Here is a 71,921-nt window from a genome sequence, read left to right on the forward strand (position 1 = left end):
TCTAACTTGTGTAGGCCTTAGAGAGTTAGTGGCTTTCACAATTACACGTGAGAAGCTGCTGATATTCTTGCTTATTTTTCTGCTGTAATGAGCCTCATCTTTGTAAAAACATATCCTTCCATCTTACAGTCTGTAGATTAAAGCCAGAATTGCTAATAATCCTGAGTTTTGCTGCCTCGTAGTAAATTGACTCTGGCTTCATTAGAAGCACTATGAGTTCTTTACACTCCTGACCTATGACTTAAAATGGATGTGTCATGCAAAACAAGCACAATAAGAACTCTCCTATTCTCACTTCATGTGTTTGATGAAGGAGGAAAACTCCTCCATTATAATACTTAATAATAAGTTATTCTAAAAAAATAAATGGTTAAAAATCAAAAGATTTTTTTTTCATGGCTCCAAACTGTCGTGGTCCTATTGGTCTGCTTCACCACTGAGGTCTCTACAACATAAATTGCATTGTGCAGCATTTGAGTTCTGGCCTTAGAAGAGAGTGGGGAGCCGACAACAACAACAATTAATCTAATCACCTATTTTATTAGGATTAAAACTATGTTCTCAATGGAGTCACTGCACTGAATGCAGGTACATCAACGCTAGACCTGAATTTCATAGCAGAAAGTGGCAGCCCCCTAGAGTTTGGCACGTCTTCAGCCCTACCCAGAAACCTGTGCTTACCTTGTCCTTGCCGATATCCTGATGCAAACTTAAATTCTTTGTCTTCACAGCATATCAGACCAAGGTATGTGCATTTGTCATTAGTTACCTATATCAATGTAAAGACAAGAAATAAGCTTAAAATCTGAGATATATATTTAATCACTATGCAGATTTTTTTATTTATTTACTTTCACAGATTTCACCTCCCCTCAGTGCTATTAATTTATTTAATGAATCTCATCATGCAGTTCTTCCAAACTGACTGCTTACTTCAGGACATGATACCTGCTTGTTACAAGCACAATTTACCCCTGCATGCCCAACAGATAATTTTAAAAACAGCCATTCTAAAAGGAGAAATATGATAAATAGAAAGTTAGAGAATGTTCAGGAATCAAAAATGGAGCAGAAATTACCGAAAGGCACAGAGTCCCAAGGGAGCTTTTTATGTACAGATCATAATTCTAGTGAATTGTAGTCACTGAGACACATGGAGGTCAAGACTCAGGAGGAGAGATTTGTGAAACCATTAAAAACATAGGCAAATTACACCCAAATATAAAACTGCAAATAGAGTCAGAGCTCTGCCCTTAAAAAGGTATCATACATTAGCAGCAAAACCTTGAAATTAATCTTTCCTCCTTTAGCATTCTCATATCTAACACATGTAAAGTTGGTATGATACCTGTTGACCTTTCTTTCATGCCAATGCCAAGGATGGCTTTGGCAGTCATACTGTGAAAATGCTAATGAACAAAGAGAGATCATTTTATATGGAGCTGGTGTATCAGATGAGCCTTGCTCTGATCATGTCCCAAGGAAAAGTGTTCAGCTTGATTTTATGGAAACTGCCAACAGACCTAGTTTAAAAAACACAGTATTCTGAGAGAGAGCCTCATCTTTCTCATGGTCTGCCTAATTAAAAAGCTAATTGAAAATCAGCTCAGAATGAGCTTTCTCCCTGTAGACACGATCTTTGCCCAGGCTTCAAGTGATGCTTTTGAAGCATCAAAATACATAGACAATGGCCATAGACAATGGACTGAGGCTGAGAGCAGGCAGCACCTGTTTTAAGCCTCCCCAGAACACATTTCATAATGAAAGCCTGGAGAGATTCAGCCTTTTTTTGTTCTACAGGCAACTCAGAAACTTAGAGCAGTTCATGAGCTTTCCATTGCTAAGACAGATCTGAGAGTCATTGGAATGGAAATGATATTTCAGGTTACAATAATGAGGAATATATCATAAGGACATGAAATACACGAGCTTTTTAGTGGGCTTCTGTAGGAAAGGTGCTGTCTTAGATAAGCTGTAATGTCCTTAAAGCTCTATACCAGTGAAGGTTCAGGTAGCACTCAGGTGTTTCAGAGCTGAAAAGGGGGTTGGGTGAATGGTGCAGTTGACCAAAACATCCTTCTCTGTTGAAACTTCTAATTTCCTGGGCATTAGGTCCACGGATTTTCTCTTCATTGCCTGTTCATCTCACAAATCACTTTATTTGTGCTCACTCCAGAATGTTGCTCCCATATTATTAATTCCTTATTCTGAGTAGATGAAGTGCTCGGGGTGGATTAGTATGGACAGGTAAGGTTGGACTCAATTATCTCAAAGGTCCTTTCCAATCAAATATTTCTATGATTCTATGATTCTACTAAAGCCAGTCAGTAGTTTTCAGAACAGTCTGAGTTCCCAGCTGAAGACATCAGTCTCACTCAACAGCTCTTCTCACATCTTCCCAACCTGTCCTGATGCATCTGTCATGGTGCAGCAGCACTGCAGCCTCTCCTTTCCTCTGGTTGAGGCTCTCAGCTCCCCAGAATTAACCCTGCTTTTAAGTGGGAGGCTATACCAGACATCTACAGGGTCCCCTCCAGCCTGAACTACCCTGTGGCTCTGTGTCAAATCCTGCAGGCACGCTGTTGGCTTGAAGCCAGACTGGCTTTGAAATTGGCACTTTTGCTCAGCATAGCTTAAATATGCCAACTTCTCAGATATCACTGGCTGGAATAACCAGCTCTGTCAGGCTCGGTACATAAGCTGGATGGATCCTGTCCTGAAGGAACTTTTGAGTCTGAAAAGTATCTGTGTTTCTTTTCACCACCACATAGAAAACCAGATATATTTTTTTTTTAAGGAATACCAGCTGCCCTGGACTGCTTGTGGCAGGATGAACTGTTTTCTGAAGCATGGAATATAAGATCTTGATTTGCAACTGAACTCGTTAATGACCGGGCTTATTACTTGTTAGTTACCATATTGAAAATTTTTAGTGGTACTGTCATAATGTCTACAGAGAGGGCAGACATATAAGAGTCAATCTGCCTTATGCAAATTAGAAGTGGGAAAAGGGGCTTAGATAATGGGGATGTCATAAATACCTTTGAATTATGAAGTGGTTCGCTACCAGAAAGGTCAGGAGCAAGGCGCAGTGATTGCTTATGACCTCATATTCATTGTGAGTCCCTCTCTAATTCCTTTGCCTTGATCCTTTTGTACCTTTGAGAAATATACTGATAAGCAGATAGCTGGAAATGGAGTCTAGAGAGTACCATGACTTAAATTAACTCCACCAGGGGTCATTAACTCCGGAGGTAATTCCTCCCTGTGTATTGGTGTTACAGTGTCAGATATGGAATGTATTCAGATGCATTTCTCCAAGGAAAAATGAAGCCAATGAATGATCGTTAGGTCATGTAATCAAATAATTGTTTTTCAGCCTGCTAGAGATTTCTACTGATGGCAAGAATTGCCAGGAGGCAATCACACATGGAAAGGATCAGTGTGTACACAAGAACTGCCACAGCAAAGTTTAGAACTTTGTCTAATGTTTATGCCACAAACATAGGGTGCAGGACTGAACAAACTATACAACAATTACACAGATTTAGAAACAGGAAAGATATAGGGTGATTAATGGGCAATTGCATCGTATTGTTTGCTGCAGTTAGCTAATGAGTAGAATTTTCGTAAGCCTCTGGAAATCCTTAGTTATAATAATATCTGGTCATTTCTTCTGAATTATCCTTCATTGGCTGTTCTTAATTATTTACATCAAAGAGCAGCAAATATATAAAAAAGTTAAAACAGTGTGTGGATGGACACACATACAAATATTTTTGTATCTGAGAAGTAATTTTTCAGACCATGTTACTGAACTAATTAACAGTGATTGCTGAATAATTTTGTTGCATTTATTTTTTACAATTTATCTTATGCAGTTAATTTTCATCATAATCAATAAGTTGTTTCTTAGGTCTCACTGGGGGGTATAACATGGGTAATTATTAATGGTGTCTCCATGGGAACAAAATCACTTCAGAAACCTTGAAGTTTATTTTAGGGTTAAAGAAGGTAACAGTATTCAGCTTTACAGGGATCATCTTGTTCCGTGCCAGTTATTAACAATGAGGGGAGTGTGGACTTTGTTTGAAAGGAGTTATACTGTAGGCTCTTAGACAAGAAGCTGATTATAAAGACATGATTATAAAGATTTAGCAGCTGATTCAATGTCAGTGTGATGGATTTTAGGCTATGGAGATGTTATTTATAAGTGTACAATAATAGGAACCGGTGGCATTCTGGGAACATTTCTATTTGTGATTTTGTCATTATTTTGTTGATGGTAGCTCGCTATTAAGCATGATTTGTCATACATAGATGTTGATGATAAGGAGGATATGAAATAGAGTATCCTTCTGGTTCTGGTTCAACAATCCTGTCACTTCACACTTCTCTGTTCTATTTTGTAATGAAACCGTGGTGCCACTTCCGTGCTCAGCCCAACTTGTCTGACTAATAAAATACTCTATTTGGTATAATACTTGTAGCACGTGCACAATCTTCATCTGAACCAGTGGAGAAACCATCCAGATGAGCGTAGCGTGTAGTGCTCAGCTGTTGCAGACATGGACAGAGTGCCTAAAAAGAAACAAACAAAAAACAAAATAAAAAAACCTCCTGCTATATTGGCATCTTTGTGTAAGGGTAGTGGTTGTATGAGGACTCAAATGGCTTCAACGGGATATTTGTTTGCAGTCTGGATGGCAACAGGACCCTCCATTTCAAGGGCCTTTGTAACAGCATTGTATCCATTATTAATTGATTATCTTAATCTACACACAAAGCACCTAATTGTTTAAGAGATGTGGACCATTTCTAGTCCTTAATCTGCAGGAACTATTTCTACTATTTCCAGGAGTCCCACCTATGCAGAACTTGGTCAATTCTGCAGTAGGAACTGCCTGGAGAGTCCCTAGGATGTGTATCAGCACACTTGAAGCATAGAGATTGCATTACCCATAGCAGGGACCTACCTGGAGGAATCTAGAATTTTCCAAAATTCCCTCCTGAATAGCTCCTGAGAAAGTTTTGCTTTCAGTATGTTTTGCTGTGCCAGTGACTAGGAGTTCAGTCAACACCATGCCTTACATCCATCTTTTCTCTCCTCAGTCTACTGATTCTTCTGTGCAGAGACTAACCAGGGATGTTCTAATATCCTGGAAATCAAGGAATCAAGGACATAAATGCACTGGTTGTACAAGCAGGCACAGACTTGATTACACCGCAATTATAAATATAGAACAAACTTGAATTTCTTCCTCATATCTCAAAAACAAATTAAATGCAATAGCTCTTGCCACACAATACACATAACAGTAATTTACAAAGTGTATTTCCATTGTTGCTGGTGCCCCAGGCAATGGTAGATGCTTGCCTCTGAGCTCACACATCAGGAACTCCTTCATTTCTCTTGCTCACTAGCTAAAATAAGTTATATATATCACCAAACTGAAGCTCAGTATATCTACATGCAAAATGTTGCCTGTTTAAAGCACTGCTTTCATACTCTCTGTAAATTGAAAAGACAGCTTCTGCTTAAGCTGTGGGATGAATTTCAATATGAATTACAAAAAAAAGCATAAACATTTTCCAGTATATTAGCTTATAAACTTAACACTAGCTACTTCACCTTTTGTTTATTGTTACTTGTGGCATACTTCTTTAACATTAGCATGTCTTTGCAACGGTTAGGTTGATGAACAAAACCAAAAGTACTACAGATTTTTCTGATGATAAAATATCAGAGGAAATTATTGGAAATGTCATGGCAGGCAAAACATCCAACTTAAGATACTTCATTAAATGTTCGTAATCATTCAGTATTTTTGATCTCCAACTTCGTGGAGCAGAGGAGTAAAAAGCCAAGCTAATGTTAAGCAGCCTGTGGCAAACACAAATGAATGTGTAGAAGCCACACAATTCAAATTGACATTTTCTACAAACAAAGGCAACTCTATACTGTTCAATAATTGAAAAATCCCTGTGGCATGAACATACATAATGATGGACAGCAAAAACACTTCATTTTCCTTGCAGTGCTTGTTGTGGGTTTCATGACTGGAACCTGCTGAATTATTCATTGCAAACAGTTCTTATTGTGGATCTGTCTCCTTTTTGCATTCAGGAGTCAAGAGATACTGTGGTTCACTTAGAAGAGGCTGTGATATGATATTTGCTAGGCCACCTCCAGCATCCAGCTACATAGTGTTGGGATGAGAAAAATCAAAATGTCCCTTTGTGCAATCACAACTGTAGCTTTTAAAAAGTTTATTTTCTCCCTAATTCTATTTAGTCAGTAGTTTATCATGCAGATAGGTAATGTACAATTTTCTTTTCATCTTATGTGCTGCTGCTCAGCTTGCCACTTGAACTTGTTGCTCCTTAGTATCAGGGCATTCATCTCTGTTCATGGATGTTCCTGCACATTTAGTGATGGGAGCGCATATAAAGGACTGAATGCAAGCTGTGAAGCTTGAATGCCACAGTGTTTTCCCCAAGTAGTCCATTAACGAGTTCAAGCCTTTCTTTGATAACCTGAAAGACAGACAAATATTTCAGGCAAGTGTACATGTAACTCAGTTTTAAGTAACCAGTCACTGCCATGCCTGTTCAAACTAATCATTGAGAGTCTTATTTTAGCAGGCCACAAACAGTTTTCCCCAGGTCACCATCTTTGGAGCACAAGTTCCTTATAGCAAAGAAAAAGTTGCAGAAACTTCGTTAAAAAGTATTGCCAGTGTTTTGCTGGGCATCAAGCAAGCTATCCCACTCAACTACTGCACAGTTAGTCTCCAAAGTGATGAATCAACCAAAACCATAGTTCTTTGTGACCATCATCATCTTTGATGAAGTAGAATTAGGCTGTGACCATCTCACATTCAGTCAGTCAGCCTTGTTGCAGGGAAGGGAACATAGTTCTGGTTATGATGCTAGTAAAGGCCTTAACTATGTTAATCTCTTTAATTTTAATTTGTAAATAAATTAGCAACAAAAGCCAGATTCTTGCTTTGGGTAGAATCTTGTAAATCATAAGCAAAGCATTGACTTGAGATAGAGAAACCTACCCACAGACTTTTAATAATTGTTGTGTGTAAATAGGTTTTTTTCCTAGAAAAACATTTCTAAAAGGATATAAACACTTCTACCATTAAATTTCACTGATCCTTCACTGCAGTATGTCTTTTTTAAATTAGAGATGTTCATTTACTTTGGCACATTATTGAAAGCAAGATTTTTATTTTTAGTATAGGCTCTAGTGTCTTGAGATCTGCATGTTAAATTACATCAATCTGCAATGTACCTGAATTTCCAGAGGAGTTTTTATGTTATTCTCTTGCAGAGTCAATTAATGTTGTGGGGTTTTTTTAATTCTTCGGAGGTGGGACAGAGAATTCTCTATTTCTCCCACCACTTCGCTAGAATTCAGTAAGCCTTTTGAGGATTGCTTTGTATAGTAAGCAACAAAGTTGGTAGTTAAGAAGGCGATGGAAAGGTAAGCACTAATAAATCTACATGCTATAAATGTGAATGACAACTATAAAAAGTGATTTGTATTCTCTAGGGTTGGAGAAGTACCAGAAAAAAAAAAATCCTAATACCGGCTATCTCTTTTTAAGCTCTAAACATTCAATTATGATCCTTCCAGGCTGTGTATTCCCTACTGTTTTTCTCATAATTTTCTGTGCTCAGTTTTACAGTGGGCTAAGTATGTTTTGTTGTATTGTTTTCCTTGAGCCAAAAATCATAGATAGCTGCTTATGTACACATTTGTCAATGAAACCGGAGTGTAAAAAATGTAAGGATTGGAAAGAGAAACTCAAATAAAGGATAGGAAAGGGAAAGAGACTTCAGAACTTGGAAAGTGTAAGAAGAAAACCCTTTTTTAAATGTCATTAAATGTTAGCAAAAGATTAGTGAGAAATTTCAAATGAATGTCTGACCACTCCAAGTAATTTGAAGATGACCAAAGTAATTGAGAAATCCACCTTTTAGTTTAATCTGACAAAGGAAAATATTTGTAAAAGAGAATGTTACTTTGCAATATATGAAAAAGGAAATTACCATATACCTTTTCAAGCTCCTGCGTCTTCTAATTTTTAAAACCATCCTAAACACTGATTTCTCTTTACATGAAGTACAAGTAGTTCATTTCCCCACCCCCACCCCCCATTTGTGGGTGAGATGAGTAAACAGGGGAACTATTATTTTCCAGACTTCATTATCTACCAAAAAACAGTGCTGGCCCAGCTTCAGTTCCAACACCTCATAGACCAAATCCAACCAGAGCGTGATTCCAGTCATGGTGGAGCAAAAGCAAACCTATAGCTCCTAACATGGTGGTTTTGACACCTTGCTACTGTGACATGTACCACCAGGCCACGACTATGCCCCTGAAAAACTGCGCCCTGACATATATTTGGTTTTCTCATCTTGCTGTCCCCACAGGTCCCTCAGTCATAAACGCTGTAACCAAGGCAGGGGCAGGGGTGCGCTTCTCGACAGAGCTGCTTTCAGAGCAGCTTAGCTTTGAGGTTTTCTTGTCTCAGGTCTTGCTGCTCTTGGCATCCAGCTCTCAGATGCCTGGGGGTTTTCCCTGAACTCAGAGCACTGCTGCTGTCATGGATGGGAAGCCCTGGGACCAGCTTCCTGAAGTCAAACACCACAAAAAATCCAAACCAAAACAACAGGAAACTCCATGGGAGGGACCCAGTATCTGAAGACAGTGGTGTGGTACCCTGCTGTATCAATCAATCCTCTGTTTACCTCCTAAATCTTTTATTCAATGGCAAGAAATCAAAGGCAAATAAGCAAGTCGCATAGTCCACGTACACTTGTGAGTGTAGCAGCTGAAGCTGCCTCATAGAGGACCATAAATCCAATAGCCAGCTACATTTAAAAGAGAAAAAATAGTAAGGTCCATTTGAAATAGCACTGTGTGCCAATACAAATGACTCTATATATTTCAGGAATGACTTCTGAGCACCATAAATCAATCCTCCTGACTGATAGAAGGAGAAGAGGTTTAGTCAGAAGATGTCAAGAGATACCAAGCTGCTATAACTCATAAAGACACCTGTCTTGCATTCTCTGGTAGAACATTTCCAGAGATAAATATCAGAATAGTGGAATCATTATCCAGGCTTTCTTGTTGAAGAGGAAATCTTAAAGCACTGATTTGATTTTTTTTTATCATTTGTTACTGAGAAGCAGTGAAAGAGAGATTCTGCCTCTAGCACTGCAAACCGTTTGCTGTAAAGGCACACATTTGCGTTCGATGCTTCAGTCTTTGCTTTTCAAAAGTGAGTTTAGTTGCTATGGAGAAGGAAGTCTCCTCTTGCCTCACCACTGCCTCTCCTTCCCTCAAGAAATGTGGATAAGCAGTGAACGACATGACTTTCTTCACCCTACCCTTACAGTATGTTTCAACACTGTTTCTAGGCACCAAAGGTATTATTTCCCTTTTTTGTCATTTATTGAGTAGTAGAATACATTAGAAGATGTGGTTGCACATACCAAGGTGAGGACACAATGTTTGCCAAGTCTAAATGCTGGCCTAAGAACATCTTCAAGAGGGCTCAGGATGAAGGCGCAGGACTAAATACAATAAACTGATTGGCTTTCCCACCATACAGTAAAAAATGCTGAACATTTCATGTATAAATTCAGGTTCTGGTGCAGTAAAACATCACACAATTTTAAAACAGGACTTGAGATATACTTAGTCCCATCCACAGGTAAACAGAAATGATCACTTTTCAGTGACTTATATTTGGCCAGTGTGAAAAAAGTTTTTCGAAGACAGGCACATGCCTTATAGAAAGGGACACATTATTGAATCTCATAGTATTCTCATGTTATTGATCCTCACAAACACTCCTAGAGGGATGTCATGTATTGGAGCAGGCCCTTGAGTCTGTATTTACTCTGATGAATCTGCAGAAGTGGTTCATTCTGAATTAGGATAAAGGCATGTTACTGCTTTTCTTCTGCTTTCTTGTAGGGTACGTGGAAAATTCTCTGCTTCAAAGCTGTCAGTCTGATGACCCTCACCAGAATTAATACAGCTGTTACGGAAAAAATTATTTTATTTAATTGCACCACAAGACAAAGGGAAAAATAAGGGGGAAAATGTGCTTGTAAAATGATGTCTTCACAGATATAAATATAACACAGAGCATTTCTAAAGAAGAAAGGAAATAAAAAAAAATGCACATGCAATTTTTCATGACAGTAGGATCAAGACACCTGATTAAACTTGAGTAAGAGCCAGTTATGAATGTTTTCAGTGAGGCTTCAGTGTTTTCTTTAAACAATGTTATTTTTTAAAAAATCTTTGCAGATGTTCCAGAAAATGACATTTTCATTGGTTTTACGCTGATTAGGGAAAATTGAACTTCATGAAAGTGGGTGGAGCCACAGAATTCCTGCAGCAGGAGAACGCAGGTTGTCTGAGACACTTTGCGTCAACTGTTAAATTTACTCATTACTCAGATATTTTTATATATGGATGAGTGCTACTCCAAGTCTTAACATTCTAACTTTTTTTGCCACAGCTTCTTGTTATAACTGATTGTGCTTTACAAAGAGACATGAGTCTAATTTAAGGCTTTGAAGCAGAAAGTCATAGTAATAAACAGGGTTTAGCTAGCTCTACAAATTTCAGCCACCTTTCTTTTACCAGCACTATTGCAAATAAACTGATTGTTTATCAATAAATACATAATGCACTTTACAACCACATTATAAACAACAGGAGCTGAATGAATTTCAATTATGCGGACCAACCATATTACACCATCCATTATATAAATCAAACCTAGGCATAGACCTGTAAGATTTTACTGCTTCACTGATTTTTATTGCCGTACAAAATGATAACTGGAAACCATATAGAACAAGGCAAATTAAGAATCTATTGGGAGGAAAATGCAATTGGAAATGAACATCCTCCCGAATGCTACATTCATGAGCCAAAGGCCTTGTGAGATTTTATCTTCCATGCACAATGTGATGATATTCCTGTGCATATATGGTTAAATTAATTTTCTCTTATCAGCATAAAAATGTAGCTGGCCAAAATAGATTAGAACTGCATAATACGCCAGATCACATTTTATTTAGGTGGAGAAGAGGAAAATATTTAATTTCAGCCTGGAATGGTATTGAGCAGAATAAATGATTGAGTTCGAACGAAGAGCTTGCGCTTCCTGGTTTTCTTTTCCTTTGTTGCATGAATGAAGTGATCTGTAAATTCATGGCAAGATGATGATTTTCTCAGTTGCAGAACAGTGAAAAGAAAATTAAACAATTTCTCTGTGGTCAAACACAAACTGCTGATTCCACTGGAGTCTACGCTCACTCTCTGAAGGATTATTCAGTTTCTTGGGGTTCAGTCAGTCTGTCTTTGTGCAGGTCAAAGCAAAGGTGGGATGAGGCAGTCTGTGTCTTGCAGGACTGTCATATAAACGAACTCATCTTCTAAACAAATGCAAAATGCTCATGTCTGTTAATAAAACCCAACTTGGTCCACAGAGGATATGCAGTTGATTTTAAATCTTTTTCAGTCAGATTGTACAATTATCCTACAATTTGCAATTATAATATTATTATATTTTGTTTTAGCAGTAGTTTTTTTTACTTGGTAACTGCTCTGGCATGCAGCAGCCGAGCCACTGGCCTAGGTGTGCCAGGCTGGTCCTTCTGCTAAACACACTTAATAGCCTCCAGGACCCTGAGGACACTGTCCCTTCTACACAGCCCCACTGAAATTCTCAACACGAAAGACCATTTCATGGTGAGTTAGGAAAAACTCACAAAGTAGGAGAAGAGTGGGGTTTTTTTGTGTTTGCTTATTTTCTAATTCTGTTATTTTTCTTCTCCTTGTCATTTAAGTGTCACTTGAGGTTGGTTGGTTTTTACTTCTTTATTTTTTTCCTTCAAACACAATGCTACGGAGAATTATTCAGCCTTCAGCTATTTTTTATGAAAACTTTTGAAGAATACATCTAGTGTGTACCTTAGTTTCATGTTTCAATGACAAAACCCCCTTCAAACAAGAGAGGCAAATATCTGCAGTAGAAGGAGATTTATTTTGATGGCTACTTCTAGTTTCAGCCATGTAGATATTTTTTAATCTAAAACTCAGGCATTATTGTATTTATCATTTAACCTTACGACCATTTAACCCTAAAATGAAATTTAAGTGCTTATTTTTTTATTTGATTTTTTTTAATTGTTAGGTATACCAGATTTATTTTATACCAGTTTCTATTCAGTCTTTAAGTAGATAAAATTCTATGTGCTGTGCTAAAACTTTTGTCCAATGTACCCTTCTAATTACCAGGACTCACTTTTCTCTAAATTATACGTAGTGGAAACCTCCCAATGGCAGACGGCATTGTATGAGTCCCTCAAAGGCTGATGGCACTGCTGTCATGTGCCTGAATTTCCCACAGACAAAAATGAAAATCTCAGCTCTTTGGGGGCTTGGGATCTAATTTCTGTTCACAGCACCTTATTAGAATGGCAAATAGCTACTTCAAACTAAATTTAAGAAGATAGGTTTATCCTGAAAATGCCTTGAATAACTCTACTGTTCATTATGCAGTGTCTCATGGAGTACTGTGGGTGAACAGAGCATCCTGAAGAGATACAGATAATGGAAAATACATGCATTTTCTCTAAATATTGCAATGCCGTCTCTATGCAAGACCATCAAAACAGTGGTAAGTCTTCGCTGTCATGAAAGAGCTGACCTTGTCGATATCTGGGGAGATGGATGTCAGAAGGATTAATGAAGGGAAATGCTTCCTTTAGAATGTGGGATTTTATTGAAACCATGGAAGGAGTAGGTACAACTTCTCTAGAAATTCTTAGAGTAGACTGAGTGTAGTAAAAAACCAGGAATTTGGGTTAATAAAATATATAAGCTAAGAATAACAAAACTGAGGTTTGTCCACTCTACTTTTATGATTAGAAATTTTGTTTATCACAATTAAAACTGTTCATAGCTTATCATACACTATATCAAAAATCTCATGTGTCCAACAACGTGCCTGGCTCTTGGGGTTTTTTACAGTATTATCAGCTGGTTTTGTGAAAGACGTTCTTTTTCCTTGCAGATTTCACTTACATCTATAGATCACCCTGTTTCTAAGAAACAGTCGCACCTTCTTAATTGAGGCACATTTTATTGAGCAACCAAATGAAATCAAAGACATTGAAACAAACAATAAATAACAAGAATTCACCAAGCATCTATCACCTGATTTTACCAGTGATAGCAATGTCTTTGGGTAAATTTAGTAACCTAAATGTGGTTCAAATAATTGTTGAAACAAATCATTCAGTCTAAGTTCTTTGTGATACAAATGAGATGTCTTAAAGAGTCAACTCCTATGTTAGCAGAATTTTAAATGTCAATTTCAATGCATAATCTCTATATTTTAGGGAGGAGAAATAAGGAAGAGAACTCTTCAAGGTATCAAATATCTAGTATATAAAATAGACTTAATTTTAAAAACATAATTCATGGAAACAAATGGAAAAAATCCTCACTCTTCCCTTCCATCCCCTAGCCTACCCCCAAGAGGAGAGTGGAAGTGACATCTATTGTGGTAAAACATTCCTTGGGCTGTCTATGTTGGAGGAAATGAAAAACCATTAAACAGATAATAGAATAAAAGTGCAATGAGATGTTCAGAGAATCCATCAATAAAAGGGTGGCAAGCAATTGCTAAAGACAGCCCTTTCTAAATGTAGCTTTATTGCCAGAGGATGGAAAATTGAAAGAGAATTTGCAAACAATTGAATTTATGGTAATGGCATATAAGTGTATTGTACCACCACAGCAAAGCACAGAACAAATATAAAAGACAAAAGACACCAATGTCCCATAGAAACCCTTGTGTTTTGCCTATTATCTCTTGGTACTGGAAATTGTAATATTCTGATATTAAAATCAAATACATTCTAAAATGCATTAGGGGGCAGTGACCGGATGATATTCTAGCTCCGTCTGCTTTAAGATGAATTGCTGGATGATAAGCAATTCAAGATCCGAGCAATGGGTAGCTTGCTCCTGTGTACTCAAGGTAGCTTTGTTTCTTAGCTTCAGTGATACCTACAGAGTCCGATGCTCTTACCTTGGCAGCTTATGGGTAAATTACCTCAGGGCGATTTGATTCCATTTGAATTGTAAACCTGTTTGGAAATGCACTGTCTCTAGGTCATTGCTCTCAGTGAGCAGACCTGACTACTAAATGACAGGCAGGAAGAAAATAATTAACTGATGTGCTCAGAGATGGAGCCTCCCAATAACCAGATAAACTGGAACTGGGAAAACCAATTTCTGCTGCAGGTCACAGCTACCCCTTCTGGACAAAGCCCCAGACAGAGCCTGACGGTGCTAAAACCCTGTGGTTGAAAAACCACAGGCACCAGGAAACCTAAGTTTCGAGACAGCCTGCGCTTGGCGGGCAGGCCAGCATTGAGGGAGCGATGCGTAAGGCTTTCTTGTAAGGCATGTTTTGATTTTTGTGTGCAAAGAAATTGCTGGCACATATTCCAAGCAGCAATTTAAGTGCGGGGTTGTTTTGTTTTTGTTTTTGTTTTTTTTTTTCACTCCACATCCCCACTCGTGGGGCCAGTAGCCTGCTTCAGCAGGCATGCCTCCTGGGGTGACCACAGGGGCTCCAGGTGTATCTGTTCCTGTCCTGTCCCTGCCGCTGCCCCCATGTAACCAATCCCATGGCAGTACTACTGGCCAAGAAAGCACCCGAGTTTTAAAAAAAGTCTGGGATTTTTTTTATTAGTTTGTTTTTTTAATGTGTAGTCTCCAATACTGCTAAGCAGAGTCAGCCAGAGGCTGCTGGTGGGATTTCGTAAGGCTGGGAGTGGGCACTCAGTTCAGCACTGTTTTTCCCCCCTTGACACACCTCACTGACTGTACACGCTGCAGCACAGGTGGTGAGGAGCAGGGCTCTGCTCCTGCCTCTTGTTTCGACACAGGTGCCTGACTTGTGGCACCACAAGTCTGCGGGTGTTCTGTGGTGCTGCCAGCCTGCACTCACTCTCACTCCTGCTGCCTTTGGCTTCCAGGTGGATGATCTTTGCCCCATGACCTGACAGCAGGTGCTGTTTGGGTGTCTCTGTGGATGGGGCAGTGGGCATTGATGAGTTTACCTGACTGTTTTGCTACCTTTTGATGAGTTGAGAGTCTGGAGATAATTCCCTGCAAAGAACTTAGGGCATGCAAGGCCTGCTAGTCTTATCTTTTGTATGTTTTGAGTTGAGAATAGTGCTTGGAAACAGAAAAAAGAAAAAAAAAGTAAAAATAAAATAACCCAGGTCATTATGTGCCATTTGGGAGCACCTGCTCTCCCCGAGATGCGTGTAGATAGAGCTGCGCCTAAATTTTAAGCTGATTTTTCTGCAAATCCTCTGCAAAGACCGAACCTACAAACAAGCTTCCCATTCTAAAAAGTCCTAGCTTGGAGAAACAGGAGAGGAAAACTGTCTTTGTGAAGAACCAGTGACAATAATTACAAATCTAACTTCTAGGCTTTGAAAATGGTAGAAGATTGCCATCAGATAACAAACACAGATATTGTCTGGATTTCAAAGTATTGTGGAACAAGGAGATCCCAAAGAAATTAATCGGAGAAATGGAAGTAAGCTGTGTCAGCCTGCCTCAGCCCATCCCTGCAGAGAGCAGAGCTCAGAGAATGCTTCTAAATGTGCACAAAAAAGTGAGAGCGGCCAGCTGACGGCCTGGCTGAGGTGGTGGGACAAGCTGCTACCTGGAAAGCCTCTGTTTAAAGATAAAGTCTTAAACATTAATGGCTTGGGCTATGGCACGGCCTTGTGTTTCTTTCCCTAAAAACATTTTCTAAAAATCTAATTAACATGCATTGTAGTGTTGTTGTCATTAATGAGTCTACCTTTCCTGAAGTAAAATATTTCCAATTTATGGGAGCTTTTTTGTTTTACACCGGTTCACCCAAAGCATAATGATTGCTGTATCTCTGGAAAGCCCATAAATGACAGAGGCACATCAACGTGAGTTCTGTTGAAAGATTTAAGCCTATCATTCCAAGAAGTGCTGTTGTCTGGGCAGCAAACGAGGATTTAAGTACCTTTGAGACATTTGCCTTTAACTGCAATGGGATGGTATCATGAGTTGCAAACAAGTTTAACTCTCAGAAATGCTTGTCTTATTATCATCTCTTTGAGGTAGTGATAATAAAGATGAGGGCTGGAAGTGTATGTGTAGCATGGCTGGTTTGGCTGAGGGGCAAGCAGAGCCAGGTGGGTTCAGCTGAGCCTGGCCTCAGGAGGTCCCTGGGACCTCCAGTTTATTTCTTTGAATACCTAGAGGTCTGCAGTGAGGTAACATGATGTTACAGGCACCTTTGCTGAGAGCAGAGAAGTTCATAGGTAGTTACAAACCTGATAGAGCTCGTGAGCAACTGTGGGGATGTTGAGAGCTGGGATGAAGGCTGACCATGTCCCTTTATAAGGCACAATGATTGGGGTCATGTTGTTTCCTCCATCTTCATCTTAGGCATCCAGAAGTTTGATGTATCTGATGATGGTGTCTCAGGAGCAGCTCTGTGAATAAAACAGATTGCATGGGAAGTGGGGAAGAGGTATTTTGGTTTCAGCCAGAGCAGCTTAAGATCTGTACTCTGTTTTTCTGTACCACAAGAGTACTTGTGAAAGAAGATTTATATCTGGAAAACAATTTTTTTTAAAGAAATATTTTTCCAGATTATTTTATATTAGGAAAAAATTGCGTTTCTTTGTCTACATTTTTTTAAAAGCTGCAATAGAAATTATTATGGATAAAATCTTCACAACTGTGCTGCCTCTCCATTTACGAATGCTTCAGGTTTTGTTTCTCAGAAAGCTGTGCTGGACTTTCCAAGCACTGATATGCAGCCACAGCTGCTGCTTTCTCCCCAGAAGCTGCGTCTCCCACCAGTCACTACCACGACGGTGGCAGTTTGATGAGCTCTGCCAAGGCTGGTAACTTAAAATCACCAGCTAGTTGATAAAAAGTTCTCAGCACGCTGCCCTTGCCCCTTCTGCCTCCTCCTCTTGCCCAGCCAGGAATCCTAATTTACTTGGCTGTCTTTAAGCACAGATCTGATTCCGTATTGGATTTGTCATCACCAACTTTCTTTATTCAAGTAGAACTGCTGAAAAGTAGCAAACACAACATTGCACCTGGTGGGGTCTAGCAGTGTAGAAATCTCTGTCTGAAGGCTGTAGTCAGACTCTCCTTTTAGATAAATAAGCTCTTTATAGAGGGAACCGTGCATTTCTTTGTCAATCACTGCCTTCTGCTAAGTGTTCAGCTTTCATTCTGGGTCTATTCACCGTCAGAGCTGTCTTCAATTTATTCCATATACACTGAGATCCTGTAATTGGCCTTCTCCAAGTCTGCACAGCCTTGTCTTAAAGTACCCCAGTGTCTTATCCAGGCTTCAATTCTTTCTCTGATGGACTACAGGCATGCTGTTTGTCTGTTTACTAGGCAGCTTCGTATCTTGGTTGTAGTCTTAAGAAACTCCATCATTGCAGTTGCTCAGCTCCAGTAATTAGGCTTCCTGCTTTTCTGGCCTGGCTGGCACTACCTTAGCCTATATAAAGAGAGCAGAAGAAAGAGGTGTATGAAAGAGAACGTCACCACTGGTAGCAGTCCAGAGTATAAGGTAAGAATTCTGGCCATACACGTGGGATACTGAATCCTGTGAGGTTGGGGTGTTGAGCAGACCAAAGAGGTGCTAACACAGGGCTGGAGGCAGAAAAGATGAATAAGATAAGATGGATTACCTTTTCACAAAAACTGCTTATTGTCTTTTTCCATTGTCAACCCGTGCTAATTACATATTCACTGGGAAGAGGAGCTTGACTTGAGGTTACAGATACACATCTGAATCTTCATCATATGGCAACATGTGCCCAACAGGCTGCTAACATACAAATATTTTGATTTTTCACCTGCAATAATACTTGCAGTTGGAAAAATATTCAGAATTTATAAATACCATTTATCTCCTGGAGAAGAGAGCCTGACCTGAATGCATTTGAAGGCGCTGCAAATTAGGAATGTTTTAATCATTATTCCCACTGCTGATCACATGTAACAGGAACAAATATTTATCCAGATGGATGAATGCAAGAATCTGTTCTGACTTTAAGCTGTCACTGCTGCTAGCCAGTCACATATTTCGCTGGTGGGTCTTTTTGATGTGCCGCCTTCCTTGCTGAGAGCATAGAGGTGTCTCCAGCTGTTTACCAGCTCAACCCTCTCTGCACTGGGTTGTTCCCAGTCACTTGTCAGGCTGTGCCAAGTGCATTGGCTACCAGGGCCAGTCCATCTGCTAGCCTTTCACAGGAGAATGATTTGGGGGTCTTTTTCTGGAGATCAGCAGTACTGCCAAGATTGTGTATGACATGATGCACTACAGGTGCCACAGGAGCCTGACAAAAGGTTAAATCAGTCACTTGCCTGGCATAATTTTAATTACTCAACAGGACAGTACAGGGTACTGCCTGCCGGTGCTTCTGCTCATTTAGCTGCCCTTAAATGTTGCTCGGGGAGGAAGAAGCTTTAATAAATTATTGCTGAGCAAGGAGCATGGATATAGTGCTGTGTCATAGAATAGAACAATTTTAAACTAATTTCAGACTTTCTGGGTGACAGTTCATCTCCTTTCCTCTGAACTCCTGTAGGGGAATTCAGTCTACATTCAGCATTAAGGGGTGAGGTTTTTTCCCTTAGGCAGAGCCTTGAATACCTTCATTTTTCAAACTGAGGGCTGATCCTATAATTCAGATGCTCATAGGCATGACACAGATCAGCAGGGGCTACTGGCCTTTATGTGCAGGGTCTGAGACCCAAAAGGTCTGACTTGCATACTTAGCTCCAATCCTCCTGACAAGTAACTGATTTTTGTAGTAAGATAAGCTATAGCTGATATCATTTTAAGGCTAAATCCCAAAAAACTCTGGAAGAAGGCAGAGGAAGTTCAGTTGTTAAAAATGCAGTGGGGTATTATGGAAGGTCTTTGGGCTTTCTAAAGATGATGAACATACTGGCAGCAAAACTGCACCAGGACTACTGTTGTCAGAGCAATTGCGGTGGAAGCTTATAGTGCCTGATTTCCAGCTGCAAAAAAAATGCAGCTGTACCAGGAAGCTTTTTCAGGCCCAGAAATTTGGGCACTTAAAATTGACTGAGAGTTACATAATTATGGATTAAAGCATACAGGCACAAAATGTTTCCTTCACCTAATTCTTCATGCCAAGAGTAGAGCCTGTGGGTGCATGGTGAGCTTTCTTGAGAGTCACAAGAGTTTGTTAGTGAAAGACAACGTTGGAGGTGCTTGACCCTGCCTTGTTACCTGCTCCAGAGTGAGAGCACTAGCTTGGGGTCCAAACAAGTAGCTACAAAAAAGCAAAACAAACTGACCAACACCAGCTGCATAATTCAGAGCCCTCTACGTTACTGATACCTTTATAATATATCTTAAGAAGGACTGGCCAGGCGTGGGGTCTGAAATACCTGAAAGCTAAGGGGGCTGGGAAAACCCTGGTGTTGTTGGCCAGAAGGGAGGGCAGGATCTGTGCCAAATGTGCTCCTGTGGCAGCAGTTCGCTCCCAGTGTCCTGGCAAGCAGGGCAGCAGCCCTGCTTCGTAGCCTATTTCCACGTTTACTGTTTTGTACATGAAATTAATAAGATTTGTCATAAAAAATGTGTACGTTGACCATCTGTGTTAATAATTGACTTAATGAGGATCTAACAGCCTCTGGCCCAATCCAGAGAAGTTAATTGAGGGGATTGTGTTTATAATCTGCCTTGAGAGTCCTAATCTTCTGTCCTGGTGCTGCCAAGCCAGGAATTGATGGATTGATTGATTTTGGTCTCTTGGAGCAAAATAACAACCTTCTGAGACAGACTTCGACAGTTTCTCAAAAAGAAAGTACACAGCACCAGGAATCAGGAAAAAAATACAGGCTTCTTCATGGTCTTTGGATGTGGGTTGCTAAACCCTGCTTCCTAGAAAATGTGAAATGGTATATGTCAAGCTCTTAGACCCTATGAAAAACTGCTGTTGTTAGCACGGAACTTGTGTCTTTTTGTATAGATGGTGGATGGCAAAGTTTTATCTGAGAATGAATGTGAGTGGTTTAAATAACAAAATAGGAGGTCATCCCTGCCTTTTGAGGGGTGGTGGGCAAGGTCTTACAGATGCAACTCTCTCCTAGGTCTGAGGACCTCCTCGCGAAAGGAACTGCCCAACTATTTGAGCTACTGTGTGAGGAGCAGGTCAGGGGGTATCAAAACACAATTCTGGTGAAAAAAGGAAAATTCACGCATAGAAAAAGACTGCTGGAAAATGACACTGCAGCTGAAAAATGGGAAAATGCAAGAAAGCATGCTGGAGAGCCTGCCAGGAGGTCTAATTCTTCATTTTGTGCTAAAGCCAGATTAATGGCACTTAAGTTATTTTTTGGTGAATACGTCTATGCTTAGAATTATTATCTATAAGATAGTTAATATACTATCTCTGCTCAATATTTCATTCATTTTGAAAGAGCAGATTACTTCCCTAAACAAAAACAAGTTATTTCCTGTGGTCAATTAGTGTCTGATGAAGTGCTCTTCCTGTAAATCTAGGCATGTTCATTTTGTTTTCAGGAAAGATAGGCAATCATCCCCGGGGTTCAAAGAAATACTTTTTTTGCACCCAATGTTTTCAGACACAAGCAGCACCCACACTGGTATAACAAAACATTTCTTCTGGGTGAATGGTGCACAACCATAGACTGCTTCTTTCCCTTTCTCTTTCATATATGGGTCACTAAGCATTTCTACTGTCCAAACCACTGAACTATACACGAATTTTCTTTGAAGTTACATATATTTCATTATCCACCTTGCCCTCTTCAGCTTCCTGGGAACTAGAGCTAAGGCAAAGCAGGAAGCCTGTCAGGGAAGCCCAATATCTGAGGGTGATATGAGATTACAGCCCAAATCCAATAAAAATAGATTAGTTTTACTTCCCATATAGACACAAGCGATGCTGGTAGAACAAGATATTAAATCAGACTTCTAAAATTTTACTTGTACTTTGAGCAGCTGGTCAGCTGTACTGATCCCCAGCCTTAGTACTTTCTTTTGCATCTTGAAAGACTGTGGCCAAGGCTTTCCAGGAGCACTGCAAGCCAAATGCTTCTCACATATTCAGGTAGATCACTGAAATAAGCCTGAAATGATTTTGATCCAGCATCTTACAAACAGATCTGTGTCACTTTTAAACTTGGTTTGTTTTTTTTTTTTTCCATGCGGCTCTGTGGTAGGTTTTTTCGTCCTCTTTGACAAGCTCTTTGCTGTGTGACAGCATCTGTTAGAGAAATACACCATATGAGTCACTGTAGTTTTAAACGGAGGAAGGATGACTGGCAATGGCTCTGGCTGCCTTAGTTTGCATGATGTTTGCTGCTTTGGCTGCTGTGCAGCTGAGCAGGGGGTAGGGGAGGGAATTGTCCTCTGGAGAGTCTGATTCACAACAAGCCACCTTGGTGCAGTTCTGTAATGAGCGCTTTTTCCTTATTTGCAATTAGAATGTCAAAAAACGCTAGAAGTATTTGATTTGTGCTCAGTCACAGTACAATCCTCCAGCTTACTGACGTTAAGGAAAGTCTTGCAAGATGCTTCTTTTTTTAATCCAATTACAGTAACAGACTGAGATTAATTTACCGAATCATTGATTTTTCAAGGGCAGAAGCTGGTTTCAGCCATTTAGGAAACTAGACTTGGGGAACGCAACCTTCTTCTGTTATCTACACAGTGGTGCTTTTTTTGGGACACACAGTCTAGAAGTTTCCAGGTGCCACCCATTGACTTGGGCAGTGCTTTGATGAGACCCTTAAACACACTGAGCTGCTGCATATTCATTTTGAAAATGGAGGCACTCATGCGAAATAGAAGTTAACTAACTGCTCTGGTAGATCTCTCAAATTATTTCTTTGTCATTAGCAGCATTGTTAAGCTTAATCAGCTGTGGAGAAGTTAAAGCATAACCTCACTTCAGGCACTAGGAAGAGTGGTGTTAAGTCAAGTGGTGCCAGTGGGTCAGTAGGTTAGGAGAATGCTCCTGGGAGCAGGTAGGTCACACATCAGTGACTGAAATGAAAATAGTATCTAGCACAAGAGGTCAAACTGGGAGGATGGCTTGGAGAGGGGACCACTCATGTGTGCTTGGTTTGCTACCAAAACTCCAGCCCAGGTGACACCTGGGGACAATTTTTCTGATGTGATTGTCCCTCCTTCACTTTAGGCAATAAAAGTGTGATCAGTGACTCTCTTAAATCTCCACCAGTTGGGATATGGTGTTTCACTGAAACAAGCAGAAGCAGTGCAAGCCCTTCCTTGTGTTGCTTCAGGAGGTGACAGACTCAGGTAGAAAGTGAACAACTGTTTTATGCAGGCAGTGACCCTTAAAAACGAACCAAAAGCTAGAAATCTTTCTTAATTTTAGTGGTGGTTGAAGTTGTAGGAACTTAAATGCTGAAAGAAGTGTTATCTGCTGAAAATTATGTTAATACACCATATTTTTGCTCAGCTACTTGGCTGAGAGTGCCCTGGAAGGAGAGTGGTGTGCGGCACATGTTGCTGCACTAGCAAGTCTTCTCCAGCTCCTTAGGGCAGGTTCACATTACGCCTTCGAGCACAGAGTGAACCAAAAGGATCTATATCTAAAGTAGCTAAATGTTACTGTGCTTATGGTCTGGAAAATCTCGTTATGCAGAAATATCCCAGAAGTTTCCTATGAACATTTTATCTTCTAGCCACTCTATGCTCTATTCATCCCATCTAGTTCTGTAAGTGACAGGGGACAGGACAAGGGGGAATGGCCTCAAGCTCCGCCAGAGGAGGTTCAGGCTGGACATCAGAAAGAAATTTTTCGTGGAAAGGGTCATTGGGCACTGCAACAGGCTGCCCAGGGAGGTGGTTGATTCACCTTCCCTGGAGATGTTTAAGGCACGGGTGGATGAGGTGCTGAGGGACATGATTTAGTGGTTGATAGGAATGGTTGGACTCGATGATCCTGGGGGTCTTTTCCAACCTTGTGAGTCTGTGAACTACAGGCTATTAACTCTATTGAGATACCCAGATTTAGGAATGCACTTGCCTTAAACTGACCTTAAATAAAGTGGACTCAGTTTTGAGTTGGCTTTTGGAAGTGACACCCCCACCCCTCTTTCCAGGACCTGGATGAAGTGTCCTGCTCTGCAAGGCTCCAGGCTAAAGTACCTTGGGAACCCAAATGTGAGCTCCACTGACATACCATTTCTCCTCTGTAGAATCAGTCTCAACATGAAAAACAACCTCTGTTTTGCTTTCCTCATTTGTACTTCACCACCTTTTCTAACGAGACTTCAAATTAGGATGTACTGAACAATTTAATTGATGATGGATGCCACGGGAGAAATATCTTACTTCCCTGTGGTTGCTTCTGACAGGCTGATAGCGTGACATGTATTTATAGGACTACTACAAACACACTGCCTGAAAACAAACCAATTAATGTCTGATGCTTCTAAAGTATTCTGTCAAAAAAAAAGAAAAAAATCCATGTTACGGTTCTCAATGTCACTGTAACTTGGCCTTTTATTGCTGTAAATTATTTGATTTTTGTAACGAAAAAGAAATTACTGCCCTCAAATTGTCAGTGCTACTGTATCTGAAGTTAACTTTCACACCTTTAATCTTTTCTATTTGATGTATTTCTTCAGCGGTGGATTCTAACCAGTCTGCTATGTTGAACTCTGGCCACTGGCTCGTCTCTGTGTCTACGAGGCGGTATTTGCATACAATAGTATAAAGGCATTTAAATTAATAGGGGAACAAAATCCATTAGAAACAGTCTGCACAGTAAATTAAGCTATATCCATCTAGGTTTAGAGCACTTCAGATGTGAACCTAAGCTTTTCATTTCTGATCGAGTGGTCTGTCGCTTGTCTCGATAACTCCCACTTTCATGCAGACCAGATAAAGCCCCACAAGCTGTGTTTATGAAAACCTCTTTCTCAAGCAGAATCCTGTTCTTTCATGGAGGTGTGATTCATGAAAGCTGCTCCAAGCTTCTGCCAACGTGACCAGGGGAGGACATGGCTCTTCTGGGAAGCTTCACTGAAAACCTCAGTCTTGTAATCTAACAAGAGCAGTGGCAATGGGCTACCCTTTCCTAACAATTTCATTTCTAAAGCTATGGGTGCCATTAAATTTTGTTACATAGTTATTAACCTAGTTAAAAACATTTTCTTACAAAACGTAGAGGATGAGAGTACAAGGGAAAAGCCTTTGCTGACACTGTGCAAAACAGGAGGAAAGCATGGTTTGTGCTATATCTGGAAAAGACAGCAACCAAAGAAAGCAGGGCTAGTCTCACGTGTGCCTTCCATTTCATTTTGAAAAGTCTTTATTTTTTTAGGATATCTGGCTGGCTTTCACACAGTGGTTTTTCCATTGGTGTATAGTTGTTGGGTCAATGCGCTTTATATCTGTTTTGTTAGTTGGTTATGCTTTTTATACTCTGCTTTTTCAGTAACTTGCACCTTGAACAATTCAATGTTCAACAGCTGACACACAGGGACCATTGTTGATCAGAAATAGCATTAAATGGGAGCACAGGACCACAGAGACTGGTGATTGGAATGGTAGACAAGGTGAGGGATCTAACTCTCTTCTATTTATCCCCAAACAAGTGCTTTCTGTCTCTGAAACATGACCTGTAAGTTAGGCCTTCTAATTAGAAAAACTACTGCCTGCTTTTGCAGTCCCTTTTTTGTATCCCAGAAATGGAGATTCAGAGCTGTGCACACAGAGGAACTCTAGGTCACTCCCTGTGATCCTCCTGCTTTCCCAAAAGGCATCTTGTTGCTTTATCTAAAAGGCTTTATAAATGTGAAGTGGTCAAAAAGAGATGTTTTACATAGATAGCAAGAAGAGAGGATTGAAGTGCTATAGTCCTTGCCTACCCATTCATTTTGACTTGTAGTCTTGGGTAAGGCTGCTGAAAAGCAAGTTCCCTGTTTACAAAGGAAAGAAAGAAATACTTACCAGTGGGATGAACAGAAGACATAATTACAGTGCTTTTGCCTGGTTGGATTTGGCCCAAAAATGTTGTCAGGATTTAATGGGAAATGAAACATTTGTAGAAAGGGACATCTTGAATTCATCTGGTGTTGGCACTGGGAGCGGTGGTGGAGCTGGGGAAGACCATGGGGCAGCCCCAGCACTAGGGCAGGGCAGGGCAGGGCAGGGCAGGGCAGGGCAGGGCAGAGCAGGGAGGTGGCCAGGGCTGAGCGTACTCCCAGCTGTCAGTGAGGGTGGAGGGATGAAAAGTCTTTTTGGATTTAAACATCCTTCAGCTGGAAAAATTGAGAGAGATGCATATACACCTTGTGATGCTGCTTAAACACCCCAGCTGAAAATGCAACTGTTATGTCAAATATAACATGTGGACATGCATGTATAGCCATAAGGGAGGAGAGGAGAAGGAAGCAGAGTGAGAAACACCCTTCTCCTTTCTTCCCCAGGCAGAAAAAACAGTGCTGCAAGCAGGCAAGAGGAACTAGAGCTAAAGATGGGGGAGCTGGAGGAAGCAAGGGGTCACAGAAAAAGCCTGGTATGTATCCCACCATAGCTTCACTGGCTTGTCCCCTGTCACATTACCCTGCTAAACCTGTGCCACGCACTCATCCGCCCTTCTGTAAGGTGCTGTGGCCAGGGCTTCCTGCCAGCTACAGAGTCATTAGTACAGTTTTCAAAGAAGTTCAAAACCAAACCACAATGACGAATTGACAGTTTCTATGCCAAGCACCAAGCAAACCTGAAAGGTTAGTTTACTGTCTAATGAAATTCCTGCTTCAAAGTCTCCCTCTTTTTTTCACTGGGGAGTAGTGCTTTCTTTAAGCAATGTTTAGAGGACACCAGTCTGCAAAGGTAATCATCCTCGCCTCTGGCAGGAAGAGCTCACACACTCGCATTTCTGAAAAGGCTCTCTTTGTGAATAATTGAATTTGTCTCTGGAGTTCAAGATTTCTTTTTCTGTGGGGCTGACTGTAGCTCTGCTTCTTTCTTAGGTGCAGCTTACTGTAATAGAGGTAGAACTTTCGTATTGCAGCTGAGGGGTTTTTTGAGCATGATGCATAATAGGGGTGACTGCCATGGAAAGAATCATTTGTAGTGCTCAAAATGCCTCTTCCAGCGGTGAATAGATCTGCAGAAAATAATTCAAGGACGCCCCCTGCCACCCCTATTCCCACCGGAGGGGAAAAAATTAATGTCACATGAGGCAGCAGAGGAGTCCTTGAGCAGTGGGCAGAAGCCTGCCCTGCAGTGCAAGGCCAGTGACCCCTCCCAGGGGATACTCAGGGTCCATGTGTTCCCACCAGCACTGCTGGGACACAGGGACCCATGAAGATCAGTCAGGCCAACTGCTTGTACAGCCCAAAAGAGAACGTTGTGGTTCACCCATCTCCTGACAATCCTTTAAACCACCTCCCACACACACACTCTTGCAATTGTTTCTGGGTCTCTCCAGAAAGGCTCATGTAGCGTGATGGAAAAACCTGTGCATTCCGACTCCGAGACAAACATCCTTGCAGCTGCCCACCAGGGAAAGAGTGTTACAGATATGTCTTCCCCCCAGCTCTGGAGGTCCACCGCCCCAGGGCATGTGTCAGTGTCTCCTCTCATCCCCACTGCACTTAACCTTGTGTTTAACATCCCACCATGGCACGTACCAAGCTGCCTGTGAGAAACTCGTCAGGAAAGGGATCAAGAGGGAGGAACCTCTCATAATAATGTGCATTGAGTGAGCAGGACCTTACGTTCTGCTCCAGGGAACAGATTGCTCCCTGCCGACAGGCTGAGATAACTGGCATGTCTCAGAAGTGGTTTTTGATGTCGTATGCAGAGGCAGGTCTGAGCTGTTCACACACATCAATGTCAGCGGCAGGGTGAATGACAGTTTCAGACTTTGGGCTTAAGGTAGGAATTGGGGCAAAACACAGCTCTAAAGTGAACAAAAATCTCTCAAGCTGGGAGTTTTCTTTCTTGTGTGTCTTTCATCACTAAGCTCAGCAACAATGCCGGGTGGCTGCATTTAGCCAACACAATGCTGCATGGCAGCAGTATATTTTGGGGATGTTATTTTAGAGGAGAAAAAAATTCTAAGGGCAAGATATAGTGATCTAGTAACTCAAACTGCTCAGGGATTTCTGTGCCTATTGAATATATCGCACAACGCTCGGGCTGCCTTGTCAAATTCTGATGTATGTTTCAAAACAATAAAGGAGCTTATTTGAGAATGTTTTTCTCCCCGTATTACACAAAATGTGTTATTTTATGGTACAAAGCTTACATGAACTGATCAGCAGGAGAAGCTAAGGTAACTGCACTCACGAATGAAAACCCAAGTTCTAGAATGAGGTTCAATTTTCTTAGACTCTAGTATAATCTCTGCATTCTTTGTGGTCTCTGCTCTGAACTGGAAACCAGAACACGAATCCTTAATATTTTTACTTCCTTCTGTGACTGTCAGTTAAAATGTCTTGAACATTATGTTCATCCTCAACTTCAGGACTTCTTGATCCTCTGAGACAGATCTTTCTCTGTCAGGCTTCTGAGTGACAAGCACAGATTTCATCTCCAGAGACAATTCCCTTAGCAGTAACCCAGGCATCCAGTGCATTTACTGTGACTGGGTTTAATGCATTTCCTCAGGTAGAGGAGCAGTGCAAAAAAAAATGGAATTGTGCAGTAGCATTTATCCTCCAAGACATGTCTGGAGGCTGTGGCCTAGCCAGCACTGTCAGTTGTTCCAGCTGGAGACCCTAGCCTGCTTGAATGCATTACCAACAGGTTGCATATGCGTAAATTAGGGAAGTGGTATAGATGTTGTTTGCATCTGCTAGTGCACAAAATAGGGAAATGACATTACGTGTTTTTTCACCTTTAAAACTCTGCGTTGCATGCTGAAGTCATGAGAAGCTCCATGGTCAGCAAAAGTCAGTAGCTGGGGAGGAAATGGAAAACAATTGGAAAGAAAATTGCAGGCAGTGGCTGGCTGTTTCTATAGGACTTGCCTGAGCAGCAGAGAGGTGTGCCATAAGACAAAGAGGCCAGCAAAGGTGCCCAGACCTAGAAATCCTTTCAGGAAAAAAATGCCAGGACCTGGATCACCCAAGTCTGGATCAGCCACTCAAGGGAGGGCATTGCTGTTGGACAGAGGTATCTAATTTAAGGGACTGTGTCATCCAGGTCACTTGATTTTTCTGCCCTGGTAGGCGGGCCATAATCAGTTCACCCCCAAAGTCCAAAGGCTGGCTTGTCCTTGGGCACCTGGGGAGGCAGCTAACAGGGATGACCACTCTTCTGCCCACCTGTGCTTCTGAACACCCATCCCACATCAGGAAGAACCAGCAGATGATGTATGTCCATGTTGTACACATGAAGGGTCCTGCCTTCCTTCTTTGGTTTTGGAAAAAGTGTGATAAGCAAGAATTCAAATCTGTTTCTTTCTGAAATGCTGCCAATAGCAGGTCCAATTTGCATAAGACCTGTCTGCAATAAGATGCTTTCCTTAAAGTTGTATGCCCTGTTCCTGGAAATGCAATATGCTTGGAGGACAATTCAGAAGGATTTACAGGTGACCTACAATAAAGACAGGTCACAGGACTGGCAGGAGCCATGTGCCAACACCAAAATTACCAGCTGAACAGAGTAGGGTACAGGGGTTAACCACACCAAGTGATGATGTTGTGTGTGATGATGTAGTTATTCATCCCACAGAAAATAATTAATGGTCCCCGGAGGAAAAAAAAAAAATTAAAAGTGAATCTAGAAAACTCTCAGTTCCCTGTATTTTAATTTAGGGATATTGGTTCTGTTATCTTACTGTTTTCTTAAAAGACAGTGAGTGTCGACAGTCTTAAAATAGTATAGTTGGGCTATTTTGTAATAATAAAAGAAGGAAATAAAGCGGGGGGGGGGTGGGGCGGGGAAAGTCAGCTTTTTTGTACTTTATGTACCAGATATTCAACTTTAGACACCTGACATGTTTTCAAGATAGTTTAACTTAATAAACTGTTTATTCTGAGATTATCTGAGAAGACAAAGGAGGAAAAAAAAAGAATAATCTTGAACATGGGCTTACAGTATAGGTAGTGTTTTCAATATAAATGTTTCACTAGATGTGCTAATTTTATCACTCCAGCAGGAAACTGAGGCTTTTGCACTAAATAAAGCCGTTCTCTGAAGTCATGCTAAAATGCTGAGCGTGACTATGTTGCATATCTGTCTGTCTGCACAGGACAGACCATTTCGACTTCCTTTTCTAAGACACTGCCAGGAGCAGGCCAAGAGAGCTACATATTTACCAAAACTTCATCAAGCAAAGATGGAAAAAAGGTGGCTCTTCTCCCTCTTCTGTCTGCTGTCAGTGCCCAGCATCACAGGTAAGTGTGTCAGCGCGGCACCTTGACTCAGCTTAGGATGGAGGTGGTGAGGGACAGGGTGGCATGTGCAGGCAGAGACTGATGTGTCTCACTAATGCAAGCTGTAGCTACCAGTAATGATTTTCTGTTTCCTGCCAACTTTCTAATAACCCTGGTTATAATGTGTAAACAGTAAGAAGTAAATGGCTTGTGCTGACTAGCGGATTTGTTTATTCAAAATGCCTACCTGCTTTCACCAGAATAATCACTTAGGTGAGCTTACTTGTAGTGAGAGCAACATCTGATCATCTCCAATGATCATCTCCAATGATCTCCAATTAACTGCTTTCCAAAAGCAACGAAAAAATCTCTCTCTCTCACAGACATACCTGTGTATACAGAGAGAGGAAGAACTGAAACACTTAAAAGGCAAGACTAAATTGAACAGCTGCAACCCCTTAAATAGATTCTTCCCTTCCTCTTCCCCACCCAGTCTTACATGCTGCATTAAAGGGTTATGAAACAAGATTGTCACTAGGAGTAAAACTTTCAGAAAAGTTGAGTAAGGATAACTGCATCCCCATCAGAGGGAATTTAAACCAAAACAATCTGAGGAAAACCAAGGAAGAGACTGATGCTCACAACAGGCTGACCAAGCTGAAAGGGAAGTATTTCATATTTGTATCTATAGAGAATAAAAGTTCTCAAATGCAAAGAAAGAACTAAAAGTCTCAAGACATGCACGTGCAGGAAAGCAATACTATTTATGGGAAAATAGGACTGTTGAGGTTTTTTTCCATGAGGATGAAATCCTTGCTGAAGTCACTCAAAGGAGAAAGTGGACACCACCACGCCCTTTGTGGAGATCAGACATCTAAACATCTGGGAGTTACTCTATTAAATTTCAAATGGAGTGAGTTATGGGCTAATGGACAGCATTTTATTTGGAGAAATAAAGTTGTCATAAAACAAGACTAATTGCATTGAGGCACTAACAAAAAGTTAAGAACACTTTTGAATGGAAAGGTTTCCATTAAAATAACCTAAAGTGCTAGGCTACTAACAAGCAATACAAATTAAAATGCTGTTTATATATATGCAACATTTTCATCTTAATATAAAATATTCAAGTAATTCTTGGTAGGCATTCTTTACATGATCCTTTGACCTAATACAGCATCAGTATGAATATGAAAGATAACTTGCTCCATGTCCCTTGCCTGCTTGACTGATCACAAGACTGCTGATAGCTTTTTATTTAACTTTTACTGATGCAAAACTTGCAGTGAAATCAGTGAACATTTGCTATAATAAGCTGCTTGGACTGACAAAAATAGTTTCCAGTAATTTTTCTCACAGGACTCATGACTGAGGCTTATTTTTATTTATCTTTTTATGACATTCCAGCTCTTGGAAGTCAATTAAAAAATGAACAGAACATGCACAGCAATTAAAAATGGAGATTAATGTTTGCCATGGCCATTCAGTATCTTTGATCTCCCCGCACCTAGTCTCTATGTGTTCAAGTCACAATTCAGGGACTAGGTGCCAAACCTCAGCCAGCTCTGTGGGGATGTGGCACTCTCCTTGTTCTTGCTGATTGATGAGAAGTTCAACATCAGCCAGCAGTGTGCACTTATAGCCCAGAAGGCCAACTGTATCCTGGGCTGCATCAAAGGAAGCACGGCCAGCAGGTCGAGGGAGGTGATTCTGCCCCTCTATTCCTCTCTTGTGCGACCTCATCTGAGTATTGTGTCCAGTTCTGGAATCCTCAACATAAGAAGGACAGGGAAATGTTGGAATGGGTCCAGAGAAGGGCTACAAGGATGATCCTCCCCATGGGAGGACAGGCTGAAAGAGTTGGGCTTGTTCAGCTTGGAGAAGAGAAGGCTCCAAGAAGACCTTATAGTGACCTTCCAGTACCTGAAAGGGGCTAGAAGAAAGCTGGGCTGGGAGTGTTGACAAAGCCTTGTAGTGATAGGACTAGGGGCAATGGGTATAAACTGGAGAAGAGCAGATTTAGACTAGACATAAGGAGGAATTTCTTCACCCTGAGAGCAGTGAGGCACTGGCACAGGTTGCCCGGGTAAGCTGTAGATGCTCCATCCCTCGAGGTGTTCAAGGCCAGGGTGGATGGGGCCTTGGGCAGCCTGATCTAGTGGGAGGTGTCCCTGCCCACGGGAGGGGGGCTGGAACTGGATGATCTTTAAGGTCTCTTCCAACCCAAACTATTCTATGATTCTTCCCTGACAAACCAGAGCTGCAGTTGCACCAGATCCCTGTTTCACTCCCAGCTGAGCTGGTAGAGCACCGGGCATGCCATTCCCTCTGTGGGCACTGTCCAGGCTGCCTGGCCTCTGCCAGGGCATCCCCTGGCTTGGGCACCCCAGACCCCTGTACCACAGTAGACATCAAAGCAAAAAAGTTGGTACCTGCTTCATTCAAGTAAAGAAGGGGAGCAGTATGCACTTGCTGCCATGGGGAGTCAGCAGTATGACTGATAGGGCAGTGGGGCAAGTTCCCAAAGAAAATTTACAGTGATGTTTAGATACACCGGGAGGATTAAATCCCCTGGAGATGGAGGACAACAAGTCCATACCTAAGAAATTATGCACAAACTCATTTTTTTCTGGAGACTCCCATGCCCTTTTGAAATAAAAGGGCCTTTTTGTGTATGGCTGTGTGGGTGCGATTGATTGCTTGTCTCACTATGACTCACCAATCCATAAATTCTTCATCTCCTTGAGTTTGTTGGTGCCCTGTGTATAGGGGTTTAGGGACCGCGAGCCACTTGTTCATAGGAGGGAGGAACAGAGGAAAATTAATTTTACTACAGCAGCATAAAATCCAAGTAGTACAGGCTTCTGTGGAAAGCCTCGTCCTTTCACTGATCCGTTACTTCTCTATATGGCACACTAAGGACTGCCAACATGCTTTATGAAGTTAATCAAGGAAGAAACCACACACACCAGGGCAACCCACTCTGACACTGAAATGGACACTTGTTTAAGCCATGCAGAAGCTGTTTAATAACATGGAGGTAAAAGAACAACTTTCTCTGTTGAACCAGCAGAGGCAATGTCAGTGGGCAACAGGAATAGTGCAGGGCAGAATTAGCCAGCTAATTAGCCAGACAGCTAAAGAGCTGGGGCATAACTCAGCCCAGCTTATGCTTTACTTGTATCATTTGAAAGGTTTCCATTTTCACAGAGGCTCTCAGAGCTCCCATTTCTCTCCTCCAAGTGTGACAGGAAGTTTTCACACAGGAACTTCCCACTTTCTCCCAGACAAGTGCACATTTGCTCTCCCAGCTCTCTCTCCACAGTCTGTACTGATGGAGACCTTCTGTAAATCTCCTCGGTGGAAAGGCCATTGTCACATTTGCAGGATCTTTGTGGTTGTCTGTGGCTAAGGCACCAAAGCATGTCAAAGACGGCTTAGGAGAAAGCTTTTTTCAAACATGACTTGCAGTGAAAATGGCTCCGTTTGTTTTTAAGGCCAGACTGAAGACATCATTACACAAACAGAAGTGGTCCACGCTTTGCCAGGTACTGACGTGACCCTGGTGTGCAGCTTCCCAAAACCACACACCACCTACATAATACAGACACAGTGGTCCAAGACTGATGACAACCAGCTTAACACAATGGCTGTTTATCACCCCGGTTACGGCATCCACTACTTCACATTTCCTGAGGCTTCTTACAACTTTTCCGTGTCCTTCAGCATGAGGAAGTGCTGTGACTGGGCTGCAACAGAGGCTTTGTGTTCCCCTGATCAAAACATCACATCTGAGTGCAATCGGTGGGCTCTGCATCTGAAAAATATTACCGTCTCCCTTAGTGGGCAGTACGAATGCAGTTTCGTTACCTACCCGTATGGAACAAAGGCTGCAAAAATCCAACTTATCATCAAAGCAGAAGGTAAGTGATCATGAATGAGACATTGCTTTTTTATAATAAAGGCAGGGCAGGGTGGGGGGAGTAAGAGGACAGATGACCATTTCAGTGTTTGCAATGATGCCATTGAAGGCCATTGTCTCCACAGTTTCCTACTTACCAGGCTCTCTTTAGATGTTGTTATCCAGCTTCTGAATAGAAAACTTTATTTGTTTGGAATAATATCAAGGAAAGATTATGCAAGGTAGGTAGCAAATAAAACAGTGGTGAGATGGGCAGTTTTTACATTTTTGTATTGGAGAAACACGATACAGAGAAGACTGGATGAGTCACTCAGGATATTGTGGGATTGAGGACACTGAATCTCCAAACTACACAGCGTTGCTTCTATGGGCATGCAGCACTGGACACACAAAACAGAAAACACCCTTGTCAGGTCGGGGCTGGCATCTGCAGGACGTGCTGAGTGTTAGTTAAGTGGAGAGATGTGTGTCCCTACTGTCAAAAATGAACTGGAGCAAAGCAGAGAATTGCTTAGGACTGTTACAGGAATGGATGAGTGGTTGCTCCTGTCAGCAAAAAGGAAGCTGGAAAGCAGCATGACTGCTCAAGCCTCAGGGGAGAATGTAAACTCTAGGAAGGGTATTTAAATTATTCTGGCAAAGGAACAAATGGGTGTAAACAGGATGTGGATGGATTTGACTACAAATGAAACAATAGTGGCAACCATTAGCACAGCAACTTTGGGAACACCTGTTTAATGCCAGCAACGAGGGCAAAAGTCCAAACCACCAGGAAGATGGAACTGGATGGGGATGCAGTGCAAGTTGGGCAAGCTTCTTGTTGTGCACATTGGGGATTGAATTTGATGACCCTAGGAACCTCTTTATGTCCCAAGTTTCAGTTAACGAGCCAAGGAGAATTAAAGTAAATGCAACAAACCTGTTATGGTTTCTGTTCAGAGCTGCAAGGCCAGTGGGCTCATCCTGCTTGTTCCCAGAGCTGTAGATGCAGCACATGTTTGAGGGTTAGAAGCAGGATGGGTAGAGGTGACATAAGGGGTAGCAGAGGGCAGCAGCATCCATGGGCACAGTGCTCTCACCACCTCTTTGGCCTCAATCATGAGGCCAGGCTGGTATCAGGAGGGACATTGGTCCTCATGTTGGATCACATCAGTCCTGCAGCAGAAGGAGCCTTGACTTCATGCGGCCAGGGCACAGCTCCTCAGCAGCCACAGCCATGGCCTCCCTCTGAAGCAGGCTGGTGACTCTGGACGAACAAACTCTGGCTCCTCTGCAAGCCTCGTATGAAGGGACATTTCAACAAATATAACGCCTCACTCCATGATGGCCCCTGCATGGCAATGGCTCCAAGCCATTTCAGTGCTGTTATTCCAGAGTCATACCTCAGGGGCTACCCAGCAGTATCTTCCTGCCCTGATGAACTTGTAAAGGCAAAATTAGGGCCAGCATCTCTGCGTGTCCCATAGAGGATGTGTGTGTTTAAACACTACATGCTGGATAATTATGTCAAGGAGGAAGCTGCAGCTTTACCTGCCATACAGGAGCATGTTGTGGTAGGCTCCCCTTTGGGAATTTTCCTGCACTTCACAGGGCAGAGGGGCTGGATCAAAGACCAATGAAGTACAAGCAGTGCTGGTAGCTGCATGAAGCCTTCTGTTCTTTCGTGTGATTTTTTTTCTCTATCTCTTCCTTAATATAGTAGCAATGCTAATCCAGCATTGCTCCTTTTCTCTTGCTGGTGCTTTTCATTGATAATAGCATGTTCGACACTGTTATTCCTGTCTACATATTAAACATGGGTAGCTCTTGTTCATATTAACACCCCTGTGGCTTTTTTCAGGAATTGTATGATGTAGCGAGCTGTGCTACTGACAACTGCTTGCTAGAGAGAACTAAAAAATTCAGTTTGCGAAATACCTCTTGCAGATTTGTATTTTAAGGTAACCAGATCTTTTGCAATGAATCACTTCCACTCAAAAGCAGGCAAAAGACCTTAATCCAGCCTATGAGTGGGATGGAGAAGGGTGCTAGTCATTAATGAAGTATAGCTCCCAGCTACATCAAAGTGAAGTGAATCCAGATGGATTCAGCTAATAGATACCGCAAAAAGCCTGCAGAGCAGCAGGCCTACATAGGAAAGACAAACACAGAGAACCTTAGCCAACAGGCTGTTCAAGGAGACGGAAATCAAAGGCAACGGAGAAAACAAGCAGCTGGGACATGTGACCATGAGAACAGGCAGAGGCTGTTTGCAGACTGAGCTCCTGGAGTGACTTTGTACTTCTCCTATATCGCACGGCACTTCTGCATGATAGATTGTCCTAGTAAAGTCTTCTGTGCAGTTTTCTTCCTGAGGAATATTTGCTTCCTTTACTCTTTCTTTATCCCTTACACATTATCCAGCCCCGTTAGGGCTTGTCTCTGTGTTCCACCATGACAGCTGCCTCATCAGCTGCCTCACTCTGGTGGAGAGCAGACGAGCTGCTTCTGCCGCTCTCTTCTAGGCACCACTCTGAGTGCTGCCATTCTTCACATCCCTGTGACACAGGCTGCGTACTGGCACCATCACCCCATGCTGGGGTAACAAACATAACGGAAATTACAGTCACCAGAAAGTCCCCACTTGCAAATCATATAACCATCTGAGACTGTAGATATCCTTTAACTCCTCAAGATAAATATATAAATCTCTGTCTGTCTATATTATCTCATATCTCAGCGTGCAAGCTGGAGCTGCTAGGGAAGAAAAGTTCAAGAGTTTCCCTGTGGTGTGCTCTAGTGCCTGCCTACAGGGAAGAGGGAAGGCAAGTTAGCAGCAGCAGCAGGGAGGCGGGCGGGCACAGCAGGCTGCACAGCACTGCCACTCACCACCTAGCTTAGGGCTGGAGAGATCAGCACTCACCAAGGCACTTGTAGCATCTCATGGCCATCACCAGAGCTCTCCCTCTTTAAATGCTTACGCACACGCAGACCTAATGTTTGGGCCACAGCTGTGCTCTCTTCAGTGCCTTACTCTGCTTTGCCATAGATGGGCTGAAGCTCTGGACCGGGAATAGATAAAGCAGGAGATGCTGAGATGCTTTTTTTAAATAGATGACAAAGGAAAGAGTGACAAGCTTTCTGGTTCTGGTAGTGGGCAGGTTGGAGAACAACAAAAGAAGCACTTATACTGAAAAACAGGGTTAATCTTAACCTGCCTGACATGCTGAACACTTTTCTTATTGAAAAGAAGGTCTGAGTACATCTTCAGAGAAAAAGAAATACAGGCGTACAAAATTGATGTGAAGGCTTATTGCTGCAGTAAAAAATTGTAAGAGAATAAGAGGAAAACTGATGTTTCAAACTATTCCCGGCTCCAAAAGGAGACATCTTGATCCTGAAGTTAAGCAAAGGTTTTTATGAATTTCCAAAAAAAAAAAAAATCAGGTAAATCTGTGAATTAGAATCATGAAACTGTATCTTGAATCAGATGTGGGGTTTTCGCTTAACAAATGTGTCTGTCATAATGCAGCTCCCTTCTAACCAAAAAAAGTGCTTGTTCCTTGAACAGAAAACTAGTCTGCATTCACTTTTAAAGCACAATGAACATCATGTGTCTGATTTTCCTTCTTGGGCTTTCTGCTGTTGTTGCAATGATAAAAGACGAGCAGTACTACGTGAAGGAAGTGCAGCTAAACCAGACGTTAGAAATCCCATGCTTTGAGGACACGGCCTCAGAAAATGTGTCCAATTATCCTTTGAAATGGCTGGTGGTAAGTATTTTTCATCTCAGGTATGTATTTCAGAAGGGTCTACAGGGTATTTTTGCAGATTGAAATGGAAATGTTAGACTTGACTGTGTCCTGCAGAATCTGCTAAACAAAAGGTAACGGTCATGTTGGATTGAGATAATAAAGGGAAAAAGTACAAACGTGGTTTTGCAGCATAGATACCGCAAACAATAGCTTTTAAGGAAACAAAGAGGGAAAATTCCATCTTAATTGCTTTTAATTTTTTAGGAGTACATGTAGAGCAGGCCCAAGGAAAGTGGCAAAGAACTCAACAAATGGAACTGAACTATAATATTGCTTGCACTAGATTTCTCAGGGTTTTTTACTGTAGTGAAGCTTTACTGTCTCTGAAAAATACATGGTTACTACGTAGGGTAGTGAGATATCAGGCCACTTCTAAATAGAAGATAAAAGGAGCTGACTGTAATGTGTTTGGTCTTGTTAACCTCTGTGTCACAGATGCACACCAAGGACGTTCAAACCCAGTTACATAGTTAAACACAAAAACTATTTTTAAGCAATTTGCTGAGATCTAATGCTTGTTATAGTTTTGCACTTCATCTGACTTTCTGGATAAACATATGTATGCATATTTTAATGTAACATTTTAGCATTAATTTCAGTATGTAGAGATAAGTATCTACAACTAGCAGTGTCCTTGTGCTTTGCCTGTTAATTTTTATCGTCACTAAGAAAATTGTAATCGCTGAGGGTTTTCTTAATGTGGTTTTCATATATTTTAGGCTTTTTAGTCTTTTGTCCCAGGTTATAATCTATTTAGGTCTCCCCTTTGCAGTGCACTCTTACTATTAAAATTCTTAATTTTTTTGTTGGGAACATCCTTGTCCTTACTGCTTTTTGTTGTTGCTGTACAAAGTAGCAGAGAAAGGGGAAAAAAAAAGACCCAAAGCTCAGCACAATGACATATGTGGGTTGCCATGTGTCATTCAGAGCATAGATTGCAAATAGGTACCTAGGCACAGATGTCTAGGACGTGCTGGTTGCACCTATATTTAAGGGCGGCCGCCAGGCAGGCATTGAGAAGAGATGACTTTTAGCTATTATTATCAGGTTCTCACTATTTAAAATCTAAAACAGCAAGTATTTTCCTGGAAATTCAGTCACATTTAATACTTATGGGATGTTCATCATAACTTAAAGACTGCTGCAGAGAGAAAGCAGCTCTATTGCTGTCTCTGCAGGCTACAGAGATCAGGACTGACAAGACACAGCTATTTATTATATAGTTTGTTGGTAAGACGATGATCACTATTGGTTTTGAAGTTCTGGGAGAGAATGTTTGTGGAAAAAAAAATAGGTATTGCAAATGTCTGCTTACCCCTCCACAGTGCTAGGGGTGTGAGGGAAGATTTTCATTGTGGGAATAATGATGGTTTACGAAAGTACTTGGGGAGGGTGTCTGGTCTTCACACATCTTTGGGGTTTCTCTTTTCGCAGAGTGGAAATGGCAGGAAAGAGGAACTTGTGACCAAGGAACCCTCCTGTCCTGCAGTGTACAGAAACAGCAGCATGCTGTATGGGCAAAAAGTCCACCTGGTTTTGAATCATACTCTACAGATTTTCCCCACCAAAATCATGGATGATGGTAGAGTGTTTTCCTGCCATGTGGTGTACCACCCAGAGAGAGTCCAGAAGAGCAGCACCACTGTGAGAGTATTCGGTAAGGGGCTTATGCCAACTGCCTGCTTACTTGCACTCAGAAAGGTAACACTCAGGTCTGGTACTGAAGGCAGTAGTTTTTGAAATAAACTGGGGTTTTTTTCATATATATATATATATATATATATATATATATGCACACACACACATATTTACATTGTATTATTTTCAGCTGCAGTAAGTTAGAATATTAGCCAAAAACTCCATAATTCTTGGAAAGGATTTGAGGCCATTCTTTCGATTTCTGGCATAAAAAGTAGCAGATCCATTGCACATTGACATCACTGGTAGGCACACTGCCACTATTTCACCCCAATGTATAAGCTTATGTTGGCACTTTGAGGGTTACATGTAAGCACTTTGCTGATCAAGAAGTCTGTGCCCCAGTCACAAAATGACTGTGCTGCCTGTGGCTAGGAAACCACAGCCAAAAGTTAGTAAGCAGCTAAAGCAGTTTGGAGGTGCTGTTGTTGCAGCAGCTTATCCTCAAAGACATGTGAAATTTAACTGCTGACAAAGGCTCTGTTTCTGAAAATGAGGTCCTGCCTAGTGGTCTCAAACTGGTTGGGGGCAGCAGGGCCACTGTACCACAAACATTGACTGGCATTTCATGCTGGAAGCCTTCCCCATCTTTAATTACTTGCTCTATTCCCTTTCTAGTGGCTTAGGAACTACTCTATGATCACTGAGGTACAACTAAATGACAGCAGTGCTACCTACTGAAGGCCATTTTTTCCTGCTTATAGAACAGTGGATCTGGAAACCATATTTCCAATGCTTCTAAAATTAATAGGTGTTAAACAGCGGGTCTGTCAACAGCCCTTTTACTGTAGCTGCTTGCCTGAGGAAGCTGGCAGATTGGGCAAGACACAGCCATGTGAGGCTGATGCTCTGAATGCAAAGAAAGATTCTGTGGAGAGCAGCACAAAAAAAAATGCGTATGAGGGCTGTTGGTCACTGACGCAAGAGAAATAAAAATAGAAGTTAGTTATTTGAAATTTCCTCTTGCGTTTGTGTGATTCAGACATGGGACTTCCTTTTAAAAATCAACATTTGTCAAATAGTTACGATGTAACCTAGGTAATTGTTCAGGTATACTAACATACTTGAACTATGCCTCCCCCCATCCTTGCTGACGCTTTTGCCTGGGTTTCTGTACCTGTTATCCTAAGAGGTTGCTTTATTTGGCTTATTCTCTCTATTACTGTGTCACATGTTGTTGTCGGTGCAGGCACCCACATCAGCATATTAGCACAACAGGGGAGAGAATTAAAATACAACAGAGGTGGTCTCTGATGGTGTGATGCTCCCAATATCTCCCGCCTAGCTTTGGACCAGGATGCTGGGTGGTCAGCGTCTCTTGCAGGTGCCCGGAGGGCAGGGTGGCCTGGAGGGTCTCCCTAAGAGCTGGTTTGTGGTGGGTCCTAAGGAAAAACTCTCAGACATCAGCAAATAGAGTCTTGGAGTAAATGCTTTATTGTACTTTTAGCCCTTTCACATCAAATATTTTGGAGATAAAGTAACTATTTTGCATACTGTGTCACTTTCCTGTTACCATTCACTGAAATCACACTGTTTATGATTACATCATACCAGCCTTTCTCTGTTTACCTCTTTCGTGCTGCAGCAGGAGGGGAGACAAAAAGTAGAGGGTCCGTGCACTGGCAGGGCAGGAGCTGGCAGAGAACATGCAGAGACAGTGGCCAGAATAACCAGCAATCCCCAGTTGACTTCTGGGGACAGACAAACAGCAAATTCAGATGACAGCACATCTCTTTTTCCTTGTGCCAAGGCTGACCAAGGAATGAAGACATGAACATTTATCTCCTAGCAGGTAGATCCAGCCTCAAAAGGCCAAGGCAGGAGCTAAAATGTGATAGTAAGTGTGGATAATGTCAACGGGATTATCTTGGTTTTATTAGTCATCCTGGCCATTAGAAAAAATGTGACTGCAGAACCAAGACCAACTGAAATGTGGGGAGATTTTCCCATCTCAGCAAGCCAGTATCCACCCTGTCATCTAGACACTTGTGCAGCTGAACCCCATGGCTCAGTGGCATGAAAGCAAGGCAGGGAGGGGACGTAGCGTGTGCACCGTGGTGCTGTGATAGGCAGGAGGAGAACAGGAAGACCCCGGCGCCTGGGGAAATCTCCTTGGGCAGGATCCCTCTGACAAACTCTTCAGAATTAAATACAGCAGAGATACTCAAGTCTGAGGGGTGGCAGTGGCACATCCCTACAGATGTGTGAGGTGGCCTGTGTATGGCTGAGAGCTGGTGAGTAGAGGATGGGAAAGGTACAAATGAGACTCTTGATGAATTTGAGAGTCTTGATAGGTTGAGTAAAAGCAGACATTCCATCGAGAGAGCTTTTTTTTAAGAGGGTACTTTCAGACCGAAATGCTTTAAAATATTTCTTTTCCAGAACAGGTTTCTTTAAGATAAAGGTTTCTGAGAAAATATATGGCCTTTTCACATCTAACTTTGCCAAATATTGATTTCTCCTTTTTGTAAGAGTAAAAGCTCAGCAGCAGAAACTACTATGCTAAATATTGAATTTCTGCTAGACTCAAAACATTGGTATATATCCTAGCAATACAAATGAATGTCAAACTGTTAACAGGGGCTGAGACATTAAATGGAAAATATCTATTAGATCATTCAGAGGTCTGTTTGAGAGTTGCTTGCCAGAATAGTCCCCCAGCAAACTTGTCTTCTGAGAAAGCAGAAGACAGCATCTGATACAAATGGAGAAAAACATACCTGTTCTCATCAGAAATCAAAAGGAAAAGCAGGCACTAGATTAGGTATTATTTAGTCTCCCAGCCAACTTTTAGCTGAGAATACAAGATTCAGTTTATTAGACTTTTTTTTTTTATTTCTGAAAAAGCATCGTTGTCTTTTGCCAGTTTTGTCAAGGCAGAAACAAGGATGAAAGCTTAAGACATTAATTTTCTCATAAAAAGAATCCAACAAAGGAAAAATAAACAATCGAAATGGAAAAAATTGAAACAAAGGAAATCCCAACCCTAAGGCCACCTTGATCAAATATAAGTCACTCCCAGGCATAATCTATCAGTGAATTAGGCAGGAAAACATAAATTACAAATAGAAGGTGGGATAGTCCTTGGTGGATTCAGTATATAAAACAACAGGAAATCTTAAGCAGTTCACCTCAGAGGCAAACATAATGAACTGAGATGACCCTATATCAATTAACAGGGTTAGGGGAAAAAAAAAAAGAAAATCGTCTTCATTTTAAAGATTACAGTGAGGTTTAGATAGGAAAAAGAAAGAACTGTGCATCTCTCGATTAATCCAGGGGCTGAACTTGTTTTCAGTCCAGTTTTAAGGCTTAGAAATAGCCAGAAGTATAATTTATCCAAGGCTTTTGAGATTTGCTGTATGTTAGCAGAATTTCAACAGTCCTTAACAAGTCAGTTAATATTACTGCAAACCAATGATGCCAACAGCTGATCTAAAAATGCCACCTTAGAGAGGTTTACAGTACCTGACCACTCTTATCTGTTCAGATGAAAGTGAGCTCAGGGCTTCCCAGCAAGGCAGGAAGCATCTGTGGTCTGACACTGACACGTATCTGCCCAGGCAACAGCATGTGGATGGCTGGTACCCTACATCAATGAATGTTTTTGGGACTGGTGAAAGCCTTTGCAGATGACTTTGGCTGGTAAACACCTGGACAAACCCATAACTGGAGGGTGTTTTATTTCAGCAGGCCCAGGAAAGGAGGCTCTGCTGCTGGAGGCATGACTGTAGCATGGCTCGATCTTGATTCTCCAGCAAAGCTGCCCAAGAGTAGTTTAGATAGGCAGTGAAATACATCACAGATCTTGTGGTAGCAGCTGCTTGTAAACCACTTCCTTGACCTCAAATCGAAGCTGTACAAGCTTTTATCTTGCTAGGTGTGGGGGTGGATGTAGGATTTAATTTCCACTCTTTTTCAATACAAGGCTGTTAAGTCTCATTAGAAGCTGTTATTGTGACCTTCAGTAGCCATTTCACTAATACATTTCTGTTTGCTTTCCAGCCTACCCTGAGATCTCTGTTAGCCTGCAGGAAGGCTCAGCTGGCACCTCGGGGAAGGTGAGCAATTTTGGATCGAAAAGTAATATCCATGACTGTCACCATGTCACCCCATTAAGGCCAGGCAGGCTAAGCTGAATCAGACAGAGAAAGGGCCTCCAGACCCACTAAGCTCACAAGGCAACAAGTGAGCCAATGAGTTAATGTCAGCCATTCATGCTCATTCTTCTCAGGGATTCCCAACCCTGCTTCAGTGAGCACAAACTGGAGCTAGCTAAGGGCTTCTCCATGGTGTGGGCAAAACCTGATTTTGCATTAGCCCTTGGGAAAGCTCCAGAACAGGTTCAAGGGCATGTCAGGAGTTGTTGGTGTTGCAGGGAGCTGCCATGCACCCTTTCCCTCCCCATCTCCCAGCAGCCTCCAGCTTCCCTCTCTACATTGCATAAAATCCCTCTCCAAAGGGAGGGGATCCTGCTGGAACCATCTAGGTTGAAGCTGTTGATCTGTGAGCATCCCAAACTAAGATAAAGTTTTCCTTGTAAACAGCACTTGTGGGCAGGAAGAACCTTACATTAACCTTATTCACCTGTTGACAGACAAGCCATTAGTCGGTTCTGCAAAACCACTACAGTTTTCCTGGTGACCTATTTCTAGGTGTGATATGGGACATTACAGACTTTTGCCTGCACTGTCCTGCTGAGCAGAGCAAGGGGTGCTGCTATCCTGAAAGCAGGCAAGAGAAACCAAACACTGACTTCTTTGCTTCTCTTTTCCACCCTTTCTTACAGGACTTAAATCTACTTTGAATGTCAGATTTTATTTCTTCCTAGCAAGCATTTCTAAAAATATTATGAACAAGAAATCACTGAAAAATAAGGGAATGATGAAGTAAACAAGCAGGGAAAGCAACTGCACTATGAGTTGAGTTCAGAGGTTATTTACCATGGCAAGGGAAGTGTTTCAGCCAGGTAGTTTCAGTCTTCATATTGAATGATTGACTTCTGGCTGGCTGCAATGCCTCAAGCTTGTTTTTAACTGTATGTGTGAACCACCTTCTTTCAAAGTGGGAGCAAGAGGGCTTTGTGCTACATGAGTAGTCAGTTTTTTGGTTTTTGTTTTTCTCTTTGTTTAAATGGACAAGGTAATATCTCTTAGTGCTATAAGCTGTTGAGTAAATGTAACATCCAGGCAGCATAAGGATGAGACCTCCCACCCTGCTATTACGCAGCCCTTCATCGAGCGCTGATTTTGAGGTCCTTCCCATCTATTGCTTGATGGGAAATTAAACTGAGCACAAATAAAGATTTTTGGAGCAACTGGCATACAGCCTGAACTACTGCATTGTAGCGATTAAGACATGGACCCCGACAATGAGGCAACAAGTGAGATCAACTTTATTGAGAGGGTGCAAACCTTATACAGTGTTTCTGTATCCAGTTAACAGCTATCCCAGTGAATTTCCACCCGTGAGAATCCCGCAGTACAGCGACAGAGTGCAACCTCCTGTTTTACACAGATGTGTCCCTTATCTTCATGTTTTCTGCCTAGTGCATTCCTTTCCTGTTAACCCATGGGTCTTAATAAAGATTCCAAGGTCTCAACGAGCTAGCAAGCATGAGAACATCAGCTGTTTGTTCTGTGCTTGTCGCTAATATTGCAGGTACACCAAGGCATCAGCCACTTACCCCAGCATATACTCAGTACTGGAATCTTTATGCTCGCACTGCATCTAAAGTATGCAATTCCATGTGACTTCTGGAAACCTCTTACATATCATCATCATATCATTACATACCTCTACAAAGGTATCTGATTTTGTATATTCAACATATCACTGTGTTAAGCAGTCTTTTTCATGAGATTTGTCTCTTCGTCTGCCTAACGAATGAAGGATTTACGTGGCAATCGGGGTGTCTCATTCTCCCCATACACGCTGCGCCCATTACTGATTCCAGTGTTTCTCCATGTTAGTGTTTGTCACTGAGGCACTGGGCTGAAAGCAGGAGGCTACATCCCTCCAGCCACAGCTCTGGAGTGGAGCGTGTTGGAGCCCAGTCACTCTCCACCTGGCACAGGGCGATGGGGGTGTCCCGGGGCTCCCATTCAACGGTATCTGCAACTAGAAAAATGGAAGGGAAAGCAACACAAGAAAAACAAAGTGAGGGCTTCCTTTCTAAGGGGGACAGTGAGTAAATAAGCTCTGTCTATAAGGGACTTTGGAAGCCAGCAGCCAGGTGAGATATGACGGAGGCTAACAACTGGCTTTTACTGCCCCATAGCCGAACGTGAGCTGCATCGTGAAGAAGGCATTTCCCAAGCCAAGCCTTGTGTGGTATGTGGACAGAGTGAGCCTGATGGAGCAGCCTAGAGGTAATGCAACCTGTCAACAGGACAATGGCACATCTGTAGGAGTGGTTCCTGAGAAAGCGATGGTTGTTCAACCACTCCAGCCACGGGGAGCCTGTAGGTGTCCTTCTGGGTGAAGGGGAGAGTATCAGGCCTCCTCAAAGGGAAAAGCTGGTGAACAGCCATGACCACAGCCCTCTGCAATTGCCTGTGATGGGAATGACAGCTTGGCATAACTGTGCTGGTTTTGCCAAATCTTTTATAGTGTCTCAGCAAAGAAACCTGCAGCCACATGAGCTTGCTTTTCAGTACCTGTATTTTGCACAGCTATGATTTATAGCTTCAATTTTAATGCAAGTGTCTTGCAGCTTTTCTTTTTTTCTTTCCCCAAGAAATTTCTGTTCACCAAGAAGACGTGCAAGACAGTGAAGGTTTCTATCACCTGAGATCAACACTGATGTTGCAAGGGACCCACCAGACACATAAGACATTCTTGTGTGCATGTCTGTTTTCCTTCCCTGGGAATGAAACAAGGAATATTTCATCAGAAGAAATATTTGTTTTCTTCGGTAGGTTTTTCATAGATAGAACGCATCTGAAATGTAAAACATTAAGAATACTGAAGAAATTTACTCTCTGACATTTGAAATACTGAAGAAATGGCTAGAGTATGGAAGCTTTATTGTAAGAGTTTATCACACAGCTTGAACTTCCTGGGAGTTTTTTAACTTGAGTTTTTGTTCAAGCCTGTAAATGAGCTAAGAAACTCCTGCACAAACATAAGATGCTTGCTGTTTGTTTAGGCAGTATCATACTGTACTTCCCAAACCCCCAAACACACTAGCTTAGCCACATGGAACCAGTACGTTATTACAATCATCTGATTCTCACTGAGCACTCCTGGCAGAAAGTCTGCATGCGTACAATGCAGCTCTTAGGAAAATCAAACCCTCAGAGTCAGAGCTATATTGTACCTCTTCAGTGAAACCTATACAAGGTGCCTAAGCCAGCTGAACCACTTTGGACAATACAGAAACTCCCCTATAACCTGTACTATAAAAAATTGCTACACAATTAGAGATGCAGGGAGAATTATTGTCTCAGGTAGCTGGTGAAAGCACAAGACGTGGAGATGCAGAGATTTCTGGATATAATTTCCAAAGATGGAAAGTGACAGCAAGAAGGGCAGACTGATTTCCTTTAGCACTCTCGTGTATGCCTCCTCTTCAGGTGCAAATGCATAGCTACACCTTTTCTTATTTTACTATATGTGCTCCTTGCTGCACAGATAAAAACAACTGAACTGCTGGCCCTCAAGCAGCATGCACAGATATGTCATGTACCACGGTGACTACTTGTAGCTCAGTTGTGTTAACTTGTGGCTGTGGATGTACTTATTGGTGTGTTTCTCCACAAGGAAAGACTGCATCAAAAGCTAGCGCTTACTCCTCTAGAAACATAGCTTTGGAGGGAAGGGAGATAAATCATATTTTTTCTCCAAAATGGTCCATTTCTCCCAATATGCAATTTTGTAGAAATACAAATACATTCATACACATTCAAAAAAATACATTTAAATGAGAGAGACATCAATTAAAGTAGTCTACGTTCTTACCTGAAGGTTATGCTAATGCCAAGGTAGATCCATTCTACATAAAAAAAGTTATTGTATTTACATGTGACAGAAAGGAAATAATTAAATTAATTCTCAACTATGGTCTGTGTAGGTGCCCTACTAATGCACAGTATGACACAAACCCCAAACTGAATTTTCAGCCTTTATAACAAAGCCTAACTACTTTTAAGAACTGCTTTCATCTTCATCTTTCTTTTTTGTTTGTATTTTTTTTACTTCACAGACATGAACCCTCATCTAAATGAAGCTTCATCTGAAGCTTTTACCACCATGCCTTCTGAAGGTAGGATAAATGAGAGAATGAAATAACTTGGAGTATGTTAGAGGTGTGCCTATTAATTCCTATAGCTGTTGGAGACATGGTTTTGCACACTTGTTTCTAGATGGGTACTAAGGTATCCCTTTCTGCAGTTATGACTTCAGTGAAAATACAGTGAACAGATAGTTTGATCATGTAATCTATCATAATTAAGCCCAACCATAATTAAACCCCAGCCTTGAGGGGAACTTCATGTTATTTCTGATGCTTCACCTGGCATTGAATATAGCTCTTCAGCACTGAACTGATAATTAAAAATAACAGCCCCACTAATGGCTCTACCTTCTGCTTAAGTACACAGCCAAGATCTCGATACTTTTTCTTAATTAAAGAACCAATGGGATGTTTCTTAATTTGTGTACATTTGTTAAATGCCCCTCAAAGTTTGTCTTATTATCGGCTTATTGCAGACAGATAAATTGTTTCCTTGACACCTCAGCTGATGCCCTTTGGAGATGTCTCTCCTGGGCTTGCTTGTTCTGCTCCACACAGGAGGCAGCTGCATTTCAGTGGTGAGTTACATGGGTGCGTCAGAGAAACATCGTAGACAAATAGCATGAAAAGTGTGGGTTTTTTGTGTAGAATGCTCCTTGGAGTGACAGGCCCTGGAGGTTCAGCCAATATCTTGCTAGGCATTAGAAAGCCATCCCAGGTACCAGGTTCCCTGAGACAGAGACTTGGTCCTTCACTGGCCTCTGCAAGGAGATCTCCCAAAGCAGCCCCCGCAGCTTGTGTCAGGTCAGCACCCTGCTTCACCTTTCACACTGTGCCGTAATGTACTGGGAGCTGGACACACCTCGAGGTGCCCCACTACCCACTGCATCTTTGGTGAGGGATCCTCTTATGTCAGCCAGCTACTATGAAACCCCTGCTAACACAGGCAAGGCTAAAATTAAGTGTGGATGGAAGAGCAACTCTGAGAACCGTCGAAGGAGGTACAAATGCTTGCAAAAGAAAGCAGGTAGAGATTTGATGATTATCTACTTATGCTAAAGATCCCTCCCAGCATGCCTGACCACACAGAGGTACTTGGGCTGCCTTCTCAGATATGTTTTTCTAATGGGATGTGCAAGCTTTCATGGTTCACCTCCTTCATGGAGCCCTTTAAGGAGCCATACTCTTCCTACTCAGGGGGTACTTTGCCTCACCTCCTGGGCAAAAAAAAAAAAATTGAGATAACTGTTACTCAGGATGTAAATAATACTTGGGCAGGATGGTGTCTCTGCTGATCTTGGCACACTGGTTAGGAGTCCTTTAATTACAAGGAATAAATCCCTCTCTCTCTCCTTCTTTGAGGACTCAATGAGCACTCTTCAATGCAAAGTGTCCCTGAAATTTATTGTCAGGGCTGCAGTCTCTGAAATGCCTCATGGATGGATCTATGCAGGTGCCACAACCAGGTCATATATATTATTTCAACCTGCATGGCCGTAAGGTGCCACTGTATGGGATAAAACCTCGTAAACCATTTCTGCTTTCTGAGTTGAGGTGCAGACTGGAGGTTCCCAGGACTCCAAACCTTTTTTCCCCAAAAAACATTGTTTACCTACAGTTTTCACAGCACCTTGGGTGTTTCTTGTTTCTTACTGGACCAATTGATTGGGTTGTGCACTGGAAGATTATTAAGAGTGATGTACTCTCACTCTTAAACCCTTGAATGACTCTCTTTCCTAAAGCAGAACAAAAACCTCCTTCACCTTCAGTAAAAGTGTTTGCTTTGATTTGTTATAGACCTTGGAAATTCAGCCCTTCCATCAGCTGTCATGACTACCTCAGGTAAGAGGAAAATAAAAAAGCCTTCTTTATTACTCAGTTAATAGATGTATGATCTCTGCTTGACCTGTGTTTAAATGTCATGTACACAGAGCTAGAGGTGTGCCAGGGAAAGGTCAGCTCACTCTGGTATCACTGGTGTGCTGCTGGATGGGAATTTGTGAGCTATGAAGTTACTCAAGAAGAGATCTGACACAGATCCCACTAAAATTGTCGTGTTAGGACAGCATGTAAAATGGCATTCTAAATATTTCATATTATTCTTATGCCTTTTTATAAAATAGAATAAAACCCTCTATACAACAACGGATAAATTTGTCCTATTACGACAGAAATGAGCATGTGATAGAAAAGCTAAAATTACCACTTTTCCTTGACCCAATAGTAGCACATCATCCCCATTCAATAATGATACAAGATAAATACCACTTCTTTACCAGAACATGCATATGGATAACTGTCTTTAGCAACTGAAAGGAAAAGAGTAGGCTGACTCCTGGGCTTATACTACCATACATTGTCAGAATAATTTCTGGTAAGGCCCTGGCTAGGTGGGGAAGCACCACCATCAAGTACACAATCCACCTCATAGCAGTTAAATTGAACCTTATGTGTAAAAATATAAGTAAATAATGCAAACACCTAGCCCACATGAAAGGATCTGCATTAATAAAGTCAGCTGTCTCTGTTTGCCCCCTGAATTTGCGGGATGTGTTTTGAGCTTTTAACCTTAACTCTGACAGTAGGATTCTTGCCACAGAGTCTGCATTTACAAAGCAGCTACTGCAAGGTCTTTGGTCTGGGTTGTTTTATGAATATTATTTTTAAAAGACTCTATTGATAAATGTGATACTATGTAATTTATTTGTCATTAGTGCATCGGTTGACATCTTTAGCGTCTCTGGATTTCACAAGTCAAGCAAGCTTGGCCTCTGCTTCCACCACACAAGGTAATAAATTAAACCACAATGTTTTCTCTTTTTCTTCAAGGGTATAGGAGAAAGCTAGGTAAACACAATAACCATCTTGCATTTTTTGAAGCAAGAATCTAATGTCCACTAAAGCCCTTTTCTGAGTGCATTATATACTAGAATGTCCACAGTTCAAAAATAAATATATAAGAAAATGCTGTCTTGATTTAGTCTTTTTTAATGCTCTGTTCAGAATACACACATTAATTTCAGTGAATGAATAGACATCAAGTATACCTTTTTTAAAACACTCCTTGTATCTCTTTAATAAATATGCAAAATTAGAATGACATTAGACCTAGAAAAAATGCAACCCAAACATCAGAGGACAGGAGTACAAATGTAAAGCAGTAATAAACAAAATATTTACAACAGATGACTCAACTCAGTGATTTCTTCTCTGTGCTGGTGACTCACTTGAAGGGTTTAACCTCATTTACCCATGGAGAGCTACATGTACTCTGCATCTGGCAGCAGCCTGAATCAAGAGCAGATGAAGGCCTGAAGCTCCTGCCTACTGGGCAGCTGGGATCCCAAATTAAACGGCTGATGCCCACCAGAGTGCATTTTCTCTCAACACAGTCTGTCTGTGAATACTTTTTTCTTTAAAGTCTTTTTCCATTTTGAAGCCCAGCTCGCACTGTTTGTTTTTAAGCAGTGGTTAGAAGGGCATTGGGGCTGCCCCTATCGACAGCAAGGTATGCTCACTGCCACGTGGGCTGAGGAAATGCAGGCATGGCACATGCTCCCATTTTAAAGACAAAACAGCCCATGTAAACAGCAGCACAGACAGCACAAGGAAGAGGCAACATGGCAAGGCGGTGTTAAATACCATATTCTCCTTCATGGCCACACCAAATCTTTGGCTCGGAAATGATCCACCGCTGAGGTGAAAGTCAGCATGAATGAATTCGACCCATGGTATTTCTGGCAGCCTTGTTCTTCCAAACAAAAAAAAATTGATTGCAACAGACTTTCACGAGCTTGTGGGTCATTGAATGACCTCCTTAAAATGTGTAATTCAATCCTGTAACCTCTGCTTAAAGTAATCTACATTACGCTGTAGCATATCTAGTATTTACCCAGAGATGTTTGACTAACACAATAGGCAGTGTGTAGGGTAATACTAAAGGAAGATGCTGAACACAAGGCTTCATCCTAACCCAGCAGAGTGCTACTTGGTTGCTGAATCACTTAATGCCCTGAGGCGTGAAGAAACTAGATTGGGATAGTTAGGGCAGGAACACAGATTGTAGCAGCACTGAAATTAAAGTTTGCTGCTTCTCAAGCTGCCTCCCCCATCCCCAAAGCAGAGATGCTTGCCCAGCCTGGCTGACAGTGGGGCAGCAAAGTGCATGTTCATGTGGCCTGAACGCCCTTCTCTCTCAACAAACTATTTCACAGTTTCTGTAAATATGCAATGTGAACAGAGAGGATTCTTCTCCCTGGATTATATATCTTCACTGGTTGAGAAGGCATAAGGACAAAGTCATAGTGCAAGCTGGAGCTGAGCCACCTTCTGCAAGTAGCCCAGGAAACATCTGTCTTTTAACCAGTGTCCCTAATGTGTGGCAGTCGTGGTGTGCTGACCATGGGTTAATGCTTTTCCTCTCTGGATCATTGCTGATTCCTAAATCAGTGCCACCATCAGCTTCTTGAGCAGACCCTTTGAGCCACAGCTGAGTCAGGACACTGAGTCCCAGTCCCCTTTTACAAAAGGATTTGTTTCAGTTCCTGTTATTTTGCAAATCTTTAATGAAAATCCATGAGACAGCTGGGAACTGATACAAGGGAAGAGTGCACAGATATAGACAGGTGAAGGAGGAGGAAAAACAAACAAGACTGTTAAAACTGCAGCCTGATCTTTGCTTAGCTTCCACGATAGATCAATCTTTGAGCCCCTAGCTCAAGCTTTGAGTGCTGGGTTACAGCTGCATTTCACCTTCTCAAATTTGTTCAGATGGCTTAACAATACTTTTCCAAAAATGAGACAGGTGTTAGGAAAGACAGACTCTTTTTAGTAAATGTAAAACAGTCCTCTTGGGAAAATAGAGGTCTACTTGCTAACTACCACCTGTCTGTGTTTGAATATCAGATAAACAGCTAATTCAGCTTCGGAACACTTAATACTTAAAAAACAGGCAAATGTTAAATAAGTTGGTATTTGGCAACAGGAATCACAGGCGTGACTCCTATACACTAACTTCTTCAAAACTTCTCTTTGCTAGTTGGGAAAACAGTTTTGTCTCATTGCATCTGGTGAAATCCTGTCAAAATTCAGATTTATGTGTTTGTTCATCATTCTCTGTTTCCTTCAGATTGAAACAAGCCAGTGAAGTCAGTACTATTGACTTGCAGATGAAACTCAGCTGGAGTCCAAAAACACATTTTTAATGCCTTATATGTTTTCTCAGACTTTATTCATCCATGTCACAAAACTACTCTTGAGTTTCTAGCTTGTGACAGACTTTAAAACCAGACACAAAATTTTGTGGTGTTTGTCCAGCATCTCAGGTAGGTTACAACTCTTTGGTCTCTTTAGTCAGGAAACAGGGAAGAAACAAGGAAAAACAAAGAACAAGTGATGGGATCCTCTACAGCAATTTTTACAAGCTTATATATTTTTCACAGAAGCACTGATTTCTGCTGCAGAAACAAAAAGCTATACCAGCACCACAGCATTCAATGGGAGTTTGACAACAGCAGGTGAGTAGGTGATGCATCTCCTTTTTTTCACAGGACTGTTAACAGGTGAGCGATGTAGCTAAATACAGGTGCTGCAAAGTGCAGATGTGGTACCAACTTAGCAAGTGTTGGGTTGCAAATTTACAGTGGTCTGGAGTATCTTGCAAAAATACACAGCGGTGGGTAGTCAGCTCTATGTGGCCCCCAATTTGTGATGCCTTTGCCACGAACTTTAGTCTGCAGTGCTTGTTTTCGGCCATTAGTTCATAGTTATCATATTGCCATGCAAAAATTGTTACTAAATATGGATAAGGTGCACCTGAACAGAGGCCAGAAGTCAAGTGGTGTAATCTGTAACACCTTTTCAATATTTCACAGAAGCAATTCTTCTGCTAAATTGCACCAAGTTAGCAGATAAAAGCTTGAGTCTTCCAAGCCATCAAGGATCTGCAGCACCAATAGAGTAACAAAATTTGTTTGAGTATCCTGGTTTTATTAGATGTATTTAATATAATAATATTAAAATTGAGAGAGTCACTAGGCAAATGTAGTGAGTACTGAGGGTAGTTTATAGATGAAATAAATTACTGGAGAAGCTAAATAAAATCACAGAGCAGCAGTGAAATCATGAGATAATGTGGGACAATAAAGGCTGGCTAATAGAACATCAAATGGCGGCCTCATTAAAGATCAGTAAAAAACCCCTAGGGTTGGACATTTTTTCACAAGTCTTTCCCTTTAGAAAACCTGGGCTCAGCAGCAGAAAACCAGGAGTAACTTTCTATTTTAACACATTGGTTTGTCTTTGTGTTTTTACAGACAGAACCTGTCAATGCACTTTTGCATTTGTACAGCAGTTCTCTCTTGGCTGAAGTGTGAAGGTTGCAGCCACTTTCCATTTTCTAGATATATTTTTGGCAGCATTCTGGTACTTATTTGCCCGCATATAGCCCACAACCCTGCGTTTAGACTGAGACCTCGTGACAAGGTCTAACACTTCACGATCCTGCTCTTGCACAGCTTGCTGGTTGCAATCTTTGTTAAAAGCATGCGGAATTACACTACTGCTTGCAGGAGGTCCTGTGCATTGCACCGGTCACCAGCTTCCCTACAGCCATGCCCATCTGACTACCAGCTGAGGCATGGCCTTCAAGGGCCCTCAAATCCAGTAGCTGTAATTGAGGGCAATTTTAGAGCACGTGGGCACTGGTGTGCCCGCTGAGACATACCAGGGTATTTCCCTGTGCCCTCCCAGGGCCAAGAGGCTTGTACAAAGGGATTACCATTATCAGTTCAGTCCTCAGAGGCTGTAACACAAGCCATTCTGTAGATAATAATAATAAGTAGTGCCTATCAACGTGCTGTATAGAGCACAGTGCTATGGGATTTCTAAGTGTATATTCTCTTTCATTATATAAAACTTTTTAAAATGCCAGATTTACCGTGCTTATCCCCATAAAATTAAACACCTAATAAACTAGGAGAAAAGAAGGACTGAATTGAATTAATGTCCAAAACTCTCAGTGAATCTTGAGAGTTCGCTAAAACTGGACTGCTTTTGGTAGGGCTTTTTATTACATACATACATACACACACACACACACACTTGAGTTCTCAATTTATTTCAATCAGAAGCAGCATCTCATAAGAAAGAAATTTTCCTGGCTCTATCTGGTTACTCATTTAGATTATTTAAACAGTGGATATTTTTCTTGTACTTATAAACCAGCAATTATACTAGATATTTCCATATATCTCTGGTATTTCATTTGTTGTTTGCATCAGAGAAAAATGATGAGTACAAAATAGCCACAGCTGAGCCTAATGAAGCAGCTACATACAGGCTTGTAAGATAATTGAAGAATATTATTTCTTTTTTGTACAGATTTGAATGATTCTACCACCAAATCCACACAAAGCCTCAGGAATGCCACACAAGCCTCTGTGAATATGACTGCGGGGCATCGTAAGTGCTGTGGCAACTTGGAAATACTGTGCCATTGTCTTCTCACATATTTTAGCTGTTATTTTGGAAGACACAAATACAAAGATGGCTAGGAAAAAAAAAAGAATGTAGCCTTGGATATAGGTGGCTTAGCTATATTTGGAAAGGCAAAATATCTCTCTACAAACAGATGAAAGACTATTTTTGTGGTTCAGACTACTTGACAGAGGAGACTGTGGTTTTACTCAGTCATGGCAGAGGCAGACTCTTTGTGCTGCAGCTAAGCTACTTAATTTCTTTAGCTTTTTCATTACCATCAAAGAGCTAAAAAGCTTATCATTCTCTCAGACCATCATGCAGCTCAGTGTTGGTAACATCTTAACAGGTGTTTTCTAACAATCTATCTTTCTTTCTATTAAAATTATTTAGATTTATAAAGGCACTATTTTTGTCTAATTGGTTGTAGGCCAAAAATGTAGGCATCTTGCCAAGTGAATTTTGACACTCTGATTCTGGAATTTAATTTCCACTCTTCAGCAGGGTGAATAACAGTGGCTTCAAAACACAACCTTCATAAAAGCAAACAAATAAACAAAACCAAATAAGTTACTAAGAATGTTCTGTGTCCATACCTTTTCAGGTAACCTGTCCTTCAGCATCACAGATCAGACAATTTCAGTTACCAGAGGGAAAGATTTCTTTACTACCAGCACTTTACTACTGATCAATAGCACTGGTAAGACACATCCTACAAATGTTCTTCTTTCACCATGCTATTGCAGTAAGCAAGAAAAGCAGAGAAGCATGACACAGAGCATCATATACATTTGACCAGGGGAGCTGAAAAAAGTTCCTGGCTTCTCCCTGCAACTACAAGCAATGCTCCAGTGCATGCTTCCTTCCAGCAGCAAAATTTGGCTGACCACACGCCTGTGCCCCAGGTGCCACTCACAGCTCACACAGTGTGATGGACGTAGCTCCCAGCCATTGCACTGGCTGCTGCTGTGGCTAAGACCCAGGCTAGGTGACATACCACTATGCTGCACCGCCAACAAGAGCCCACTCCAAGAGCTGGTTGCACCCTTGACCAGGTGTTTCAGCAGGGTTTGCTGTCAGTGGCATGAAAAATAAGCCAGTGGGAAGGAGGGCTGGGGCAGGCAGTGGTGTCCAGCTGCACCACAACACCCTTACTCTTCTCAGAGATGTTCACGGGGGAACAGAGAAAACCAAAAGTTTTCAGATAAAACAACTGCTGGGCTGTGCCTGGATAATCTCGTCATGGGAACCGATGGGTGGCTGAAATCAGCCTGCAAACCCAGTCAGAACAAAAGTGAGTTAAGTCCATAAATTAGAGCTGCAATTTTCAGAGTCTGAAACCCTCAGCCTGTGAACCTGGTAATTTGGTGCTGATCTGGGGCTGCATTGTCACCAGTACAGTGCCTGGGGAGGAGCAGCGAGCCAGAGGCAACAAGCTCCTATTTTTCCTCCTCTCTCAGGACATTCAACTGAGCTCTTTCTCATGTGTCCATTCCAGGCAGCACAAGGAACATGAAAGCCAGTCACTTCCCCTGGCCAGCAGCAGTGGCCATCCTGCTCCTCTTCTGCAGTCTTCTACTAGCTTTAGGCATCAGGAAATGGTGTCAGTACCAGAGGGAGATGTAAGTACCAGGGAGGGGAACCACAGGGGCAGGAGGAGTGGCACAGAGGACAGCACAAACTCTAATCCAGTTGTCTGGAATCATATATTTTCATTTGGCACTATCCATAGTCACAAGGCCTTTAAGTACATGGATCACTAATGCCATTTTTTTTCATACAGCAGTATGAAATGTGGAGCTTTCTCAGTCCTTTCATCTGCTCCGTGGGCTATCTCTAAAATAAACTTATAAAAAAAGATCTGCGGTGTAGCTTCAGGGTGTGAGGGAAGAATATAAGCCAATCCTTTTCCTCAGAAGACCTCACTTCTGTTAGACTCCCCGCCAACTGCTTTTGCTCTCTCATTTTGCATGGTTACTTGAGGACAAGTTTTAATGAAATTGTACTTCTAGGGCAACTTTATTTGAGTTGTGAATAATATATGTGAAAGTAGGCTACCTGAAACTTAATCCCAGTCAAAGAAGCACTGAGTTTGTAATTATTACCAAAGTTTAATTCCCTACAAAAGCACTCAGAGATCTACTGATGAAAGCCAATTATTTTTAGTCTTACTAATATTTCTAAAATGTTTGAAAAATCATCGTGATGATGAATCATTTGCAGTTCTAGAACGGTCTGTTGAAACATGACTGCAAATCCTGTATATTGAAGGTAAAAATGGAATTTATTTTTTCAGTGGTTTTGGATGGGACCTTTCTTTTTCTCGGCCTACAAATTGACAAAAAGCTCTTATGAGTCTCTAAATATACCTTCAGAGAGCAGCATGAGAAAAAAGATCTCTACAAGGGTCTTGAATGGTTCACCAGGACTGTGTTCTGTTCTTTTAAAGCATGAATAAAGTAAAATTGTTAGGTGGGAGCTGAGAAAGCCAAATGAATACCAGGAGGTGCACTATGGCTATAGGACAGAAACAGAGAAGTCTCTGTATGTAAGAGCAAATGTCAGGTGCCCTTGTAATGACTTAGTATCCATCATTCTCCTCTTGTGAACATTTTACAACAGTCTTTTATGTGGCTTTTATGCGGTCGCATGTTTTTTTCTCTTCTATTTCAGTATGGACAGACCTCCATCATTCAAGCCACCACCACCTCCAATAAAGTACACCTCCATGGTGGAGTCTGACGGGACTCCTCCATCCTGCCACGAACTGGAAAACCTGTAGCATTGCCCACACCCCTTGTGTAGTACATAGAAGACTGACACAGTTAAAAGGCTCTGCCTTTAGAATACTGGTTGCAGGACTTTGGTGTTAATGACCCATATTAAAATTCTGAGTGTCTAAATGACATTAATGTTGGAACTGAGCACTCTTGGGGACACTTACTACATCCTGTCTATCCCATCTATCTCTATGTATAACATTAACACCGCTGTGAGTGTCACTGTGAGATTACATGTGCTTAATTTGAATTGCGTGATCAGCTGGGAATTTACTGTCTTATTAATGGGAACAGATTAACAGATCACTCCATCAGCCTGCCTGAAGTGTTGAAGCTTTTTGTTTTACTAAGCGTGTGGAGACGACAGCTCTGCCATATGGACACCGTGATTACACAGGAAATGCTGGCTTAACACAAGCTTTTTGACACCTACATGAGCCATGCTTACAATTATTTTTTACTGTACAAATATTGATTAATATGACCCAATATATAATTTCCTATCACTGTGAAACCAAACAAAGCATAATCAGCACCTTATGCTGCTGATATGGGAAGAAAATAGTCTGCAGCTATTGCCGCAGGGTTGCAGCACAGGATCACAAAGAGGGATTGAGGAGGTAAAAGGGCAAAGGGCAGACCTGGTGGAAGTGTTCATGAAGAAGACTCAGTTGCCATCGGTGAGTCACAAGGAAGACTCAACTTTGGGTTCATGCACAAGCCACCTGTAGACCAGAAACTTAAGGACAGAAATTAATAAGAACCCTAAAGATGACAGAAAATGCCAGTCCTTTTGGAAGGGTTGTGCCTTTGAAACAATAATTACTCTTGAGTCCATTTTTTTTAAATTCAATTTATGGTAAACGTGAAAAAAACAGTAATATAATAATTTTATCCTACTTTGTTCTTAATGAGCTTCTGTCATTTGCTGTGCTCGCATTCTTCAAGACCTTGGGGGTAGTTTCCCAGGTGGTTTAAGCCCGTGGAAGGGATGGCCAGTCTTACCCTTATCCTGCCCAGGATGCTTATCTCCTTGCATTTATAAAAGACCATGCTGAGGGATGGATCAGCTTAGCCTGCTGCACAGTTCTTAGCCAGGTCAGTAGCTGCATGATCACTAACACAAGGCACAAGATCTGCAGCAGGATCACTATTTTGGCAGCAGTGTGGTCTTACTTTACTTTCAGCCAGCCAAGAAACTGTTCCTCTAAACTTTTTTGAAGATGTGCGGTTACCACAATGGTCTTTCTGTAATGAATGCAAATCAACTAAAACTCAATCACTTCAAGCTTAGAATTGGTATTCTGATTTGCTTTATTTACTGCTAAACACTGGTCGATGAGTATCAGGGTTCAGAGCACTGTGTTTCCCAGGACTTTAGGCAAATGAATGGCTTACTGGAAAGAATTATGTGACAGACTTTTTTAAAGTATTCTGTTATATTATTTAACTTATAGCACAAGAAATTCTAAATCCATCACTGAGGGAATCTCTGTGCTGAACTGAAAACACATTCCTTCCTACAAAGCTAAACAGACTTTGCCCGCATGGAAGGCTCAATATTTGAGATTTTCTTGTCTATATGGGTTTGTATAATAGAAGCAGATTAGTTTAACTTCTGTCATACAGTCAGTCACTGCAAAAGACGTCAGCTTTTTTGTTCTTAAAAAAAGGGAATCAGAAAAGGGGAAAAAATATGTGGATGGGGACACACTGGAGCCATCGGCCAGCAGGTGGCACGGCAGCACCGCATCCAGCGGGGTCTGGGGAAGGACGCCTGAGAGGGAGCTGGGAAAGAGGCAGCTATGGGTGTGGGACCTGAGCGGAGAAAAAGGAGAGGCAATTCCCGGCTGCCAGCCCCTTCACTTTTTCTTCAGCTAAATCAGGTTCTGCAGCTAATTTGTGTTTCTGTTGGACTTAATTTGCTCCTCACCAGGATAAGCCTGTAACACAGAGCTACTCAAGAACTGTGATGAGGTCCAAAATTGACCCCTGCTTTAATTGAAAAAGAAAATAAAACCTTTCGAGCCATTCTTTTTGGCATCACCTGCCACAATATGTTGGCTTAAAATCATTCAGTTCGGACTGGTGTGATTGAAAGCTGCCCTGTAGAGGAGGACTTGGGGGTGCTGGTCGATGAGAAGCTCAACATGAGCCGGCAATGTGCGCTCACAGCCCAGAAGGCCAACCACATCCTGGGCTGCATCAAAAAAAGAATGGCCAGCAGGTCAAGGGAAGTGATTCTGCCCCTCTATTCCTCTACTGTGAGACTCATCTGGAGTATTGTGTCCAGTTCTGGAATCCTCAACATAAGAAGGATATGGAGCTGTTGTAACGGGTCCAGAGGAGGGCTACAAGGATAATCAGAGGGCTGGAGCACCTCCCATGGGAGGACAGGCTAAAAGAGTTGGGCTTGTTCAGCTTGGAGAAGAGAAGGCTCCAAGAAGGCTCCAAGAAGTCCTTAATAGTGACCTTCCAGTACCTGAAAGGGGCTACAAGAAAGCTGGGGAGGGAGTGTTCATAAAGGCTTGTAGTGATAGGATGAGGGGAGACGGATATAAGCTGGAGAAGGGCAGATTTAGACTAGACATAAGGAGGAATTTCTTCACCCTGAGAGTGGTGAGACACTGGAACATGTTGCCAAGGGACATTGCGGATGCCCATCCCTGGAGGTGTTCAAAGCCAGGTTGGATGGGGCAGCCTGATCTAGTGGGAAGTGTCCTTGCCCATGGCAGGGAGGTTGGAACTAGATGATCTTTAAGGTCCCTCCCAACCCTAACTGTTCTATGATTCTGTTATTCTATGACTTGGGTTCTGTCAAACCCCATAATAATTTGGCCCGGAACAAACTACTAGATGCTTGAAGATGTCTACAGGAGTGTCAGATAGCTTTTCCAAAAGAGTAAAGTGTTCAAAGCTTGCTGCATGTGTGCAGAAATATTTTTTTTTTTAAGAGTTTGGAGTGTTACATTGTAAAAATGCAAATAGATGACACAATGAAACCTGTACAGCACACCTGAGTTAGAGGCTGAGGTCACGTGTAACACAAATGCAGTACTGTGAAATTAGCTGGGTCTGTTGTACATGGTCTTTAACATGTGCATTATGCAGCTGTAAAAGCCACACACTGGAAAGCTAAGCAGCAAGGTGATTTTATGTGCAATTGGTTTTCATCTGCTTCTGGCAAGACAGCAAATGTTGTGCAGGGGAAAAAGGATATAAAGCAAGAAATTTCTTCTCAGTTCTTGTGTTCAGTTACTAATATGCCTTATGCAATGAGTGGCATGGCCCGGGAAATTCAGTGGAGTGAGTGACTTTTCCCAGCACCCCAGATTTTCTATTCCTGCTGGTTGCATCCAGGCAGTGCTGGGTCCTGCTACCCAAGGGCAGGGGAAAAGCTGCCTTCCCCAAGCCTGTGGGGTGCATGGGGCAGGCAGGTGTCCTCAGCCCCTGCCTGGTTTCCACCTCTCTGGTAGTGGAGAATGGCTGTGAGCTTAGAGGATGCCCTGGTACTGGAAAGCCTGACAGCCATCCCACCAAGCCTTAATCCTCCTGAATTACTTTTTGCCCCACTCTGAGTCACACATGCTTTTTAAACAGCATTGCAGCAGCTTTTCTTATAAGGCATCTTTTGGTTCTATAAATTAATAAACGTGGCTTGCTTATTTAAGAAGCACCCCTATAGTTTGCACAGCGTTCTCCAGTCATTGCAATGCAGGCAGTAGTGTGGTGGTGCCTGGGAGCAGGCAGTGGGAGAGCACAGGCTGCGTGGCAATCCCAGAGCCAGGCTCATTAGTTAACAGTTGCTGATAATAGGCTTTGCCACCAGGGATTTCCTGGGAAAACAGCCTATATTAATATGGACCCACAGAGTTTTCTCTTTAAGAGAGATGTTTTCCTTGTTGCAGCTGTGTTGAAAGCCTCGTGAAGTGCTCTGTCTTCATTTTAATGATGTGTTTGTTTTTAAAAGCTATGTACAGAAAATATACCTGCTAACCAGAACAGGGTATTAGTTAACTTACGTAGTCTTTGCTGGATTTAAATTTATCATTTATTGGAGCAGGCAAACATTAGAAAGAACTGTTTACACTAAAACTGCAGAAGAAGCAGTATATGAAGGAGAATTTTTGTCTTATTTATTGTTTATGTTAGTAGGTAATTCTTTCTGACTCTGCAATTAACTTAGAGCAATAAGCCAATGAAAAGCTGCTAAAAAGCTCCATAGTGGGATAATGATTACTTAATCCTGTCTAAGGAGATTTTAATGGAAATAATATGAAATCATATTATATTTAAAATGATTCCTCGTGGACAAGACAAAGCCTGGGGAAGCCTCCAGCAAAGATGATTTGATTTCAGGGAACATCGGATTATGTCTTTAAACCTCTCTCCCATCTGTTTTCTAGCACATGATGCTTCATCGCTTTCCTTTCAATGTCTCCTGTACCAGGTTGGCCCAGTAAGGTTTTTAATCAGTGGAAAAATATTGTATCTGCTTGCCCCTTGGTTCCTTTCCAAACAGGAGGACTTCCAAATTAACTCTGGCATCTTACACAGCTTGAAACCCCCTCATGTGGCGTAAATGAAGTATTGAATAGCTCTCTATTGTCAAACAGGCTACTCACAGATGCCAGGGCTTGGCTTAAAGAAACGAGCAAACAAAGGCAAGAGAGAGAAGCAGGTAATATATTGATATGAACAGACACCGAGGCTGCAAGCGGTGGACTGGGAAAGGGAGGGGGAAGTCAATATTACAAAGGGTATATGAAATGATAGACATCAAAGTATTTGCAATGGACTTAGGAAGTGCAAAAAAGTGCTGTGATAGTCACGGTGTTTTTTCTGACTTGATGTAAAATGGGAAATGAACACTGCTATTCGGTCTACTGCACTTGAAGAAACGGTATTTTAAATGCAGCGATGTCTGCACAGCTTTGTGATTGAGTGTGTCTGATGGTTTTAAATGTTAAATAATTCCATTAAAGTCAGGATAAAAATGGTAATGAACAGCTTGGAAGAGTCTCAGTATACTTACATGAAATGCTGAGCAATTAGCTTCTCTCTGTGAGAGTGAATCCCGCAGTTTTCTTCTCATCAGTAGCAAAGTGACCTTTAAAATATGCGGATGACACAGAAGCCATTTTGATAACTTATTTGATCTATTGTCTGCTGATAAATTGCATGTCAGGATTTGGAATTTACATGGCACAGTAGATTTTGGACTGAAATGGAAGATTTTGAAAACATTCACTGAAAGCTTTTTAACAGTAGCAGTGCACCCTGTTGAATAACGGGACGCATTATCAGGGTATTCAGCCTGGTAAGGAGGAGGCTAAGCTCCCTGTAGCGTTGATGTTATCAACTTGTTTTCAGTTGCTTTAAAGCACTTCTAAAAATTCATTGTTCTGACTTTATATTCTGTATATGACAGTTCAGAAGCCACATGTTAAAATCGTAATAAACCACATTTGTGTGTTTCGAATTGGCTAACGGCAAAAACCATATGCTTCTTAGTACTTAAATAGCATCAGCCTGATCCACAGAGCTGATCTTTTTACTATGTATTTGAAAATAGGAGGGTTAGGGGGGTGGGAATCTGATTTGAGCTGCTAGATTGTCTGGGCTGACCATAACATTGGCTCCTATTCTGCACAAAGGCACAAATGTATTCTGAGCTCTTTCAGTAACTGCACACAAGGCATAAATATGGCAATATTACCCATGGGGAAAAATGGATACTAAAGTTTTAGTCAGGCCATCCTCACTGCTGAATGTGATACATCTGTGACTGCTCCAGCAATGTGGAAAAACACAGCAATCTACTGACCTTGATAGAGAATTAAAAAATGTCAATGGTATGATGTTATTCCTGCCTGCTTAGGCATTCAATTCTGCAGTCCCTTAAACACATTAAAGTGGAGCATTTGAACAGTCTCAAGTGACAAGACCCTAGATAATTTCTTGGTTTAGTCTGCGGAAAATAAAATTGTATTATTAATGCATATTTGTTCCCTCTGGCCATTGCAATTAATGTTCATCATTGCAGGCTTTGGTAATGATTACAGAACAAAATTACAGAGTTTTGAGGAGATGGAAAGAGGTTGAGGATTTAAGGAAGGGAACATGCAATTTAATGCTCTTCTTTTCTAGAAAAACACAGGATTTTTGGACCATAAGAATGTTCTGCCAGCAGTCACTGCCAGCAAGTATCTGTGCATTGCACCTGATGCTCACAGCTGAAGTCTCACCCGGCAGTGCTGAATGGATGCATCTCCTCTTTCCCAGATCATTCTGGTTTTGAGCTGCTGGCATCCCGCAGTCTAAATGTCTTTTGCAGCTCAGAGGTCTAGAAACCATCTTAACCACAAGAGCCAGGGTGTACTCATGCTGCATGTCATAGCCTGGTGATGCTATGACATGCTGTGAACAGCTATGAACTAGCTGTGAACAAGTGAGAAAGCCACTGTGGTAGCACCGAAGTACCCCAATGCTGTCACATGCTCCAGTACTATTAAAAATTGATGACAAAGTGTCAGAGACTTTTGGGAGGCTGTGAAGGGAACAAATTTGAGATTCTTCCCACTCCAGCTTTAGCTCCCCTCTATTCTAGCTGATCTGATGGCAGAGGGCTGCTCTGGCAGAGGCAACTAGACTCCTTTTCCTTTATCAGAGCACGCTCTTCTCATCCTTTCCAGACTTCCTCTCCTCTCCAGACTTTGTTACACTTACTCTGTCTTCTTTATGTCATTTGAAACATGGGAAATACAGGATGGGGCCCGGCAAGGACACCAAGGATACCGTGTAAGCAGTCAACCTTAGTAGTTTTTTGCTCCCGGCTACAGCTTCAGTGTTTACAGTTTCACTGATCCCATTGAAGCACTGCCACAAAGACACAAAGATGTCCTTGAGAACACAGCAACCTCAGAGAAATGGCTAGTCCTGTACTGCAAAGCTTTTCCCGTCTTGAAAAGCTACACTGGGAAACAGTCACGGTTGCAAACTGTGTTTAAGGAGTTCGCACACCCTGGCTTGCTGGGCAGTCCCAAGCTGTGTAGGAATGTGAGAAAGAGTGAAGTAGTCATTTAATGGAGATAATCTTGAAGGGATATGAAGTGGAGCTTTCACATAACAATCTTTCAGTTGAAGATACAAGTTCATTTACAAGAGAAAATGTTTATGATCCCATACATATGGCTTTGAACAGTGTGCCCTGCTCTCTCCTACTTCTGAGGCAACTGCATTAAGCAGTCTTAAAAGGAAGGGGGAACAGAGCTGCAAGATAGTAGAATGCATGCCAAACCTGTCCTCCACGTTCCTCCTTGAGTGTGAGTCCTAGGTCAGGAGTGCTTTGTGAAAATCTATTATAGAAATTGCACTGTTTTTAAGGTTGTTCAGTGTCAAAGTTCCAAAAGCAAAATGTATTTGTTTGCTTCCTTGAAAAGGAAAATGCAGATTTTTGGAAGGAGATAGATTCTGGTTGTATTAGGTAGAAATATGAAGTTAACACATATGTATTTATGGATTCATTAAGTTTATGTATAATTTAAATATGTAGTTCAGTTAGCAGATTTACTGTATATTAATAAAAGCATTCTGTGAGTAATGTTTGGACTTTAATACACCAAATGAAAAATACATGTTTATTTAAAAAATACTCCCTTACAGACAAAACAGAGGACTTCTGAAACATAAACCTTTGGTAGTTAATATTCAGCCTTTAATAATTTGACAGTGAAAAATTATCTTTCAGACTAATGTTTGGTTTTATTCACTAGCATGTGATAAATGTCAGTGTTATATACTTGGTTGTCTCTACGTACAATGTGAAAAGTATGGAAATAATATGTTTGTATATATTTGTAAGAAACAGTTATGAGGACTAGCTCACAAAGTATTATCCTTCAGAGACGTGTAATAAGGCAAGGGAGAAAAATTATATCTCAGAGAATCCCTTTTGTGTGTCACAGCAAACCCAGAAATAGTTTTGGACAAAATGCTTTACCCAACAGCTAAATGCAGTGTAAGGCAGCCTGTGAGACAGTCAGGGAAAGGGAACTACTGAAAGAGCAAGTGGAAGGGGTTGAGGCTGCTCTGTCTTGCTCCTCAAAACTTCTGCTGTGCTATTGGCTCCTGTCAGGCATAAATTGCTCCAACTAATATACTTACTAACCAGTTGACATGGTAAAACCATGGCGTTGTTCCTCTATACTGAGTGCAGCTTCTCTAATGCTACAGTGGAGTCAATATCAGGATCCAAGCTCACAACTGTTTAGATTGGATATTATGAATGGTTGGACTCGATGATCCAGTGGGTCTCTTCCAACCTGGTTATTCTATGATTCTACGATTCTATGATATTGGGAACAGTTTCTTTACTGAGAGAGTGGTGAAGCATTTGAATAGGCTGCCTAGGGAAGTGGTGGAGTCTCCTTCCCTGGAGGTGTTAAAAAAAAACAGTGTAATGTGGTGCTTTGGGACACGGTTTAGTAGGCATGGTGGTATTGGGCTGACAGTTGGACTGGATAATCTTAGAGATCTTTTCCAACCTTAATGATTCCATGATTTTATGACTCCTGCCACGTGCGTGCAAGTGTCCACACTTACATGCTGAACAGATGAGCACGTGGCCTCTAGTTGCACCAGAGGAGGTTCAGATTATATATCAGGAAAAATTCCGTCACTAAAAGGGTTCTCAAGCACTGCCCCGGGCTGCCCAGGGAGGTGGTGGAGTCACCATCCTTGGAGGTGTTTAAAAGATGGGTAGACAAGATGCTTAGAGATATGATTTAGTAGTGGACAGGTAGGGTTGTACTTGATCCCAAAGGTCTTTTCCAACCAAGTATAAACTGGAGAGGGGCATTTTTAGACTAGACATAAGGAGGAATTTCTTCACGATGAGGGTGGTGGGGCACTGGCACAGGTTGCCCAGAGAAGCTGTGGCTGCCCCATCCCTGGAGGTGTTCAAGGCCAGGCTGGATGGGGCCTTGGGCAGCCTGGTCTGGTGGGAGGTGTCCCTGCCCAGGGCAGAGGAGTTGGTACTAGATGGTCTTTAAGGTCCCTTCCAACCCAAACCATTCTATGGGTCTATGAAAGGAGTAGTAAGGAAGAAGACCCAAGAGGAACAGAGAGGAACAAAAGCTAGAAGCTATTATGGAGCACATTCGTATGGTTGGACTCGATGATCCAGTGGATCTTTTCCAATCTGGTGATTCTGCGATTCTATGATCCGCAGCAGTGTCTCCCCGGGCCATCAACAGCGAAGGCTCAGAGGAATCTGAATTTCAGGTGACTGGGACAACAGAAGCCCCGCCTGAGGCCGCCTGCGGCGAGAGTACAGGCACCTATTAAAGAAGCGAGAGGGGCGGGGCCGGGGCCAGCGCCAGGCAGCCAATGGCGGGCCGTGCCGCCCACTTATTAACTGAGGGGGCGTGGCCTTGTTGTCGGGGGCGTGGCCTTGCGGGCGCGTGCTCGGTCGGGGGCGTGGTCTCTGGGCGGCGGCGGCCAATGGCTGGCGGTGTCGCCCACCTATCAAATCAGCGGGGGGGCGTGGCCGAGCCCGGTGGCGATATGCGGTGGGCGTGGTCGGTTAGGGGCGTGGTCTTGGTTCCGGCGGGGGCGTGGCGAGCGCCAGGCAGCCAATGGTTGGCGGAGAGCGCGCTCCGGTCCAATAGGGGGCGTGGTCTCTGCCTGTGTGGGCGTGGTCTATAGCATAAGGGGGCGTGGCCATCAGGAAGCCAATGGCTGGCGGCGGGCGCGCACCTGTTCGAGGATGGGTGAGGGGGCGCGGCCACGGGCGCGGCGATCGCCAGGCGGCCAATGGCCTTCTCGCCGGGGGCGCGCTCGGGGGGCGTGTCCGTCGCCCGGCGGCCAATGGCTGTCGGCGGGCGCGCGCGCGTTACATAAGCGCGGGGCCCGCGCGCCGCCCGCTCCGTCCCCGGCGGTGCCGGCCGCGCCGCTGCCCGGGCCGGGATGGGGCCGCCGGGCGGGCGGGGCAGAGGCCGCGGGAGGGAAAGGGGGAGGGAGAGGGCGGCCGCCGCGGCGGAGAGCAACGCGGACTGGATGGGGTCGCTGCCGGCGGCGCTGCGCTCCTACCCGCTGTCCCACCTGGCCATCCCAGGTAAGGGGAGGGTTTGGGGTGCGGGGTGTCTCAGCCCTTCCTTGCGACTCGGGGCCCACGGGACCCCCGGCCGGAGAACGGGGGAGGGGAGCGTAAGCACCGCTGGGAGCCTCTCGCCCCTTCACCTGCTTCATTTCATTGCTTTGACTAAGGCAGCCGTGACCTTTGAGCTCCTCTTGGAGGTTTCTCCCCTGGTTTTACTCGGCATTGGTGAGACCGCTCCTCGAATCCTGTGTTCACTTCTGGGCCCCTCACCACAAGAAGGATGTTGAGGCTCTGGAGCGAGTCCAGAGAAGAGCAACAAAGCTGGTGAGGGGGCTGGAGAGCAGGTCTTATGAGGAACGTCAGAGAGCTGGGGTTGTTTAGCCTGGAGAAGAGGAGGCTGAGGGGAGACCTCATTGCTCTCCATAACTACCTGAAAGGGGGTTGTAGAGAGGAGGGTGCTGGCCTCTTCTCCCAAGTGACAGGGGACAGGACAAGAGGGAATGGCCTCAAGCTCCACCAGGGGAGATTTAGGCTGGACATTAGGAAAAAAATTTTCACAGAAAGGGTCATTGGGCCCTGGAACAGGCTGCCCAGGGAGGTGGTTGATTCACCTTCCCTGGAGGTGTTTAAGGCACGGGTGGACGAGGTGCTGAGGGGCATGGTTTAGTGTTTGATAGGAATGGTTGGACTCGATGATCCGGTGGGTCTCTTCCAACCTGGTTATTCTATGATTCTATGGTTTAATCGAGGGTCAAGACAGGAAAGGTTTGTTTACGTTGATGTGTCTGTCGGTTTCAAATGGAAATGTCTCCTGTACGGATGGCTCCTCAGAGGGGAAGAAGTGCAGCGTGGTTGTGAAACCCAATGTATGATGTTATGCTGAAGGCACTGACATACTGTAATTGCTTATAAATTTCTCCCCCTTTCCAGCTGAACTTAACTTGCTCCCGCACAAAGCTCTGAGTTAAAGAAAATGGCAAGTGTCGCTTCTGGTTCATGGATAGGTAAACTGACGAGTGAGGAAGCCCATAGATAACCCTGAAGGTGCTTAGGAATAGGCTGCATTTCCCTCTGTTAAACACAGATGGTAAAAAATAATCTAGCACTGCTTGTAGATATCACTAGGGAAGATTTTATGGGCAATTAGTGTTGCGGTTTATTCTGATACTGGAATATGTTAGACTAGTTATTAGTGGCACAGGCTTGATTTACTGATAGTGTCTTTGGTATGCGTTGTATAGAGGACGTGTGGAGGCACTTCCCTGGAAACAGAGTGACATCCTCTTTAGTGCCAGCACAGATAACCAAATGGCATTTGAAGCATGTAGAGAAGGCGCTACGTGCCTCTTGTGGGGTACCACAGCACTTGCTCCTGAATTAGAACAGCTGAAATGCCTTGTTTTAATCACAAGTAACACACCACTTGATAGAAGCAAGATTATTTTATGTAACCATGTCCATTTGAATACAGAAGGGGCCAGAAAGGATTTTGTCTGCGTAAATTTAAAGCAGCTTCAGATTTTAAAACTTCATTCTCTGTTTTAGTGAGCAGTAGTAATTCAACTTTTTGTTGTAGCCGTTTAAGGGCTGTAAAACTTTATTTGCCAAACGTTATGATGCTGATTTGTTAAGTGCATTGTTGCTGTCTGTCACTTAGAGTATGATTCGTGTGTTGTTTATGACAAAGGAACCAAGAAAATGAGCTGATGTTTCAGTAATACCATACTTTTTAAAATTAGTAGTATTTTATTTAAAATGCTTGTGGTGTATGTTTATTTGTAGTGAAAGTTGCTGCGTTTTCCCATCCCTTTCCTGTACGTGCCTCATGCAACCTGTAAGTAAAGGCATTTTTGGGGTAGGTGTTTAGGGATTTTTTTTTTTTACTCTAGTGCAATGATTCTTTAATGAAGTGAACTTCTGGTGTAGCACTTGACAAAGAAAGCTTTTTGAGTGTCAAGATGATGTTACTAGCGGTGCACATGGAAAGAGTTGTGCAAAACGAGTTGCAATTGAGGTATCTGTTTAAAGATGCTGAACAGTGTTTAAGGACAGTGCTACCTTCAAAAAAGAGGTGAAAGGCAGGCTTCAGGTCAAATGAGGAGCAGTTTTGTTCATGCTTAATAACCATGTGTGCTTATTATGGGTATGGCCAGCTTATGTACATCTCTAGATGCATTTGTTTTCAACACTGGGATAATGGACTTGACTTTTTTGTTTTGATTTTGTTCCTTCCTCACAAAGCTCCCAATCTGTGTGTAAGAGCAAAGGTGTAACTGTAATGAAGGTGCTGGAGCAGTTAAAACCTTAAAACTTGTTTATACAAAATCATCTTTCAGCACTCAAACTGGTTTTTTGGGTTTGTTTGGTTTTGGTTTTTTAACATTCTACTTGGCAGAATGCAGCATTTGAGGGTTAAGACTTTACTTTTTATAAAAAAGGGTAAAATGGTGGCATGATGGGACTATTTAAAGTGAAAGAATTAATAGCATGCACAGAAAGGAAACTGCTTAGATTTAGTTCATCATACGGTATTGTATGGGGGAAAGTCTTGGTGACCCTCTTGGGTGAAGCTAAGGAGGTCATTGTGTAGAGTTGTGCTTCTTTATCTGTTGCAAAAAGTTGCCCTTTTAGAGCTGCTTGTTTTCACTTGCTTTAAATAATATAGCTGTGACCCTGTGACCTCTGGGGGTCATTTTTAATGTAAACTATCCTATGTTTCCCTGAGCTATTAAGTGTTGTGTGAAATGTGCTACCTGAGGACAGAGAAAGTTGTCGTTTGCTAAATTGCTAGAACTAACTTGTAACAAATGTTTAAGATGGGTGTTTCATGAAGCTTAACAGTGTGGTGTTCACATACCAATTTAACTCTGCTCAAAACAAGAGAGTCTGAAATTATCAGTGTCATCCTTTAAGGCTTGAGTATGAGTTTCAGAATTCAGGCTTTTTTTTCTTTCTGTTGGAAAAACTCTAGACTAAATGCTAAACCAGCAGATTATAAATACTAAACCTAGGAAAAGGGATGAGGTCTACTCTGTGATCTGAGGAGAGAAGGAATCTTTTTGCAATGAGAAATTGCCAAATATCAAGCAACTGAAATGTCTCAATTTATGTGATAGTCAACAAAATTAACCACCTCCAACAAGTAGTGATCTTCTATGAAACTATATAGAAGGCTTTCTCTTAATTATACTTCAGACTAATCCTCTTCAAATGTGGGTTTAAAAATGAACCCTTAAACATTTTGATTGTGAGCATGACCTCGGCAGGATAATGTGTAGGGTAATGTGTTTAATCTCAAGCTGTTTTACTTGTACACAATTTCATAAAATTATTTAAACTATGCCACTTACTGGTTTCTTTGGTCATTTCTCAATCTGTATCTGCTGCTGTCGTTCTCCCTGGCCCCCAAACCCTGAGAAATGCTACAAGGGAAAAAAAACTGCTGTGCTTTACAGCTTTGTTTTTACTGCTTTCAAAGTAAATAATTTAATGAATTTGCTAGAGATACCTAACCTCTTTCTTGCTTGTCCTTGCATGCTCATAATTCATAGCTTGTCCTATTTTTACTGTTTCAGTACAAAGTATTACTTTTTAGGTAATTTTTGCATTATCACAATTAACTAGATGCTACTCTGGGAAGTCTCTCTGCTTCTGAAGATACACCACTGCTATCCAGTTCCATCGAGCTGTTCAGTGAATACTTGTATTAGGACAGTCAACTCAATTAGATCACTTTCTGAGATCACAATAAGCTTGTGTCAGTTGTCTTGAGGTAGCAAAGCAATCTAGCAGATGTTAACTGCTAACTATCAGTGTTTGCTTATTGATTGCTTTAGTCCAGCCTCCAAGGTGCTTGATGAAAGTGATGAACAGAAGAGTAGGCAGTTCTGTTTTCCTTTGGGTCTTGATAATAATGCATTTAATCCTGTGTGGGTTATTCCATCCTTGAATAATTAAGAGCCATGATATAATTGGTAGGCATAGTTGCTCTTTCTGATCAAACTGTTTTCCTGGATTGGTTGCCCATTTTGGTCAGGATAGTTAGCTGTGAGTTTTTCCCAGTGGTGTTTTTCTTTCCTTATCTTCTTGAGTAAATTTATGATTCCTTAAGTAAGGATCCACTGGTGTGTGGGAGAACAAGCAAGCTGCTTCTTGCAGGAGCACCCAGAATAGTTATGGATGCAATTTCATAATACAAGCAAGCTAGTAAAATGCCTCTCCTGGCCCTGGTTTTACCTACTCTATTCCTTCAGTCTCTCATCACCTAAAAAAACAGATCAGAACTCCCATTTCTATCCATTGGTTCTTATTTGGTTCTACAAGTGCAAAGGAGTGCATTTGGCAAGGTGAATTGGTGGAAACGTTTTCTGTGTTGATTAAAATGGTTTG

General features: G+C 42.1%; 2 protein-coding genes across 3 annotated transcripts in view; both read left to right on the top strand.

The window, feature by feature from the left end:
* The first annotated feature begins 29,308 nt into the window (after positions 1–29,308).
* On the top strand, positions 29,309–58,384 carry CD96 (CD96 molecule). Of its 2 annotated transcripts, XM_069868861.1 has the most exons (14): positions 29,309–29,545; positions 33,022–33,447; positions 37,089–37,198; positions 38,675–38,897; positions 42,944–42,999; positions 45,219–45,309; positions 45,678–45,854; positions 47,145–47,204; positions 48,972–49,016; positions 49,889–49,963; positions 52,616–52,690; positions 55,255–55,350; positions 56,149–56,272; positions 57,324–58,384. In XM_069868861.1, exons 1-14 carry the CDS (start codon positions 29,359–29,361, stop codon positions 57,430–57,432), a joined length of 1,854 nt encoding a protein of 617 aa, XP_069724962.1. In that variant the 5' UTR covers positions 29,309–29,358; the 3' UTR covers positions 57,433–58,384. The 2 variants fall into 2 exon arrangements, with proteins under 2 accessions (XP_069724962.1, XP_069724971.1); XM_069868870.1 differs by lacking the exons at positions 55,255–55,350; positions 56,149–56,272; positions 57,324–58,384 and adding an exon at positions 54,555–54,746.
* A 9,015-nt stretch (positions 58,385–67,399) lies between these two features.
* Positions 67,400–71,921, top strand: part of PLCXD2 (phosphatidylinositol specific phospholipase C X domain containing 2) — a 23,261-nt gene continuing 18,739 nt past the window's right edge. The window contains exon 1 of the mRNA XM_069869093.1: positions 67,400–67,547. Coding sequence (XP_069725194.1) covers positions 67,400–67,547 — 148 coding nt within the window. The remainder of the gene's footprint in view (positions 67,548–71,921) is intronic.

This window comes from Phaenicophaeus curvirostris, chromosome 1 (assembly GCF_032191515.1).
Source record: "Phaenicophaeus curvirostris isolate KB17595 chromosome 1, BPBGC_Pcur_1.0, whole genome shotgun sequence".
In the NCBI taxonomy this organism is placed as follows: Eukaryota; Metazoa; Chordata; class Aves; order Cuculiformes; family Cuculidae; genus Phaenicophaeus; species Phaenicophaeus curvirostris.

Excerpts from the sequence above, each read along its gene's own strand:
- CD96 (XM_069868861.1), top strand. The coding sequence starts at position 29,359 with ATGCTGAGCGTGACTATGTTGCATATCTGTCTGTCTGCACAGGACAGA. Across the intron at positions 38,898-42,943 it reads CACCACTGTGAGAGTATTCG|CCTACCCTGAGATCTCTGTT; the intron begins GTAAGGGGCTTA and ends TTTGCTTTCCAG. Across the intron at positions 56,273-57,323 it reads TGTCAGTACCAGAGGGAGAT|TATGGACAGACCTCCATCAT; the intron begins GTAAGTACCAGG and ends CTTCTATTTCAG.